Source organism: Carassius carassius, chromosome 20, assembly GCF_963082965.1.
Source record: "Carassius carassius chromosome 20, fCarCar2.1, whole genome shotgun sequence".
NCBI lineage: Eukaryota > Metazoa > Chordata > Actinopteri > Cypriniformes > Cyprinidae > Carassius > Carassius carassius.
The window spans coordinates 27,695,909-27,767,997 of NC_081774.1; the positions used below are offsets into that span (position 1 = coordinate 27,695,909).

Below are 72,089 nucleotides of genomic sequence, written 5' to 3' on the forward strand. Positions count from 1 at the left end.
AATGTATTTATGTCTGTCCAAATGTCCATTCATCTATACAAAGAAGGGGGGAGGGGGGCAGTCTTGTTTCATTGCTGACAACCATATAGCCCATCTTCTGAAGAATAGATTGAAATTAAAGAAATTGAGGAGAGACAAATGCATTTATAAAACTCATTTTAACAGACCAGCCAACACTATAGATCAGGGCTCCTCAAATCTTACCCTGGAGGTCCAATGCACTGCGGAATTTAGCTCCAACCCTGATCAAACTCACCTGCCTGTGATTTTCTAATGATCCCAAAGTCATTGATTGGCACTGATTAGCATGCTCAAGTGTGATCTCGAGGTCCAAATTTGAGGATCCCTGCTATAGATGTTTGGCTTTAAAGGGACAGTTCACAGAAAATTATTTACACAGCCTCATGTTGTTCCAAAACTTACTCTCCTCTGTGGACTATAAAAGAATACACTACCAATGAAAAATTTGGGGTGATGGAGATGAATGTATTTGATAAAAAATAAAGTAAAAAGTAATACTAATTCATTTAAAATGTAATTTATTTCTGTGATGCAAAGCAGAATTTTCAGCATCATTACTCCAGTCTTCAGTGTCACATGATCCTTCAGAAATCATTCTAAAATGCTGATGCTAGAAAGCTGAAAAGAGAACCTATAAAGTATTAAATTATACATTTTGAATAGATTTATAAACTATAAAAAACAAAAAAAAATATGCATTTACTCTCAGTTTGGATTAATTTAATGCATCCTTGCAGAATAAAAATATTTTACTTTATTAAAAAAATCTTGAAGACCCCCAAAATTTGAAATAATATATTATGAAAAATATATTCATTATGTTTTGTCCATGTGATGACAGTCAATGGGGTTCAAAACAACACTAATTGAAAACCATTGACTTCCAGTGTATGGACAAAAAAATAATTAACCTGTTTGGGACGAAGTAAGGGAGAGTAAATAATGGCAGAATATTAATTTTTCATTGAACAATGCTTTTTACACAATTTCACATTGTACAGCAATTTTTTTTTAATATGATTAGGACAACCTGGACACCCAATTTTTTAACTGAATCAATTAATACATTGGGATGTGTAACATCCTTTAGTTTTTTTCTGTGTGTGTGTGTGTATGTGTGTGTATATATATATATATATATATATATATATGCAATTTTATTAAAATATATTAAATATACTTTTATATATTCTGATATTTATATATTTATTCTGACAGCTGAATCTGCAATGCAAATGTTGAAGTGCTTAGCTGCTGCTGCTGGTTTAAGCTGTTAGCAGGAATACTCTCACACATGGTGCACACAGCTAGTGGCCCCAGCTATCCCGGTCATCACTCTCATCAGTGTTGGACTCATATCCAGATGCAATACCAGATTCTCTGAATCCTGGTGTGTCCAGTGTGCAGAGAAACTGGTTCCCAGGAGGAGAGCATCCACCCGACTGATCTTCATCCTGACCCTGTCCTGAGTCACGGTCGTGCTCCGGCTTCTTCTCCCGCTCTGAAGATTCTGAGAAGAAACAGAAGCCGTCAAGCCGAGTCAGGCTGTTTGAGAGAGAGAAGCCCTCTTGAGTGCTTGAGGGAGGATTTGGGTTGGGGTCACGTGATACAGCTGGGATGTTGGCACGCAGGGCAATTTCCAGAAGGCTGTCTTGAGATCCCACTGCAGGGAGGAAATGACATCATGGCAGAGTCAGTGATAATAGTAATAAATTAGAGGTGCCATTACTGAGCCGACTTTGCCAAGCTAAATATCTAATCACCAACATAAAGGCCTGTTCCCACCAAAAACGATATCTATGATAATAACTATATTGACATCAGCATCAATGGACAAAAGTGTGCTGCTTAAAATGCTCTAGCTTTTTAGGTCCAGATTTACTAAACAGGGCAAATTAGCATTAGTGCGCAATTCCATAAAGAGGAATCAATACCTACAAATACTAATGAGTTCAACCTGGGCTGGGACTAATTTTATGGTGCTTGTTAATACTATTCTCTTTGATTATATGTTAAAGAGAAGAATATAGAACATTCTTCAAAATTCATTCTTTTGTCATCAGTGGCAAAAGGAAAGTCAAGAAAATCTTGAAACAACATAAGGTTGAGTAAAAGACAGGATATTCATTCATGGAACATTTATTTAACAGGCTGGATCATTCTTCTGCCTTGCACACATTGTGAAAACAAAGAGGAAAATTTCTTCATTGCACGCATTGAGTCTTGAGACTTACAGGGGGAGTTTTTGTGTGGTTGAGTGCGGAGCTCCAGCTCTTGGATGTGTTTTACCAGCAGTGAGAGATGCTGCAGGAGTTCAGTGTTCTGCTGCAGGAGCTGCTGGACTCTAGCCTGAGCCTCTGTCCTGGCGATGGTCTCCACCGACAGCTGCTGCTGCAGCAGAACCACCTACACAACAACAACAAGTACTAGATTTGACACTTTCTAAAGAAAATATGAGTCATGCTTTTGTCATGTGAAAATGTGTATATATATATATATATATATATATATATATATATATATATATATATATATATATTATCATATACATATATCATAGTACAGGTGCATCTCAATAAATTGTGGAAAATTTCATTTATTTCAGTAATTCAACTCAAATTGTGAAACTCGTATATTAAATATATTAAATGCACAAAGACTAAAAGTAGTTCAAGTCTTCAGTTCTTTTAAATGTGATGATTTTGGCTCACATAAAAAAAATTCACCAATTCACTGCCTCAACCAATTACAATACTTCATAAAAAAACAAATTTTTAGTGAATTGTTGGCCTTCTGGAAAGTATGTTCATTTACTGTACATGTACTCAATACTTGGTAGGGGCTCCTTTTGCTTTAATTACTGCCTCAATTCGGCGTGACATGGAGGTGATCAGTTTGTTGCGCTGCTGAGGTGATATGGAAGCTCAGGTTTCTTTGACAGTGGCCTTCAGCTCATCTGTATTGTTTGGTCTCTTGTTTCTCATCTTCCTCTTGACAATACCTCATAGATTCTCTATGGGGTTCAGGTCTGGTGAATTTGCTGGCCAGTCAAGCACACCAACACCATGGTCATTTAACCAACTTTTGTTGCTTTTGGCAGTGTGGGTAGTTGCCAAATCCTGCTGGAAAATGAAATCAGCATCTTCAAAAAGCTGGTCAGCTGAAGGAAGCATGAAGTGCTCCAAAATTACTTGGTAAACGGGTGCAGTGACTGGTTTGCAATGGCGAACCTGGTGAACACAATGGACCAACACCAGCAGATGACATTGCACCCCAAATCATCACAGACTGTGGAAACTTAACACTGGACTTCAAGCAACTTGGGCCCTCCAGACTGTAGGACTAGTGTTGCTTTCTTAAATTAAAATTATGACTAAATATCGTTGTCAACGAACCTTTATCATATGACGAAAACGAGACGAGACTATAATTAAATGTATAATGCAATATTGTTGATGAATAAAAACGAGACTAAATGTGGTTTACAAAATGTGGTTTACAAATGCCTCTGATATTGTCTGTGGTTCAGAAGTGGCTTAACAAGAGGAATACGATAACTGTAGCCAAATTCCTTGAAAGGTCTGTGTGTGGTGGCTCTTGATGCCTGAACCCCAGCCTCCATTCCTTGTGAAGTTCACTAAAATTCTCACTATATTTTGGACTTTAATATCCATTGCAGAGTCAATGTTATACAGCTTGTTAAATAAATCGCTGGCTGACTCAGTGATCAGCCATAAAACAGTGATTCTGTCCAAAATCCCTATAAAATAAAAAATTAATTCATTCGAGCTAAATTGAACTGTTGCCCTTAAAGTGAACAGATAGATGAATTTTCATTATAAATGCATTTAAATATAATCTTTATCAAATTTTAAAGTGAATATGTATATGTATTCATACTATAATGCTGTGATGCCTTAAATCTCTACTATCACTACAAACACTCGGAGAGCACGCAATGTACGTCGAAGGAAGTCCTATCCAACAAATCTATGGCCTGTCCCTCTGACCTCTACTACTATGCTCTCTATTCCAGTTGGTCTCTGGAACTGCCAGTCTGCTGTTAACAAAGCAGACTTCATTTCTTCTATTGCTACCTTATTCCGGTCTCAACCTCATGGCACTAACTGAGACTTGGATCTAACCTGAAAACACTGCCACTCCTGCAACCCTTTCCACTAAATTCACTTGTTCCCACACCCCTCGTACGACTGGGAGGGGTGGAGTTACTGGTCTCCTTATATCAAAAGAATGGAAATTTGATCTTCAACCATCACCTACAGGTAAAGGTTCATTTGAATCACATTCAATTACTGTAACCCACCCTGTTAAAATCCACTTTGTGGTCATTTATCATCCCCCAGGTCAATTGGGAAACTTTTTGGAGGAGTTGGATGTGCTGCTATCAAACTTTCCTGAAGATGGTACTCCTCTGGTACTGCTTGGTGACTTCAACATCCACCTAGATAAACCCCAGGCTGCTGACTTTAACACTCTGCTAGCCTCATTTGATCTCAAGCAAGTGTCTACTACAGCGACTCACAAATCAGGCAACCAACTGAACCTCATCTACACACGCTGTTGCTCCGTGGACAACTCCTTAGATGCTCCACTGCACACCTCAGACCACTTCCTCATTACTGCTAACCTAGCACTTACTCCTGAAGGGGCACACACTCCAACACAGGTCACCTTTCGACGGAACCTCGACACCTTGTGGTGCTATCCCAAAGAAGTTCAAAATCACTCTCACTGAGCTTTTTCACTTGTTCTCCATGAACATTGGTCTAAACTCAGAGCTGCAGAGAGGAAATGGCATAAATCAAGAAACTCTTCCGGCCTCAGTGTCTATCAGTCTCTCCTCTCTTCCTTCTCTGAAAATGTCTTCACTGCTAAAACAACATACTACCACAACAAAATTAACAACTGTTGTGACGCTTTGCAGTTTTCTTCACAAATAAGACAAAAACCATCAGTGACCAATTCTCCACACCTCAGACTGAGGATAACTAAACAATGACTAATGCACAATCTCTCTCCTCCTTCTCTCCTCTCTCAGAGATGGACATTTCCAAACTTATCCTGTCCAATCATCCTACTACTTGTCCACTTGATCCGATCCCCACTCACCTACTTCAAGCGATTTCTTCTTCAGTATTACCTTCACTTACTCACATTACCAACTCATCTCTTCACTCTGGAACATTTCCCTCAGTATTTAAGCAGGCTTAGGTAAGCCCACTGCTTAAGAAACCATCTCTACATCCAGCACTTCTAGAAAACTACAGAGCTGTATCCCTTCTTCCATTCATTGCAAAGACACCTGAGTGAGCTGTGTTCAACCAGCTCTCTAGGTTCCTTGTACAAAACAACCTCCTGGACAGCAACCAATCTGGCTTCAAAAGTGGCCATTTAACTGAGACTGCCCTGCTCTCGGTTACTGAAGCCCTGCGACTGGCAAGAGCAGCTTCAAAGTCCTCAGTACTCATCTTGCTGGACCTGTCTGCTGCTTTTGACACCGTTAATCACCAGATTCTCCTGTCCACCATCAGAAAGAACCGCACTCCTGTGGTTTAAGTTCACAACAACTTGCTACTGGGGTTCCTCAAGGCTCAGTACTTTGACCACTTCTCTTCTCCATCTACATGACATCATTAGGATCTGTCATTCAGAAGCATGGCTTTTCCTATCACTGCTATGCTGATGACACTCAACTCTACTTCTCATTCAAACCAGATGACCCGATGGTAGTTGCTCGCATTTGAGCCTGTCTGAGTGACATTTCTAGCTGGATGAATGACCATCACCTTCAGCTCAACCTTACTAAGACCGAATTGCTGGTGGTTCGGGAGAAACCATCGTTTCATCACAACTTCTCTATACAGCTGGGTTCAACAACCATAACTCCTTCCAAGACAGCCAGAAACCTAGGAGTTGTAATGGATCATCAGTTAAGCTTCACAGACCATATTGCTACAACCAGTGTTGGGGAGTAACTAGTTACATGTAACGGCGTTACGTAATTTAATTACAAAATAAATGTAACAGTAATCAGTTACAGTTACTAAGAAAAAATAAGTAATTAAATTACAGTTACTTATGAAAATTGTAACGATTACAAAGAGGATTACATTTGAATATTTACACACATCCACATACAGCTTATTTCTTTCCCAAATTGCACTAAGACATATGGCCCATAATCTCCGAGACGCGGAAAACACATTCGTAGAATCCAGTCATAAAAATGGAATTCAGCCTATAACGCGGACGCAATATGCCACATTTTGGACGAATAAATCAAAAGTAGGTCAGTACACTTGAATCAAAACCCGATATGGACTGATGTCTGTGAATATTAAGCCGCAAAAAGACTCAAAATGAATCCTGCACGTTCTGCGTGTCTGTGGAAATCAGGCGCTGACTGGACATCGGGAGAACCGGGACTATTCCCGGTGGCCTGGCAGACGATTTGGCCTTCTACTTTAATATTGTTATTGTATAATTGCAGGCCGAATACACTAAAGTGATTATTTCCGAATCCGCCATTCGATAATAAAAATTCTAATAAATCATGAATCGGTTAGTCGTGACTGGCAATGGTTGGGCTCGCGCGCTCTCCGCGCCTCCGCCGAACGGTTTCGATCAGACTCCTAGTAATCAATGCGAGAGAGAGAGACCCGAGTGAACTGTGTAAGCACACAGCTGGAGCAGAGAAGTGACACTTCTGTTCAGGGTTTCAGGTGCAGGTCAGTTTCATCTGTAAATATGCTAATGTAGTTTTGTCTTTGTTTACTTAGTCAAGCAGCAGCAGCACATTGCTCGCAATCACTCAAAATACTGTATAAACGACGTCATTATTATCTTTTGTAATGTTACAGTAGTAAGTTAGCAGACAAATCATCATATTTTATCATAGGTTTAGTGGGAGCTAGTGGATACAAAAACACAACCCTTAGGAAAATTAATATAGCCTATGGTATGGCACTAACCGTGGTTTAATTATGGAATTTGTAGTAAAAATAAATACAAGTGGTAATTCATTTGCCAAAAAAACAAAATTGCACTTACAAAACATGGTAAAAGTCAAATAAAAATCTTCAGTATTAAAGTCATGAGGGAGATGGATGGATAATGGAAGTGAAGGTGCAGTTCAGGAGAGAACTCTTAATTACGTTGCAAGTCCCCCAACCTAAGGAGTTAAATCTTTTTGATGTCAGGTCCAAAAAAAAAAATAGGGTTGTCCATGTTTCAGAATGTGTTGTGGGTGTATGAGTGTGAGATTTCCCAGCCTATTTTTTTTCCCAGTCCGCCCCTCATGGAAATTAATCTCTAGAACAGTCACTTCATGAGCATTTTTTACTTGTTTTGAGAAACTATCATCATATCATATACAAAGAGACAGCAGTGTTTCAAAAAGACACCAGGAGTTTCAGGAGTTTAGTACACAAAATAGGACACATGCTTATTAGATAACCGTATTTGAGTTGATGTATATGCTTTTATTTTTTTATTAACTATTTTTCCCCAAACCATTGTTAGATGCAGTTAGATGCCTGTAGTTATGCAAAGATTTGGTTTCAAAAACAGTATCTATAAACTATTTCTTTTGATTTTGAATCTGCTTTGAACTTCAGATCAATCTCTAAGTAAAGTCTGATTGTGTGGTGGATGTGTTCAAATGTGATCATCTTAATTTAAGTGATGAAGGATGGTGAAAGTCTGACAGTATTGAGCACTACTGTAAGGTTAAACCTGCATGGTGTAAAATGGTTGAAGATGATTAACAGTTGCAAATTAACATTCATTAGAAATTTATAAAAGTAATCAAAATGTACTCAAAAGTAATTAGTTACATTACTTTATTAAAGTAATTAAAAAAGTTACACTACTATTACATTTTAAATAGGGTAACTTGTAATCTGTAACCTATTACATTTCCAAAGTAACCTTCCCAACACTGGCTACAACGACCCGGTCCTGTAGATTTGCCTCATACAACATTAGGAAAATTTGACCCTTCCTGTCAGAGCAAGCCACCCAACTTCTTGTCCAAGCTCTTGTTCTCTCCAGACTGGACTATTGTAATGCTCTCCTGGTGGGCCTTCCTGGATGTACTATCAAGCCCCTGCAACTGATCCAGAATGCAGCAGTGAGGGTTGTCTTTAATGAGCCAAAAAAAGCTCACGTTTCTCCTCTCCTCATCAGGTTACACTGGCTACCAGTAGCCACTCGCATTAAATTCAAGGTACTGATGCTTGCCTACAAGACGACCACTGGCATGGCATCAACATACCTAAACTCACTAGTTCAATCTTATGCGCCCTCCAGGAGTTTGCTTTCTGCAAGTGAATGACACCTTGTGGTGCTATCCCAAAGAAGTTCAAAATCACTCTCACTGACCTTTTCCTGGACTGTGCCCAGCTGGTGGAATGACCTCCCAATCTAAATTCGAACAGCTGAGTCTTTACTCACTTTCAAAAAACATCTAAAGACTCATCTTTTTCGCCAGCACTTAACCAACTAATACTAGCACTTACCTTTTCTTTTCTTGTCTATCATATTCTTAATAAAAAAAACCTGGCTATGTGTTCTGTACTAGACTAACTGAGACTTGTCATGGCACTTGTTACTGTTGTTTTTCTCTTGTTGGTCTGGTTGCTTCTATTGTTCTCATTTGTAAGTCGCTTTGGAAAAAAAGTGTCTGCTAAATGATTAAATGTAAAAGTAAATGTAAATCATTTGTAGCATTTAAAATAAATTACTTTGCATTTCAGTTTTATTTATTTAGACAAAGTATACTGTCTATTTAATGATTAGCCAAAATTAAATATTAGCCAAAATTAAAATAATGAAAATTATTATTGGTTTATCGTGATGGCCGAAAAAAAAAAAGATGATTAAATAAAGAGAGCTGCCTGGAATTACGTTTGCCGTGAATTTCCCTAAAAATAATTGCACACGTTAGAACTTTTGTCAGCCAAACATATTCAAGCATTCAACGGCCCCATAGTATTAATATATAGATTAAATGGTCTGTCTGAATACTGTATTCTGATTGGCTGGCAGGTATGCATTAAAACCATGTAATGTAAAATTATATTATTTTACGAGCTGGTAAAATCGCTGTATTTTTAGTAATTATATTATAATGCTACATGTCAATAAAGGGAGCATGACAGTGATCAGATGTGTGATGTGACCTGTGCGGAGGCGGCTTGACTCCTCTGCTCCTGCTGCTGTAACTGTCTTTGCAGGAGCTGCACCTGATGGCTCACAGACAGAGGACTGGAGAGAGGAGAAGCCAGCCTGGACGACACCATCACCAGCACCGGCTCTTCACACACCTGCATGGAGAAAATAGGAGACACATGCTGTTTACTACCTTTAACCAACAAATTAACTTTAATATGGTCTTTGCAAGGATCAGTACAGCCATGAATTGCTAGGTGCATTAATTGTAACTTTGGGATCTATTAGTTCTTTTGAAATGTATCACACTGTGGGAATATTTTAGTTTGTTATAAAACATCAGCAGATTCACAGAACCGATCAAAGAACACACAACTTCAGCCGTGTCAAAGCAAGTAATTCTGCAAACCATTACAAGTACACGAAAGCTTTAAACTTCTAAAAACTGATGATCGAATATGTGTCTGCATCAACAGCTTTCATGTCTTATTCATTGGAGTCAAGCCAAAATTCTAAAAGCATCTAAAATGTGTTTCCTTAATTGCATAATTAATAAATAATAACTGGAAGAAGTCTGCATGTTAATAAACAAGACTTGTTTTAAACTACCCCTATATTTTGTTAATATAGTTCCTTTTTAAGGATTTAAAATGATTCTGACTTAGTGTTATTACAGATTTCAAAGAATTGCATGACACTTTAATATTTGCTGGTAATTATTTATCTTTTAGTCCTACTTGTGGTCATGGCCCAATTTCTGCCCTATAAACCATGTAGGATGAGCAAGCTGTAGCATCTATAAATAACTGAAAACAGGCAAAACTTGAGCTATATTTAAAATGACAACACCTGAGATCTCTTCTGCCTTCCAGTTTCTTAGTTTTTACTCAACATAAAAACATATATGTAATAGATGAAGAAAAATTAAGACATGAATACACATTTCTTTTAGATTTTCTGCTAAACTTTACAGTCAGAAATACAACTAACCTTTTCATCTTTCTCTATCCCAGTGTTGCTTGATCTCTCAGCGGAACCACTTGCAACTGAAGTCTCGTCTTTGCTTCTCTCTTCCTCACCTTTTACAAGCCATGCTGCAATTCAGAATAAATCACATCATTTAGCATAAAAAAATCATCAACTACCAGTTTCACAGGTATAGACTGAGTCTGTTTCTAGTTCATGTTACAATACAAATGAATGATTTATGTTAACAACAATGTTTTTTGTCCAAGTCAAAAAAATACTTGACAAGGAACCTTCCAAAACCAAACTTAGGACTAAATAATTGTATAAAATATATTTCTTAATAGCTATAGATCTTACTTAATTTTTATATTGGCCTCATTGAAAATTTACTTACGAAATGTTTTTAGCTTCATTTCATGCCAATCTACTTTTATATTATTTTAAATTTAGCATTTGTTTATAGTGAAACAGTGTACAATGCCAAACAATTTTTTATATTGACCAACATTAAGTAATATTTTGACTCATATATATCTAAAAAATTTATTTAGAATATTTTTTTAGAATTAAATAACTTTTTTTCTTTGTGTGATTTTTTTTTTTTGTCTTTTGGACAATAAATATGTTTTAATTCATATTTCAGAATTATTTAAGGTTTGAAGCAACCCATACAGTTAATATGATAGAAGCTAATAAGTTTGGCTTTAACAAATTAACAAATTATTTTAGAATTGGTTAAAAGTATCATTTTGTTTTTCCATATTTTCTTTTACAAAATAAATATCTAAGTTGCTTTGAAACTGATGAATATAAGGACAATAAACATTTTTAATTTGTATTATATTTGTATTTTGCTGATTGGATTTATTTGAATTGGTCTCCAATGCAAGTGCCACACAGTGAAAGTTCAGATGAAATGTGGTTCATGTTTGATAAAATGAAATGTGAGTGAAAGTCAATGTCTCCTCACCGTCAGCATTGTCTAGACTCTGTTTATGGCACACCTCAAACGCCTGACCCACGGTCTGCACTATCCTCATGGCTTGGCTCTAAGACACAGACAGCAGATCTTTAAGTGACCAGGGTTTACTGAACATGTCGAACATGCTTTTCCACATGCAAGTAAACATCTGTAGATTTTCAATTGATATGTGACAAAAAGCTTTACTTGGAGAGACAGAAGAATTAATTCACCTTCAACAGAGGAAAAGAGATTTATAGGAATGAATGACAGATATAAGGCAAAGAGAAGGAGTGTGTGAGAGAGAGAACATTACACCCATAAGTCAATTCCACATTATAGGGGTGCTGTCAAAGTGATGGATTAGTTCATTTCAGATGGGCCCTGGTGCTGTGAACAAAACCCGAGCCAAAGACACTCAAATCACATGATATTTTTCCGGATTTCTATTATACAGACGTTTTACTGAACATTGTTATCGGAGAAGCAGCGGCGCTGATCAAGCGCTTCAGGACGCGCAGACGGGGAAAGCGAGCGGGAGCGCTCGTCAGACTCAGGAAGCGCGGATTTCGAACGCCGTTGCCTAGCATCCATCTCGCAAATCTACGCTCTCTACCCAACAAAACGGACGAACTCCTTCTGCTTTCTCGGACAAATAAGGATTTCTCTCACTCTGCTGCTCTGTGTTTCACGGAAACCTGGCTGAATGACGCCATACCGGACAGCGCGCTCCATCTGCTGGGCTTTCAGCTGTTTAGAGCGGATCGCGACGCAGAATCAACGGGGAAATCGCGCGGCGGCGGGACATGCTTTTACATCAATGAACGGTGGTGTACAGATGTAACTGTGTTAAAGAAGATGTGCTGTCCTGATCTAGAAATGCAGTTTGTCAACTGCAAGCCGTTCTATTCGCCGCGGGAGTTTCACTCGTTCATTCTGGTTAGTGTTTACATCCCTCCTCAAGCGCATGTGAGCTCAGCTTTACAGAAACTCGCTGATCAGATCACAGACACAGAACAACAACACCCGGACTCTGTTTTAATCATTCTTGGGGACTTTAATAAAGCCAATCTCTCCCGTGAACTGCCAAAATACAGACAGCATGTTACCTGTCCCACCAGAGACAGTAATATACTGGATCACTGTTACACCACAATAAAGGATGCATATCACTCTGTTCCACGAGCAGCTTTGGGACGTTCTGATCACTGCCTGGTTCATCTTATACCGACCTACAAGCAGAAACTTAAATCTGCTAAACCTGTAGTAAAGACTGTGAAGAGATGGACCAGCGAAACAGAGCAGGATTTACAATCTTGTTTTGACATCACAGACTGGAGCGTTTTTGAAGCTGCTACCACCGATCTGGACGAACTCACAGAGACTGTAACATCCTATATTAGTTTCTGTGAGGATATATGCATTCCTACCAGGACTTATTTAACATTCAACAATGATAAGCCATGGTTTACAGTAAAACTCAGACACCTTCGTCAGGCCAAAGAGGATGCCTACAGAAATGGGGACAGGGTCTTGTACAATCAGGCCAGGAACACACTGAACAAAGAGATTAGAGCGGCTAAAAAGACCTACGCTAAAAAGTTGGAAGACCAGTTTACTTCCAACGACTCTACTTCAGTTTGGAGAGGACTGAGAGCCATCACAAACTACAAGACACCATCCGCTTGCACTGAGGCTAATCAACGACTTGCTAACGACCTGAATGAGTTTTATTGTAGATTTGAAACCCCCAACACCCACTCTGACCATCTCCCTACACAACCATTAACACCTCCTGCAATCCCCCTCTCCATACCTCCTGATTTTCAAATCTGTGAAGATGATGTGCGCCAGGTCTTCAAGAAAAACAAAAGAAGAAAAGCACCAGGCCCAGATGGCGTTACACCAGCCTGTCTGAAAATCTGTGCTGACCAGCTGGCCCCCATCTTTTCACAGATCTTCAACAGATCTCTGGAGTTGTGTGAAGTGCCTTCCTGCTTCAAACGCTCCACCATAATCCCCATTCCAAAGAAACCCAAGATAACAGGACTTAACGACTACAGACCTGTGGCTCTAACGTCTGTCGTCATGAAGTCGTTTGAAAAACTGGTTCTGGCTTATCTGAAGGACATCACTGGACCCTTACTGGACCCCCTGCAGTTTGCGTACCGAGCAAACAGGTCCATGGATGATACAATCAACATGGCATTGCACTTCATCCTGCAACATCTGGACAAAACAGGGACTTATGTGAGGATCCTGATTGTGGACTTTAGTTCGGCTTTCAACACCATCATCCCAACAACCCTCCAGACCAAACTGACCCAGCTCTCTGTTCCTAGCTCTATCTGTCAGTGGATCACCAGCTTTCTGACAGATAGGCAACAGTTAGTGAGACTGGGGAAATTCATGTCAAACAGCTGCTCCACCAACACTGGTGCCCCTCAGGGATGTGTTCTCTCCCCTCTGCTCTTCTCCCTGTACACCAACGACTGCACCTCTAAAGACCCCTCTGTCAAGCTCCTGAAGTTTGCAGACGACACTACAGTCATCGGCCTCATCCAGGACGGTGACGAGTCTGCTTACAGACAGGAGGTTGAGCAGCTGGCTGTCTGGTGCAGTCTTAACAACCTGGAGCTGAACACGCTCAAAACAGTGGAGATGACTGTGGACTTTAGGAGAAACCCCCCCTGCACTTTCCCCACTCACCATCATGAACAGCACTGTGGCTGCAGTGGAGTCATTCAGATTCCTGGGAACCACCATCTCTCAGGACCTGAAGTGGGACAATCACATTGGCTCCATTGTGAAAAAAGCCCAACAAAGGTTGTACTTCCTTCGCCAGCTGAGGAAGTTTAACCTGCCACAGGAGCTGCTGGAACAGTTCTACTCAGCCGTCATTGAGTCAGTTCTGTGTACTTCAATTACTGTCTGGTTTGGTTCAGCTACAAAATCAGATATCAGAAGACAGAGAACTGTTCGGACTGCTGAAAGGATTATTGGTGCTCCCCTGCCCACCCTCCAAGAACTGTACACATCCAGAGTGAGGAAAAGGACTCAGAAAATCACTCTGGATCCCTCACATCCAAGTCACCCCATCTTTGAACTTTTGGAGAGCCGCAGAGCCGCAAATACAAGAACAGCAAGGCACAAGAATAGTTTCTTCCCCCAGGCAATCTACCTCATGAACAGTTAAATGTTTCCCACTTAAACTTATGCTTATGCAAAAATGTGCAATATCCTTATATTTATTTGTTACCCCTCCATCCTAGAATATTCCTGCATCTCACTCAATCCTATTCCATTATCATCTATAGCACAATTGTTTATACACTTATTTATTTGCCAATTTGTAATTCTCCTGTAAATTTTTTTTTTTTTGTCTGTGTGTTGTTGTCTCTGTTTACTGGAAGCTTATGTCACTAAAACAAATTCCTTGTATGCGCAAGCATACTTGGCAATAAAGCTCTTTCTGATTCTGATTTCTGATTCTGATTCTGATTCTGATCAAGCAGCTTATGCCAACAACACTTTCTTTTTCTTTAGAAAACAGAAAATCTGTGGCAGACTAAAATGATCCCACTTGACAACGTTTGCATCAGAATTACTTAGTATCGCACTGAATAGTAGTTTTTGTTCATTTAATTGAATTTTTAAAGTAATAGTTCACCCAAAAATGAAAATTCTGTCGTTAATGATTCACTCTCATGTCGTTCCAAACCTTTGAGACCTTTACTCATCTCCAGAACAGAAATTAAGATATTTTTGATGAAATCCGAGAGCTTTCTGAACCTGCATAGACAGCAATGCAACTGACATGTTCAAGGCCCAGAAAGGTAGTAAGGACAATTAAAGTAGTCCATGTGACATCAGTTCAACCTGAATTTTATGAAGCTATGAGAATACTTTTTGTGTGCAAAGAATACAAAAATAACTTTATTCAACAATTCTTCTCTTCCATGTCAGTTTTTGCCATGGCCTTACTACGTTTCTGTGCCTAGATCGTGGTAGTACCCTTGCTCTCTATGCAGGGTCAGAAAGCTCTCTGATTTCATAAAAAATATCTTCATTTGTTTTCCAAAGATGAGCGAAGGTCTTACGGGTTTGGAATGACATAAGGGGGAGTAATTAATGAGAATTTTCATTTTTTGGTGAACTATCCCTTTAAGTTGAATTGTTGTGTTGATTTAGACTTTATTTAAACTTAATTTTGTATGTGCGGAAAAAAGTAAAATTGTATTATATATATATATATATATATATATATATATATATATATATATATATATATATATATATATATATATATTAGTGGTGGGCCGTTATCGGTGTTAACGTGCAGCGTTAACGTGAAAAAATATCACCGTTAATCTATTCTCAAAGTTGGGTTGAGCAGGCTATGATGACTTTCACCTTGATATTTTATATAACCGACTGGCTGAGGCCAGCCTAAAAAGATGCTCAGGACAGTTGATGGGCCACTGCTGCGCATCGTCACGAAAGCTTATCTTTTTCACGTGCTTTTAAGCATTACTGCTTGTCGATTTAAACATTAAAGCATCCAAACACAAGACGCGGAAAAGCTGAACAGAGCAGCTGGTTACTCGCAAGCTGTGTTCGGTGCGGAGAGAGAGAGCCGCGTATCACGGACAGCGACACTGAACCGAGCTCTCTTCTGCGAAGTTCTCCTCAAAGTCCCTCGTGCACCTGAACGAACAAATACAAGTCGCAGTTTGAACAAACAAAAAGATGTGAAAGAGCACAATTCAGTACTCGCGGTGTTCTGGTGTTCAGGGCTCATGCAGAGAAAGGCGTCTCAAAACACTTGAACATCGAATTTGCTTATTTTTGCTCTTGTGCTGACAACTTACAAAATATGTCAAAATATCCACCTTGGAAATTATGCTTGAAAAAACTGTCAGTTATTTTTTAAGTGAAAGTAAACAGTTGAGGAAAAAATGGGATGTGTATTATATTGAATGCGTTCAACGTCTCTTAAAGTGACCGCGCCTAATTTAGCTACAGGCTGCTGTAATGTTAATCCAATAAAATGAAAATGAAAATCACTCACTGCTCTTGACTGAATTACTTTGTAGTTTTAACAGTCAAACCAAAAATTACTCAGACACCAGATATAATTTTTGATATATATAGCAAAACTGTAATAATGTGAGAAATGTTGAAGGTGTCTGAATAAATGTAGGTTTGATTGGATATTTCATTTTTACATTGAAGACTATCCAGTGCTATTTTACATTTAATTATTTGGTTTCTGTACCTTGACACCTACAAACTTGAAAAAAACTTAAACATTGTGTAAATAGCACAAATAAATATAAATAAACAAACATACAAATTAAACAATTTCATACAGGGCTCACTGGTACAACCTTCACCGGGTCCCCGCTGACCCCAGCTACGGCCCTGCTCACGCCTGTTTCACACATACTCCGTCTGCAGTGTATGCAGTCCGTGTGCGTTACGTATGTGGTGCAGCACGGACTCGATGTGCTTTCACACAGGACGCGTTTGCAGTCCGCTACTCGGTACGTAAAAGATCGCTGCACTGCTGCAGACGCAACGCTACTGGAACGCAACTGGAATCCGTTAACATGGGTGCGTAAAAAAATATGCAACGCATACGCACTGCAGACGGAGTATGTGTGAAACAGGCGTAAGGTTGTTTGCACCTTGTGCAATGTGGAATGTGTTTACAGCTTTTTCAAGCACTTTGTGATGCATTTTGGAAACAGGAGATGAGCCCCTTTTCTAATGAACCACCTGGCCTGATAAACCCCTTCTCAAAGACTTACTGTTTGTCAATTTTATTTGGGTAACACACATATTCTGAATGCCTTCGGCAGAATTCGATTGAGCCAATTTAATCTAGATTAATCTAGATTAATTTCAAGATCACAGTGAGATTAAATTAGATTAAAAAAATTAATCTATGCCCACCACTAATATATATATATATATATATATGCATTGTTACAGGTTTAGATAAACAACATTTACTATTTTTTTTTTATTTTTTTCCGACCTGTCAAAAACGTCAGGTTTTGCTATCCCTGTGGGGCCATTTCCACAGGGGTCCCCACAATGTACACATGTTTAGTAGTGACAGAAATGTTTTGGTAGCGACCACATCACATTACAGAATTTTTACTTGCATACTAAAACGCTACTAAAACTAGGGTTAGGGTTAACTAAAATACTAAAATTTTGCATAACACTGGGGATAAAGCAATAAGAAAAAATTAAATAAAGTTTGGCAAACAAAAAAAAGTACATTATTTGAAAATGATTTTCCTTAAAAGTAATCTATAATAATAATACATGCCATTGCCATTAGCCCCATTGACAGGCTCAGACTACAGATTATGGTGGACAGCAATACCAAGAAAGGTTACTCACTACAATATGGTGCAAACATATGAAACATTTAGGATGCTTTTGATATCAAGTTTTGCTGGTTAGCTTTGTCCTTGACTGGGTACAAGATGAGCTACAATCTAAAACATTACATTTCTGAAATTTTGTTCAAAATAAATAATGGTAAATTAAATAATCTAAATTAATATAAAATAATAAATATATAAAGACAGATTAGTTTACTTCAGAAAACTACAGTTCAGTTTAATAAACAACAAAAAAACATTAAAATGTCTCAAGAACTGGTAACTTGAACAGGGTTCATACAAATACTGCAAAATGAAATTCCAGGACTTTCAAGGACTTTTCAAACACTACTTTAAAGACTAAAATCAGAGATCTTACTTATCAAACATTATTTGATTCATTGAATCCATACATTTTTTTTAAAGATAAATATCCAGATTATAATAAGCACTTTTTTCTCACTTCTGCACTGTGTGGTTAGTGACAAGTGCAGAGAGAGAACAAAACAAAATGCTGGTCAAGAATTAGAAGCACAAAATGAGGATTTGTAAAGAAAAACATTGGAGGATTTCGAAATAAGCCAAGAGGAGACTGGTTTTCCATTGCTAAAGTAAGGAAACTTTGTTTCCTTTGCTCCTACATTTCCCAGAGGTGTGTGTGACGAATACGTCTTCCACCTTCACCTGCACATCTTCCGGTTCCCATCAGCCAGCAGAAGTTAGAAAAAAGTGTTTATTATGTTTGAAATCTGGATATTTATCTTACAAAAACGCATGGATTCGCTACGGGGGCCTTTATTCACCCACCGGAGCCTTGTGAGAGATGTTTTATTACAGACGCACTTTATTTCACATCTTCTGAACTGTTGACAACAAACACCCGCTTGCCCCATTAAAAGGCTTTGAAGAGCAAGGATTTTTTTTAATATAACTTCGATTGGATTATTCTGAAAGAAGAAAGTCGTATACACCTAGGATGCTTTGAGGGTGAGTAGAAGATGGAAAGATTTTCATTCTCAGGTGAACTAACCCTTTAAGTACATTATGTATTATAACAAATACCTGCAGAGGGTAGCAACGGCTTGGTGATGTTTCACTTTCCCGCATGTTTCAATGATGTTTAAATACATTTCATTTTAATATTTAGTCAAATGCAAACTCAGAAACTTTTATTTTGAAATTGTGATGTACAATAAATTGCATATTTAGAAATATGTTGATGTATTCTCCTGTTTTGGCAAAGGTTTATAAATGAAACTCAAAGCATATGCATAGCCCCATTCACAAATTCAGTCTTCACTGGTAAATTGCTGTTAAGAGATCATGTGTGAACAGTCCCTGTTTACAAAGCCCCGCTGCTTTTTAATAGCTTTTTCTATGCGAATATGCTTTGACCATTGCGCCCCACAGCTTTTTCAGTATGCTGCTCTCGACACCCAGGCTTTCTTTCCATTCATTCCATCAGCCCTGCGACTCTGGACAGGTTAATATGATTATTTTTTCGGATTTATGGCAGGTTGTGAACCAAATTTATAGGTGCATACTCTGGATACTATAATGCGTGTCTCTTTGTTTGAGAGTGAAAGCTGTGTACCTCTCATACCATTGGTAAGTGAACTCATGAACTCAAACATAATATCAAAACATTTTTGTTAAATGTAGGACATTTCTTCCACAGCCAAATGCCGCATGGTGCCAGAAGACTTTAAGCCCTAAAAACTGTACTAAAAATGTGTTTATTTCCCCCAAATAAAGGATTATGTGTTTCCTTTGGTTACTACCGAAACAATAATGACATGTTTTGGTTGTGACTATTTTGGAAGTGACAATTTTATACTTTTGAGTCTACTTCAAAGATGCAAATCAGCACATATGGATACCTAATAGATTTCTGAACAGTGGTACACATATAAAAACTAAATGTTATGGAATAACCCCCGAAAAAGTGTGCTTAATTGCAGAAAAAAAGGTGTTTGGTAGTAGGCTTGTTGCGATAGATGGTGATGATGGTGATATCGCAACACCGGTTACATTACTTGCCCACCGCAGCACTGACCCCCAACATCGTTTAGATTTTTTTATAGTAATAAAAATAATTTAATTCAGTAAAAGAACAGACATTACAATTAAAAACTGAATGCGGCTGTTCAATGTAGCTTGCCGAAGGACAGTCGCATCACAGATCAGATTTCATTTATCCAGTGAGGAGAGTGAGTCGAGCTGACTGACAAGAAGAGTGAGGTGAGATAGACAAGACTATGGCAGATGATTAAGTTTCGAAATGAAATGCAAAAGCACCTGTTTGGCAATATTTTGGATTTTGAAAAGCCTGTTGACTTTTGACATTTATCTAAGGTGATTCTGGAAGATTTTTATATTTCTTATTTAATTGGTTCCACATTGTTTGCTGATTTTACTTAAACCTTGTGCCATTTATTTATTTTATTTAACATCAAGGTGTATGCCATGCCTCCAAGAAAATTTCCTCACCGTCACATCCATTTTTGACAGACTTTCAGACTTTTGAAAACAATTTAACTCAAAAATGGGACCTAACTACTCACACCTTGAAGCAATAAGAGAGGAGACAGGAATATTTCCTGATCATAAATTTAGAGATGTACTTAAAATCTCAGTCAATGGACTAAAACATACACTGTTTTGTTAGTAAAATAAAAATTGTGGAAATGTTTTAAACAAAGTTAAATATTTTATAAAGAAAATATAAAATAAATAATTTTGAACTTCACTTAAAAAAAATGATAAAAGATATAAAAAACAACAACAACAACACAATGAAATAAAATGCTTAAAAATAAAAAAAAATATCTTCATAGGGTTCAGGACAGCCACCTCTCAATTAAAAGTACCCAATAAATTATGATTTTATATATATATTAAGCTTACTGATATTTACATATTATTGTGGATTTGATGGATAATAGAAGGATCTTAGTAAACATCTAAGATTTGAATTTTTAAATGGGTTTTAAATGTGTTTTTTCGTTGTGGGACAGCAGTTTGCACCAATTATGTAGAATGGCCCACATGTGTCAGGAGCATGAACTGTTTGCGTGTGTTTTTTTCTGCCCATGTGCTTCGTGTCCTAGTTTTCCCTCTTGTTATATAAGTCATTTGGTTCAGGTCTGTCCAGTTCATTACCCTCATTTAGTTCTGTATTTAAAGTATAATCTGTTTTTTGTTTCTTTTGTCCAGTGTGGTCTATGTAATGTGGTTGTCTTCCTAGTTTTCTGAGTTCTCTGTGTTAGAATTATAATAAATATTTGGTTTACCGATCCTGCTCCTGAATTGGACTATTCACCGCAGCCACACGTGACATAAAACTGGACCAAGCAAAGTATGAACAGGATGAACAGCCTTTGGAGTGATATGTAGAGGAGTTTCTGAGTGTTGTACATCTGGTGAGCCAGAGCGATCATGGTTAATGCCTGCTTCTGAATGATGATAATTTGTATTGATTCCTATCTCCTGACGATTGTTATAGACCCGTAGCTGACGTTATTAATTATGTCCTCGATTTAAATGTCTCTGAGTTCCTTGTTGATGTGGAGGATTGTCGTCCTGTTCCCATCCGGAAGCAAATGGGTGCTTCAGCTCACCATCTACCAGCACCCTCCAAATACTGTTTCAAAGAGCTGCTCCCTCCATTCCAACCATGCTTCCCCGAGCCTGGGATGTACCTGGGAGACAAAGTGGCAGATCAAGCGTATACGTCTTTCCACTCAGCGCTCAAAAAGCCTCCCTTTGTTCGTCTCCAAAACCCAAGTCTTTACCAGTCCTCAGTCCAGTGTTAACGCAGGCCACAAAGCCATCCTCCAGAGCACCTGTGATGCTGGCTGCTCCGCCGTCAATCCCGCTGGCTGCTCCAAAGTCAAGACCTAGGTTGATAGCAGCTATCTCCTTCACCTTAGCCCAGAAGAGGAAAATGAGGAGGAGAAGACTGATGACTCTACCCCCTGAACAAAGTCAAGAGATAGTTCTAGCCCCTAACCAGTGTTGAGAGATGGCTCGAGCCCCTTACAAGAGTCGAGTGATGGCTCTTGTCCCTGACCAGAGTTGAGTGGTGGCTCTAGCCTCTGACCAGAGTCGAGTTACGGCTCTAGCCCCTGACCAGAGTTGAGTGATGGTTCTGGCCCCTGAGTCAACAGAGGGGATTCCTGTTCCCACGTCAAGCCCAGAGAGGGCTCCTCTCCCCACATCCAACCCAGAGAGGGCTGTTGTTCCCAAGTCTGGCCCAGGGAGGGCCTTAGATTCCGAGTCAAGCCCAAAAAGGGCTTTTGTTACCACGACCAGCCCAGGGAGTGCTTCAGATCTGGAGTCAAGCCCATAGAGGGCTCCTGTTACCACGCCAAGACCAGAGAGAGCTCCTCTCCCCACATCCAGCCCAGAGAGGTGTGTTCTTCCCACATCAAGCCCAGAGAGGGCTCCTGTCCCCACTCCCAGCCCAGAGGGCTGTTGTTCCCACATCTGGCCCAGTGTGGGCCTCAGATCCTGAATCAAGCCCAGAGAGGGCTCCTGTTCCCACGTCATTCCAAGAGAGGGATCTTGTTCCCACGTCAAGCCCAGAGAGAGCTCCTTTCCCCACGTCCAGCCTAGAAAGGGATTTTGTTCCCATGTCCACCCCAGGGAGGGCCTCAGATCCGCGGTCAAGCCCAGAAAGGGCTCCTCTTCCCACGTCAAGCCGAGAGAGGGCACCTGTTTCCACGTCCAGCACAGAGAGGGATGCGGTTTCCATGTCTGGCCCAGGGAGGGCCACAGATCCCAAGCCTAGCCCGAGGAAGGCTTCTGTGTCCACGTCCAGCCCAGAGAGAGCTGCTGTTCCAGCGTCTGGCCAAGGGGAGGGCCACAGATCCCGAGCCTAGCCCAAGAAGGGCTTCTGTTTCCGAGTTCAGGCCAGAGAGGGCCTCTGTTCCTTAACACAGCCTGATTCCAGCCTAGAGGCTGTTTTTTTTCTTGGGGGGGGGGGGGGGCGGGGTGTTGGCCATGGGTTCCTGAACTGATACCACCCTGGAGGCTTCCCATCCCGTACAAGCCTGTCCATAGATGCCTCCAGAACGTCCATGCTCCCATTCCCTTTGTGGATTGTAATTGGCACGGGGATGTGCCTTCCAGGAGGGGGAGGTAATGTCAGAAGTATGTGCTCTTTTTGTGTGTGTATGTTTCTTCCCATGTGCTCCGTGACCTAGTTTTCCCTCTTGTTTGATTAGTCATTTGGTTCAAGTGTGTCCAGTTCATTACCCTGATTTAATTCTGTATGTAAAATGTTGCCCATTCTATGGTTCCTTTGTCCAGTGTGTTCTATGTAATGTGGTTGTCTTCCTAATTCTCTGAGCTCTCTGTGTTAGAGTTATAATAAATATGTGGTTTACCAATCCTGCTCCTGTGTCTTGCTCTTCACCGCAGCTACATGTGACAGTATATGTTCATAAACATCTTGTAAAAATTAATAATGATACTTGTAATTAAAACTGTTTTTGCTAGAAAATTATGCCATGCCTGACATTACTGACATGCCTGACATTACTGACTTCGACTGACGACACTTCCTGTTTGTTGTTGGCGTTTGCACTGCATTTGAGCTCCGTCACTATATTCTTTTTATCGACTATTTCAAATCTTCCATTTATGTCTAAAATTTTTGAAACAGTTGTGTCTGCTCAATTGAGCTCCTTCCTGGGAAAAAATGATCTGTATGAAGAACTTCAGTAAAGTTTCAGGCCCCACCATAGCACAGAAACTGCACTTGTTAAAATTACAAATGACCTGCTTCCTGCGTCAGATCAAGGCTGCATCTCATTGCTAGTTTTACTTAATCTTAGTGCTGCGTTCGACACCATAGATCATGACATACTCATAGATCGATTACAAACCTATACAGGTATTCAAGGGCAGGCTCTAAGATGGTTTAGATCCTACCTGTCCGATCGCTACCATTTTGTTTATTTAAATGGGGAGTCATCTCATTTATCACCAGTAAAATATGGAGTGCCACAAGGATCCGTCCTAGGTCCCTGTCTATTTTCAATATACATGTTGCCCCTTGGTAATATTATTAGAAAATACAGAATTAGTTTCAACTGTTATGCTGATGATACTTAGCTATATATCTCAACGAGACCAGATGAAACTTCTAAATTATCTAAGCTAACAGAGTGTGTTAAAAATGTAAAAGATTGGATGACCAATAATTTTCTCTTATTAAATTCGGATAAGACAGAGATATTAATTATTGGACCAAAAAACAGTACACAGAATCTTGTAGATTACAATTTGCAACTAGACGGATGTACTGTTACTTCCTCGTCAGTCAAAAATCAGCTTGTTATATTAGAGAGCAACTTGTCTTTTGAAAATCATATTTCCCATGTTTCAAAAACTGCATTCTTCCATCTTAGAAACATTGCCAAGATACAAAACATGTTTCCTGTTTCTGATGCAGAAAAGCTAGTTCATGCATTTATGACCTCTACTGTAGACTGGACTATTGTAATGCACTTCTAGGTGGTTGTCCTGCATCTTCAATAAACAAGCTACAGGTAGTCCACAATGCAGCGGCTAGAGTCCTTTCCAGGTCAAGAAAATATGATCATATTACCTCAATTTTACAGTCTATGCACTGGCTACCTATTAAGTTCTGTATCAGTTACAAATTATCATTACTTACCTATAAGGCCCTAAATGGTTTAGCTCCTGCGTACCTAACTAGCCTTATACCACGCTACAACCCATCACGCACCCTAAGGTCACAAAACGCTGGACTTTTGGTAGTTCCTAGGATAGCAAAGTCCACTAAAGGAGGTAGAGCTTTTTCACATTTGGCTCCCAAACTCTGGAATAGCCTTCCTGATAATGTTCGGAGTTCAGACACACTCTCTCTGTTTAAATCTAGATTAAAAACGCATCTCTTTCGCCAAGCATTCAAATAATGTATCTCTTAAATTGTGACTGCAGTTGTATCTGATCAAATGCGCATTCTTATTCTTTAGCTTGGGTTAAACTAATTAATTTTACTTTGTTGGAACAGCAGCTATGCTAATGATGTCTCTATTTGTTTCTTTGTTTTGCCTTTTACACAAGCTCCAGTCTGGATCCAGAACACCTGAGAAGAGATGATGCTGACCCCTTAGAAGACCCCAGATGATGCTAACCCTGAATCAACAAACAGAACTAACAAATATTGCTACAAGTGAGACTGCATCATATAATAATTGCTGTTAATAATGTTCATCGTCTGGCTGACTACGTCTGCCATCACTGGTACTGAGCCCTGTTATTGTAAATCATTTCATGAATAATATGACAATTAAATATCTGATCCCCATCAGAATTAATCATGGGCTAAGAAATCCAACTTTACCATTTCCATTCCTGGGTAATCAATCAATATTATAAACATATTTGTGCAGATATAATCAAATGTCCGGTGGATTTCCTGTATTATGGTGATGTTTACCTTTCTCTTCGATTTGAAGACATTGCAGCGGAACACATTGCTTTTCTTGTCTCTTGCTATGTAACTGAATATCTTCAGGTCCTGTGAGTCATGAGAGACGTAAAATATTCTGAAAAAAAAAAGACTGATGAGCTGCAACAACTGACCTTAAAACTGTCTCATTGCCATGGCAACAACAAGGCCAATGTGCTCTTCACTGACTTAGTTCCTTTGACATGTCAAAAAACATTAAAGAAATGCATTAAATGTGCTCGCTAGATTTTGATCTAGTGTGTTACATTACATTGGCATCAAACAGAAACTCTAGAAATAGATCCATTTCAGAACAAACATGTTGGTAATAACTGACATTGTTTTAAAGGGGTCATATGATGTGATTTCAAGTTTTCCTTTCTCTTTGGAGTGTTACAAGCTGTTCATGAAGGGATGAGACCCCTACAGTCGCAAAGACTAAATTCTCAAACCCAAAGAGATATTCCTTATTAGAGTTAAGACTAGATCACGCCCTCCTAAAATACCTTGTTTAAACACGCCCCCACATGCCTACGTCACGATGTGGGAAGCTTTGCATAACATGACTAGAAATCAGTGGTTAAGTTGTATTTACAACACTCTTTCAGACCAGTGCAACCCAAATATTCGGATGCATGCAGCGCGTTTTATGGAGGAATGTTTCCTTATCCTGGGAGAGTACGTTAGACTGCAATGCCGGCTGTTTTGACTCACAGCCTGTGAGTACATTTCCATATGTAAAGGATTTGGCACTGATGATTCAAACGCAGGTTTTGAGCAGTATAGAGTAGCCCTTGTTTTGTCATTTCTCAGATCAAAAATGCAGACATGGTATTATGTTTATACAGTGCAATGCAATGCAACATGTAAAAAGACAGTATACATCATTATAATCCGTAATTATGTCCCCACAAACGCCTCGTTTGTAATGGGTTTTATTGGTTTTGTCTAATCATGCCAGGACATACAGCATCACAGTATGGTAAGGGGAGTAACATTTCTGTCACACTCTTGAGATATTCGGCCACAATGCACTGGAAAGCTGGCAAATCAGAGCAAACCTCGCTTTTCAGAATGATGAGCTTTGTAAAAATCGACACGTTTCAGAAAGGCAGGGCATAGAGGAGCAACAATAATGTACAGTATGTGTAAAATAATGTGTTTTTTAATCTTAAACCGCATAAACACATTTCATTACACCAAATACAAAAAATAATGTTCTTTTTAGCAACATCATATGACCCCTTTAATACAATGAGACTAGAGTGTACTGACACTAGTTAACACTAACAATGTTACTGTTAAACAGTGTGCTTATGTGCACTGGAGACTGTTACTATGGGGATTTCGAAAGACATTCAGTTTTTTGTTGCAGCTCACGGAGCAAAATGATTTTGATGTGACATGTGTGTGTGCTTGCAAAATGACAAAGGTCATCAAACCCCACAGGCCATGTCACTGCAGTCATGAGCAAAATAAGTAATCAACGCTATGTAAACAAGCTGTGGTTAAATTACCTGAAAATAGGATCCTGGGCCAGTGTCACTTGGCTTTCATCCCAGCTATAGTCATATTTCTGACATAAATATATAGTCAAGAAATACGTTCATAATTAATTGCATATACAGAATAAATTGTACAAAATATACAGCATCAGAAATAACTGTTATTATAAAATTAAGAGGAGAAAAAAATAGAAACACCTCACCTTTTTCTTATTCCGCAGAAACACCTTGACACCATCCACTGACACAATAAGGTTGACTTTCTTCTTCTTGATGTTCTTAATTTTAAACTCATACTGAAAATGATACAAAATATGACGAGTTGAATTAATTAAAATATAAATCATGACATGAACCTTACACTTAAAAAATTGTAACCTAAAACTGGTAACATCTAAATTAAGTAGTTATATATATATATATATATATATATATATATATATATATACAAGCTGTTTTGTTTTTAACAGTCCACCAGAGTTTTTTGATTTTTTTTAATTTTGTAATTTTTTATTTTTTAATTTTAATTTAGATTTTTAATGAACATAAAACATGCTATATAGCAGGGCCATGCAGAGACTGTTGGAGGGGAGGTGCTCAAACTATAAAAAGGGCACATGGAAAAAGGCTTTAAATAGGGCTGTGCTCCTTGTTGATACATGTATCGAAATGGATGATTCTGTATTGATAAAGAAGCAAATGCTGTGATGCAGTTTTGAAAAATGAAACACAGAACAGAAAAGACCATTTTAAGTTTAAAAGTTAAAAAAAAATTTCTTTGCAGTTCTTAATTACTCTGGAATTAAAAACTTAATTATATTATTATTATTATTATGATTATTGAGTTTACAGGGTATGGTGGTTTTGCTGTTGTAAACACTACTGTTGTTGTTGTAGAAAAAATATTTCTGTATTATTTAAAATAGAATTCTATTCTAATCCTGTTCTAAATGTATACATTTTTTGAATGATAATGAAGCAGGATTTATAAGCATCATTCGGAGGATAAGAAAATCAGTAAAAGCCTTTTTTTTCATGTGTTGTAATAATAATTTTTAAGGCACTCTATGATTTTTAAATAAATATTGTAATAAAAATATTTCAAAGTATGGATAGTTTTTAGTCAGATAACATTTAAAAGACCAATTGGTGGCATTTAAACTTTTCCCAATCAAACAGCAAGAATGAAAGAGGACAGGCCACTTTGTTTATATTGCTGTGTCTAGAACTATGTAAACTGCATTTTTAATATTTACTAAATAATACATTTTAATACAATGCAAATTTGTCCCCTGCACTTTATTCAGGCAGGTGTGTTCACGTAAAGGTTTCTAGATTTAAATCTAGATTTATATTCAGAGACAAGATAGTCTATGCATGATGTGGCAATTTATCCGTATCCAAAATGAGTCGATGTGAACACTACAGAGTGCTGATCCCCCATCAAGGGGAAAAGGGGCAGGTGCTCAAGTGATTATCAATGTCTAGGAAACTTGCACTGAGATTTATCAAGATATCGCCAATAAAGATGCTATTGCTTCTGGAAGACTTGCTACAGTCGCTCTGTTAGATGCAGACTGCATGAATAATCAAAGACTAGGAAATAAACAGGAAATCCACAGGGGTCAGATTAAAGGACGACGCACTAGGCATACTGAAGAGTGGCTGGGTTAAAAGAGCTCTCTTTCATCCCAAACTTTGATTAATGCTAACATGGACCACTTAGGCAAGCTATTTTCTAAGAAGCTTGTTCCTCTGGCTGCTCTCAGTTCTCCTCAAAATACATAAAACAGAGGGTGATATCTAAAAAAAAAAAACTTGAGCGCTATGATATACTACTGACTTTATCAATTGATTTATCAACAGGAAAAGTCCCCTAAAGAGAAATCTTGTGCAAATAAGTCTAAACATCACTAAAACATATTCTCTTTGATGGAGCAAAGTCGATTAAGCTAAACCGCTCTGCTGCTGCCAGCACACTGGTGCAATCTCATAAATACTGGACCCTTGAGAAGAGAAGACATGAAAGAACAGTCTTTCCACTGGTACTACATTATTAGAATAAACAACCTCCAACATGTCATGAACCACCTGCTTGACCTAATTATAAATGGGATTCTTTTATATTTTTCACAATGTGTGAGAAAATAAAGTTGTCCTACCAGGGATAGTTACATAGAACAAAATGCATAATCATTATGAGCTTTGAAAATAACCGGGAATTGTTACATGGCTACAAAGACATGTCATAGTGCAAAACGAAGAAAAAATATTTTATTTCTAGATCCCAAATCAAAATAAATGAGCATGTGAACATACAACCCGAATTCCGGAAAAGTTGGGACGTTTTTTAAATTTTAATAAAATGAAAACTAAAGGAATTTCAAATCACATGAGCCAATATTTTATTCACAATAGAACATAGATAACGTAGCAAATGTTTAAACTGAGAAATTTTACACTTTTATCCACTTAATTAGCTCATTTAAAATTTAATGCCTGCTACAGGTCTCAAAAAAGTTGGCACGGGGGCAACAAATGGCTAAAAAAGCAAGCAGTTTTGAAAAGATTCAGCTGGGAGAACATCTAGTGATTAATTAAGTTAATTGATATCAGGTCTGTAACATGATTAGCTATAAAAGCTTTGTCTTAGAGAAGCAGAGTCTCTCAGAAGCAGAGGTGGGGACAAGTCACACATGGCGAAGTCTAAGCAAGTCTCAAGTCTTAACCATCAAGTCTCGAGTCAAGTCTCAAGTCACAGTTCAGATAAATCAAGCAAGTCAAGTCAAGTCAAGGGTTCACCCTAAGCAAGTCAAGTCGAGTCCTGATAAGTTTCAAGTCAAGTCAAGTCACAATACTAAAATAAATAGAGGTAAAACATTTTTTGATACATATTTATTTTTTGCAAAGAAAAGATGAAATTGTAAACACATATAATGTATCTTATTCATTATGCATTTGCAATATATATGAATCACATGTATATCTGTGCTACATTAATATCTGAAAATAAAATAAAATTGTGATTACACAAAACATTTAGAGTCTAAGATGTATAATCCAATCTGTCTAATTCAGTTTAATTGAAACGGTCTAAAATGTGTTGCATTTACAGAAAATAAGGTTTGCCAAGACATTGGCACTAAGCTGTGAACGATGGGGCCGCATAATAATCCCCCCATGACTGAACACACGTTCGACAGGTGCGCTTGAAGCAGGCACAGCTAATACCCTCATTGCGATTTGGAACAGTGAAGTCATTTTCTCCCTGTTCATTCCCCAAAACAAAAGGCAGTTCTGGCCATCACAATTGTCCAGGTAATGGTTGAGCTGGGCCGCAGGGCTGAAATGAGTGGATTTCTTTTGCTTTTTGTGGTATAAGAACAGCCCAGTTTCATCACCTTTGATTTGCTCTTCTTCATCTCCATGACCTGTCTGTTCCATATTGGTATGCTCTGCCTCCTGGAGAATCAGATCTAAAACACAAAAATGTAAAAAAAACAAATAAACCTACACAACATTCTAGAGAATTTACTAAATGTTCTGACAAAATGTTAATTGCTGTAGTTTATTTAAAAATATTTACTTTTAAATATTTTTTTAAGCAGTCAGAAACTGAATAAATGATTCAATGTCTCATTTTAATACTTATACATGATAACTGCTTTCTCTGGGCCAGCAGCAGTGCCAATGCAGAGTTTAATGTTTGCTGTGATCGTACTTTGAACATTGTCATTTAGGAATAAGATTACTTGGGTGTTTAAATCAAGATTGCAAACTTTTAATGGTTTATTATGCAGCACTTCCAATTTCTGAAAATAAATAAATAAATAAAATACTACTAATAAATGTAATATTTACAAGTATGGGGTCTCATTATAGAATTAGCCTATAACTTACTTTTTACTTCCAAGGTCAACTGCTCCTTCAGCTTGTCATCAACCAATACATCATGCTCTATCCACATAACCCCAAAGGCTGGATCAAGAACAGCTGCTTTGACATAAACAGGATCAGAGAATGGCAGGATTCCTTCATTGGTCTCTGGCTGAGACATGTTTACATTGACAAAGATTCCTTTGAATCTTCTCTGCAGTGATCTTTGAAGACTGTGGATTAGGTTGACCAAGTATTGTGTTCCTTCTTTCTGATTTTCCAAGTGATTGTTGAGGGAGAGAACACAGGGAATCACAGCACTTATGGTTACAACCTTCTCTCCCTGAGTGAGATCAGTGGCATCAGCAAAGGGCTTTAGAATATTGACCAGTTCTTTAATCTGAGCCCACTCTCTTAGAGTAAAAATAGTCTCTCTGTGCCCTCTAACATCCAAGACCTTGCACAAAGTTTGGTAGTCACAGCTAAGCAAGGACTTCAACTGTCGGAAAGTCGAATTCCATCGAGTAACAACAGAAGCAGGCACTCCACGTTGGCCAAATTCTTTCTCAAATTCCTCCTTAAAAGAAGTACTTGTGTGGAGCAGAGAACTGATCCGCGATGCTTTGGCCAGAGCCGAACTGACAGCCCTGGTCTCTTTAAGACCATCACCAACAACCAATTGTAGTGTGTGTGCAAAGCACTGTAGTCTATGCTGACTTTTGGAGGTCAAGGTCTCATTCAGCCTCTCCTCTTCATCCACTGGAAGGGCATTCCAAAGTTCTGCATCATCAAGGCAGTCATCATCATCCTCATCTGCTTCAGCTGAACTGGGAAAACATGTGGTGAATGCCTTCTTCATATTTGGTGCATTGTCACAAATTATATGATCAATCTTTTGTTTGATTTTATACTGATCACATATTTGTTCAAATTCTTCACAAATTCTCTCTCCCGTATGTGACCCCTTGAAGCGGTTGCAAGCTAGTAGATGAGATTTCAAAGTTATAGCATCTGCTGCAGTGTTCATCCAGTGAGCGGTGACACCAAGGTAGCCTCTCATTCTTCTGTCTGACCATATGTCCACAGTGACAGACAGATTTTCAACTGTGGCCATTTCACTTATTAGTTTTGATTGTCTCTCAGACACCACAGTGTCAAGTCTTGAGGTGATGGTTCTGCGGCTCACTGCAGTATATTTTGGGTCCATAATGGAGAGAAAGTGAATGAAGTGCTTGTTGTCAGTGATAGACAGGGGCATGTTGCAATTAATGATCAGATCAGATATTATTGCTTCTGTAATGGCTTTTTGTCGAGGATGGTTGACTGGATATGTAGTAGTCTGGGGCACAATGAACTGTGACATGGATGGCTGCTGTAGATCGCTACAGTGTATCTTGGATTTGAGATATTCATCATATCTGCATGGATAAAAAAAAAAACAATCAGGGAAAACTGTAAACATTAACATTAACTGTTAACATTAAAACAAATTTATTTTCGTATGCAAAACATTCTTTACATTTTTTAAAATACTGTAATTTAAGGAAAATCAAAATATAAATTAATTTAAGTGATGATCATTTACTGATGTATTCACGTAAAGTTTGGTTCCAGCATTCACACATTATCATATGTTTACACAGAAGTGTTAATACTTGTAAGTTACTGATAGAACGAAAAACTTAAGCATGTATAAGGACTAATAATCTTATAAACTAATTATTGTGACTGAAAAACTGCCTAATATGTAATTGCGCTGAAATTATTCTTGTCTGTATGACCAAAAAAAAAAAAAAAAAAAAAAGAAACTTGTAGGTGCTAGTGATCACATCGGCGCCTCCATGTTAGTCTGACATGCAATATGGTATCAGCGCAATGCTTTTTAGTTTTCACACGCAGTCCACTAACACTTGAAAATGAGCACATGTAATACAGACATTATAGCCTACATTTAATATATGGAGCGTCCCGCTCATTTAAAGATGACTATCAAAATCAAAATTCACGCTACGTCACTGTTATATATAGCCAAAGACCCCAAATAACTATTCCAAATAACATCTATTTACGAAACGTATCATAATGATAATGGTCACATTTCTAATAAGAAAAAAACATAATATGCATCAAGGCCAAATTATACCAAACATAAAAGATTAATTAATTACATTATCGTTATAGATCTTAGTGACACTGACAAGAAGGAGATGACTTTCTTACCTTTCCTTGTGGTTCTTGAAATGTCGAATGAAATTTGACGTCGTGGTTGTCGTGTCGGATATTTTTGCGTTGCATATTTTGCATCTGGCAAATCTTTTTTTATTGGCACGGTCCAGTTCAAATTCCTTATAGCCAAACAAGACTATTTGTGGAGCTCGACTAACATTACCGTCTTCCATGTTTGGCGCGGTTTGAATTGTGCAGCGTTAAAGGCACAGACGCTGATTAGTGGTGCTGACATCACAATAAGTATATCTATTTTTTTTAGTAATTTTATTGCTGTTTGTTTATTATAAGTTCAAGTCATTGTCGAGTCTTCCACTTCAAGTCAAGTCAAGTCTCAAGTAACTTGTTCTCAAGTCAAAGTCAAGTCAAGTCATTTTCATACTTTAATCAAGCAAGTCGCAAGTCCTGAAAATTGTGACTCGAGTCAGACTCGAGTCAAGTCATGTGACTCGAGTCCCCCACCTCTGCTCAGAAGTAAAGATGGGCAGAGGCTCTCCAATCTGTGAAAGACTGCGTAAAAAAATTGTGGAAAACTTTAAAAACAATGCTCCTCAACGTCAAATTGCAAAGGCTTTGCAAATCTCATCATCTACAGTGCATAACATCATCAAAAGATTCAGAGAAACTGGAGAAATCTCTGTGTGTAAGGGACAAGGCCGGAGACCTTTATTGGATGCCCGTTGTCTTCGGGCTCTCAGACGACACTGCATCACTCATCGGCATGATTGTGTCAATGACATTACTAAATGGGCCCAGGAATACTTTCAGAAACCACTGTCGGTAAACACAATCCGCCGTGCCATCAGCAGATGCCAACTAAAGCTCTATCATGCAAAAAGGAAGCCATATGTGAACATGGTCCAGAAGCGCCGTCGTGTCCTGTGGGCCAAGGCTCATTTAAAATGGACTATTTCAAAGTGGAATAATGTTTTATGGTCAGACGAGTCCAAATTTGACATTCTTGTTGGAAATCACAGACGCCATGTCCTCCGGGCTAAAGAGGAGGGAGACCTTCCAGCATGTTATCAGCGTTCAGTTCAAAAGCCAGCATCTCTGATGGTATGGGGGTGCATAAGTGCATACGGTATGGGCAGCTTGCATGTTTTGGAAGGCTCTGTGAATGCTGAAAGGTATATAAAGGTTTTAGAGCAACATATGCTTCCCTCCAAACAACGTCTATTTCAGGGAAGGCCTTGTTTATTTCAGCAGGACAATGCAAAACCACATATTGCAGCTATAACAACAGCATGGCTTCGTCGTAGAAGAGTCCGGGTGCTAACCTGGCCTGCCTGCAGTCCAGATCTTTCACCTATAGAGAACATTTGGCGCATCATTAAACGAAAAATACGTCAAAGACGACCACGAACTCTTCAGCAGCTGGAAATCTATATAAGGCAAGAATGGGACCAAATTCCAACAGCAAAACTCCAGCAACTCATAGCCTCAATGCCCAGACGTCTTCAAACTGTTTTGAAAATAAAAGGAGATGCTACACCATGGTAAACATGCCCCGTCCTAACTATTTTGAGACCTGTAGCAGAAATCAAAATTGAAATGAGCTCATTTTGTGCATAAAATTGTAAACTTTCTCAGTTTAAACATTTGCTATGTTATCTATGTTCTATTGTGAATAAAATATTGGCTCATGTGATTTGAAAGTCTTTTAGTTTTCATTTTATTAAAATTTAAAAAACGTCCCAACTTTTCCGGAATTCGGGTTGTACTTTTAATCTTTAACACAAGATTTTGCAGCTTGAGTCTGAACAATGAATAAGACATTCTGACATGTTTCAGTTATTTCAGTTGACAATTATTGTTTTTGTTGTTTCCTTAATATTATCATAAGCATTTTAGAACATTTATTATTATTATTATTATTATTACTTGTGTGACCCAAAACATGGACAAGCACTTTGGAAAACTGATCCATCTTCTCCTTCTTTTTACACTATATAAGTATTAATATATAGTAATAATGCAAGATGCTATATATTAATGCTGTATTATTAAAATGTACATTAATGACCAACAGTATCATTGTAGAACTTGTGAATCAGTCATTTGTGTGCAAGATATGCTATTCATACGTCATTCTTTCATGAAGGTTCAACTGTCTGCATCCTTATGAAGATTTCGGAACCCTTACCCGTATTCGTCTCATAGCAGCCAGTATTTCAATTCTGCTTTTGGGTCGCACGATATCCAGGCTCCCAATGAACTGTGGCAGAAGAGGTTAAACAAGGGACATAAAATGAACTGTAGCTTATATTCTGAGAAAAATTCAATGATTTGCATTCACGCCAGTGCAACAGGTGAAGTAGCCTACAGTTAGGCACCTTATATTACAGTAGTATCCATGTAAATATTACACATTAATAAAGTAATTACAATGAAAGTTGGGAGTTACAATCCCTTCAACATGATAGTTACATGAATTAACTTGCATATTTAGTACTCATAATGCAAAGATTTGGTAACAGGTTCACTAATGAAATGTGAGCCATTAAAAATAATATATAATAATATATAATAATAATAATAAATAAAAAAATGGTGTTGTCTATTATTTACCTTCACCTCGAACGTGAGCCCTTGCTGGAAATGTCCATCATTATCAGCAGGAATCCTCTGATCCACTGAGTCGTCTACCAGATTATATTTACTCTTCTCCAGCATCGTTTTATGGTATGAAAATAGCGTTCGATACCTTTATTTACTCAAAACATGCTGAAGCCTCCTGGCTGCACTGATTTCTGAGGGGTTTCTCACAGAAAGATGACGGTGGTCCTGTAAATGTCCAAAGGCAATGATGCTCATTCGCAGAGGGATTCAGCATCATCTAGAGTAAATACGACCTCAGTTGTTTAATAACCGAGCAGACGGTTCAGAAGATGTACGCTGACTGTTAACACAATGTCTGGATTTCCAGCATGATGATTAATATCCCACCTGTCCCCGTTGGCGCAGACTCCCCCTTAACATAATTTATGGATCTTACTATGGAGAAGGCTTCTCTATTAATATTCATCAGACAATCATTCGCCATTGGAAGGTTATCAGGCAACACTAGCGCGACCTGATTCATGTTCATGAGGTAATATTTCCCATAGGAAGGTTTCCGAGGAAACTATGCAGGAATTAAATTATTCATTTAAGAACCTTCAGCCTAGTAGCTAGTATTCGTAATTTGCGTCCATTTCAAAAGGGTTTGTGTGAAGCCACACTGGCTGTGAAATACAGTATAACGGACAGGAAATACTTATGAAGTGCTGACACCTTGTGGTTAAAAAGATGGCGGCTGATGAGTGCATGGTAGAAAAATCATTGCACTCATACTAATACATAAAAAAAAACAAGCACTCTGACTTAGGCTAAACCAGAAGTTACAATTTAAAAGTTCTGTAATATTACGTGTGTACAGTAGCTATAAAGTGACAGGCTTATCCTTAGGCTGATGACACATGGGGGAACTTTTTGAGCAATGTTGCTGGGCAAGTTTGGGCAATGTTATCTTTAACGGGCAAACAGGTGAGACACAGGGCCCACAACCAATCTAAAGTATCCAGGTCGAAATTTATTACCCATTCTAAATGGGAAAGTGCCCAAGCAGCACTGCTCAAAAAAAGCTGTCCAGCAAAATTGCTAAAAAAAAGTTGCCCTGTGTATCATAAGATTAAGACTGTTTTTAAGGGGCTTTGACCAGTCTCAGGGCCCTATCATACACCCGGCGCAATGCGACGCAAGGTGCAGCGCAATTGTGTTTGCTAGTTTCAGTCTGGTGCTGTTCGCATTTTCCCGTCCAGCGCCACGTCGTTTAATTAGCAAATGCATTTGCGCTCATTTGTGCGCCCATTGGCTTGCTGGTCTAAAAAAGAGGTGTGTTCAGGCGCATTGCGGGCGCATTGCTATTTTAAGGAGCTGAAAATAGACAGCTCAAACCTGGTCTAAAGTCTGGCGCAATGTTTTTTCTTTGTTAAGAGGGTACATGCTGCTTATTAAACACAGGGACGCACACCAGCACACAAACATGCCAAATATTAAAAATTAAAGGATTGCAATGCATAAGATTTTTTTGTAGACTAATTAAATATATAAATATATATACGAGCGCAACTGGCTCTTAAAGGGAAGATGAGACTCTGATTGGTTTATTGCACTTTACGCCGGGGAACACCAACTGTTAAATAGCAAAAGTGGATTTGGACACGCCCTGAGTGCACCTGTGCTGTTCACATTACACTTTGCATTTAGTTCGTTAAAATAGGGCCCTCAGTGTTTACAATATTTAGGCCTACACACACACACACACACACACACACACACACACACACTAACCGAATATAATTAGACTATAATATTTCTCAACAAAACTAACTGTTGTGTTGTGTTGTGTGTGTGTGTGTGTGTGTGTGTGTGTGTGTGTGTGTTTGTGTGTGTGTGTGTGTTTATACCGCATATTCCCATTCCCTACATTACAGGGACCAAATGTCCTCACAATGATAGTAATAGTAATCATTTTTGACCTTGTGGGGGCATCATTTTGGCCCACATGTGGAAATCAAATTGCAAATCATACTAAATTAAGTTTTTTGAAAATCTGAAAATGCAGAAAGTTTCCTGCGAGGGGTGGGGTTAGGGAAAGGGGATAGAAAATACAGTTGTAGAGTATAAAACAATTGTCTATTGGAAGTCCTCATAAAGCATGCAAACCTGTGAAATTTGAAACTAAATTAAGAAGTAATTTCTTATAGCATCTAATTTCAATGCAACAATCAATGCCTTTACAGGGGCAGCTGTGGCCTAATGGTTAGCCAGTTGGACTTGTAACAAGAGGGTTGCAGGTTTGAGTCTCGGTGCTGGCAGGAGTTTTAGGTGGGAGAGAGTTAATGAACAGTGCTCTCTTCCACCCTCAGTACCCATGGCTGAAGTGCCCTTGAGCAAAGCACTGAACCCCCAGGTGCTCCCCGGGCGCTGGATATATAGCTGCCAACTGCCAACTCTGGGGGTGTGTTCACTTCTCACTGCTGTGTGTGTGCACTTGGATGGGTTAAATGCAGAGCACCAATTCTGAGTATGGCTTACCATACTTTGCAAATGTCACGACTTTCACTACCTAATGTCAGTGATCAAATTCTTTGTTTTTGGTGCAACTGAAACAGGATGTTGTTCTTACACCCACTTCCTCTCTATAAGCACTTTCAGTATTGTTACTGTTAGTAATCAAACACTTTAAAAAAATGCTTGTAAATTTGACAGAAAAAAAATAAAATACTGTTAACACAGAGAAATGACTTTCCCAGAAGCTGCTGTGAGACAGATAATATGATTACATTTGATTTAAATAGTTTTTTTTTTGTCAACAGTTATTTACATTTGGATGTTTTGCATTACATTTTATGTTATTTTATGTTTTAAACATTATTTCAGTGCTTGAGTCTTAAGTGATGTTGTTTAATCTTTGTGTTTATGACCATGTGTACCATTCACTTAACTAATGAATGGCGGTTCATCTGTATGAATTCATATGAAATTTCATTCATATGCCTTTGTATAATCAACAGCAGTAATCAGATTGTATAAGAATAAGTAATCTTAATACTTTTAATCAATTTAGAAACTACATTCACACATTTATCGACAGCTTGCTTACACAAGGTTAGGTTTACAGGTGAGTTTATGGGAGTGAACCTTCATATTTTTATAAAAATTGTACAAATTCATACTGTTTTATGGACAGGCCACATTAAGTTTGGTTCAATATGTAGCTTTTTTATTGCAGTTTTACCACCTTGGTGGTTAACAGTACATTTCTATGATAAAAAACGTCCCAAGGCTATGAATGTAACCCTAGTTCCTCTAAGGAACGAGACGCTGCGTCAAGCGCTTTGGGGAACGTCCCTGACGAGACCGACTCTGAATATCGTATGTAATCAGTCCATCGGAAAGGCGTGACGTCACGGCGGGGTGACGTAGCGACCAGGAAGCTATAAAAGCACGTGCCGTGCAGCTGGCCTCAGCTTCGAGTAGGGAAGCAAGCGCCGGCAGGGGTGTTCTTTTCAGGAACTTGAGCTTGAGGTGATTGCCAGTAGCAGGGCAGTTTTAAGTGTCAGATGTCTATCTGAGATATCTTGTATTGGCTCGAATGGAGCTTTACAAAGAGCCTCTAAAACCACAACCAAATCCCAGGGGGGAACACGGGATCATACTGGAGGTCTCAGCCTCAGCGCACCGTGGAGGAAACGTGTAACTAGGGGGTGTCTACCCACTGACTGATCATTGAAAGGGACATGGAAAGCAGCTATGGCCGCCACGTACACCTTTAAGGTGGAGTGGGATAACCCCGCAGAGAGCCTGGCTTGTAAAAACTCCAGAACTGTACCAACTGGGCAGTTTGCTGGGTCAAGCTGGCGGTCTCTGCACCATGAAGTGAAGAGCTTCCACTTCAGGGCGTACAGTTTCCTCGTAGAGGGAGCTCTGGATTGGAGTAGGGTCTCAACAACCTCGGTTGAGAGACCAGCTGCTAGCAGCTGCGCCCCCTCAGGGGGCACACCCACAGCTTCCACAACTCCGGGCGAGGGTGAATTATCGTGCCCTGCGCCTGTGAGAGTAGGTCTGCCCTGATTGGTACCTCCCACGGAGAGCCGTCGAGGAGCGAGACTAGATCTGAGAACCATACTCGGCCCGGCCAGAACGGGGCTACTAGTAGTAGACGGGCCCCGTCCCGGCGTACTCTCGCCAGAACTCCCGGGAGCAGAGCGATAGGGGGAAAAGCGTACAGACGAAGCCTCGGCCAGGTCTGTACCATAGCGTCCAGTCCCAGAGGAGCTGGATGAACTAGAGAGAACCAGAGGGGACATTGCGATGTCTCCTGAGTCGCAAAGAGGTCCACCTGGGCTGTGCCAAATACTCTCCATATCTGCTTCACCACCTCTGGGTGAAGCATCCATTCCCCGGGCCTCGGCCCCTGCCTCGACAGTATGTCTGCTCCCACATTCAATCTCCCAGGAATATACACTGCTCTGATCGAGAGGAGTTTGCCCTGGGACCACAGAAGGATCTGGTGTGCCAGCTTGTACAAGGGGCGCGAACGCAGACCCCCCTGGTGATTGATATAAGAGACCACTGATGTGTTGTCGGTGCGCACCAACACATGGTGACCTCTCAGGTCTGGGAGGAAATATTTCAATGCTCGATAGACTGCTAGCATCTCTAGGCAATTGATGTGCCATGTCAGATGGCGACCACTCCACAGACTGCGGGCAGGGTGGCCACTCATGACCGCACCCCAACCGGTGAGGGACGCGTCTGTCGCTAGCGTTACACGGCGACAAGGAGCTCCCAGCACCGGGCCCTGATTCAAGAACCAAGGTTTCTTCCACATGTCTAAGGCACGAAGGCACCGCCGTGTGACCTTGATAACTCGAAGTGGATTTCCCCTCGGGGAAAAGCCCTTGGACTTGAGCCACCACTGTAGGGGTCTCATGTGCAGCAGGCCAAAAGGTATCACGTTGGACGCAGCTGCCATCAGCCCTAACAATCTCTGGAATTGTTTGACAGTGAGTGACTGGCCTTCTTTGACTCTCTCGACTGATGTGAGGATCGACTCGGTCCGAGCAGGAGACAAACGTGCCTGCATCGTGGTCGAATTCCACACTACGCCTAGATAGGTGGTTCTCTGAACTGGAGAAAGTACACTCTTCTTGGCGTTTAGTCTCAAACCCAGCTCCCCCATGTGTGCGAGAACGACATCTCGATGTCGAACCGCCATCTGCTCTGATTGAGCTAGGATCAACCAATCATCGATATAATTTAGAATGCGGATGCCCTGCATACGGAGGGATACCAGAGCCGCATCTACACATTTCGTGAACGTGCGGGGTGAGAGTGCGAGGCCAAAGGGAAGTACTCGATATGGATAAGCTTTGCCCCCGAAAGCGAACCTCAGAAACTTCCTGTGTTGTGGAAGGATGGATATGTGGAAGTATGCGTCTTTGAGATCTATTGTGACAAACCAGTCCTCGGATCTGATTTGAGCTACAACCTGGTTGACAGTGAGCATTTTGAACTTCAGTGGCATAACTGAGCGGTTCAGGTGACGTAAGTCTAAGATCGGACGCAACCCCCCATCCTTCTTTGGAACTATGAAATACCGGCTGTAAAACCCGGATTCCCTGTCTAGAGGAGGGACCACCTCGATGGCCTCCTTCCTTAAAAGGGTATTCACTTCTTGTTCCATAACCAGAGCCTGCTGGGGGCCGACCACAGTCGGTGTAACCCCGTTGAACTTCGGTGGTGGACGACCGAACTGAATGCAATAGCCTCTTTCTATTGTACGCAGGACCCACTGAGATACATTTGGCAGTAGCTTCCACGCTGCTAAATAATCTACTAAGGGCTTCCCGGTGTGAGGAGCCGGTATGTGGCGTGGTCATCTCCCGCCCAGATGCACCACGAGAGCGACGAGGGAGGAAACTCTGGAACGCCGCTGCCTGTTTGTGTGCCTCCTGGAACCTGTCGACGACAGTGTCGCCAAACAGGCCCGAGGCTTGAAGCGGGGCGTCCAGGAGGCAGACCCTGTCTCGTTCTTTTATTTCTGACAGGGTCAGCTTCATCTTCAGACTTGATCCCCTCTCCCTCATCAATATCTCTCAGCAGGTCAGCTTGATAAGCTTGCAGGACTGCCATAGTATGAAGGCAAGCCCCAGCCTGCTTCCGAACACAGGGTTTGGGCGCCAGATCTGGCAGATGAGGAAGGAGATAAGGACTGGCCCGTCTCCATTCCCTCTGATAGATCCACCTGCGAACCCCACGAGTGAAGCAGCCGCTCTGCCTCGGCAGAAGCGGGGCCAGCACCGCGAGGAACGCTGGTGAAGGCTCCCTCCTCGAAGAGAGCCATCCGGGATCGAAGCGTCCGCATTGGCAATCGCTCGCAATGCGGACAGTCGGCCCCCTCGAGAGCCGACTCAGCGTGCTTCGATCCCAGGCAAGCCATGCACAGACTGTGTGTATCCCCGCTCGTATTGTAGCGAGGGCAGGGAGGAACACACAATCTATAACGTGGCTCGGAATCGCCCGTCATATGTTTGGTCTTTTGCTTTTGCTTTGGCATATTGAGCTGTTTTAGCGATCTTTTAATGGCTAAGGGACAGACAACAATAAATAGGACCAACGGGACAGACTTTTGACATGCACACACAGAGCACTTGCTGACAGACGCGAAGGTGAGGCCAGCTGCACGGCACATGCTTTTATAGCTTCCTGGTCGCTACGTCACCCCGCCCGTGACGTCACGCCTTTCCGATGGACTGATTGCATACGATATTCAGAGTCGGTCTCGTCAGGGACGTTCCCCAAAGCGCTTGACGCAGCTCGAGTTCCTGAAAAGGAACTGATTTTTGTAGTTGGTATTAACATTGTATAATTTCACATTTAAACCTGCACTGTCTTTTTGCTCTCTTTGCTTTCAATTAGCATTTTAATGGGCTGTTGACTAATGAGATGTGCTCGTAGTCTGCCTCACTGATGCTGCTTTTGATATTTCAGGCATCATTATCAAACGTTCTCCATTTATAGAGACAAGTATGACCTTAATGTTCTTTTTATGTTCTTTTGGCTCATGGGTCTACCTCTCAAGGTGTTGAGAGACTTGCGTCATAATCCTGAACTTGACTGTGATGTGACTATAAATAAGTGTGCACAATAACACAGCAAACGTGTGCACTGCTTGACACACTATGTTTTCACAGCACAGAAACAGGTGAGGAGATTCTGTCTCAGAACGCACTGTACCTATTGAGTTTTTGATCTTATTACTTTAGGGGACTGTGAGGCTTGTTGTTCCACAGTTCATCTTTTGCCAATTTGAGCTCAAATCAGTGTAACAGCCCCCTTCGGAGATGAAAAAAGAACGAAGAGGGAGAAATGGAGTGAGAACACAGACTGTGAAGGATGAATGTGAATGTTCCCTTAGAAAAATATTAGCTTGATAACAGCAGGATGCTAAATGGACCTAAATGAAGCCAATCAGTTGTAATTGTTGCATTTTCAGTAAAGCTAAAGTACCCATCATGCATTAGAGGCTTAAACTGGGAGATGTTTTACTTGTCATTGAGAAACAAGTACATTGAAAAAAAAAAAAAAATAGAAACAGTAAGCAATCAGAAATTGCTTGTAAATTTCGCACTTAATTAAAAAAAATTAATAAAATGTCTTAAAATTAAAATTAAAATTAAATAAACATGGAATTTTCAAAGATTAAAATGAAAAGTATTTTCTTGTACACTGTAAAAAATACATAATTTCCTGCCAGTATATTATCCAGCAATTTTGTAGACATTTTCCATTAACTAAATTAAAACACAATTCGGTGAAGTGCAAAATTCTAAATACAGGTAAAACAACAACAACAAAATCTAGATGGAAATTTTCTTCAAACAAATACGGTACATTGTGCTGTAATATGTTTGTTTTTTGTTTGTTTATAGTAAAACATACTCCAGTAATCTTTGTTTGACTCCCAAAAAATCTTTTAATTAAATAATTTAAAAATATATATACATTAAATATTTCTAGTAAGGTTTAGTTGTTTTACATCAAAACATTTTGTATTATCATTTCTTATATATGTATATATGTGTTGTATTGTATATATATATATACAGTACAGATTAAGGCATCAAAACTATGAATTAACACATGTGGAATTATATATGGAATTATATACATAACAAAAAAGTGTGAAACAACTGAAAATATGTCATATTCTAGGTTCTTCAAAGTAGCCACCTTTTGCTTTGATTACTGCTTTGCACACTCTTGGCTTTCTCTTGATGAGCTTCAAGAGGTAGTCACCTGAAATGGTCTTCAACAGTTTTGAAGGAGTTCCTCGAGAGATGCTTAGCACTTGTTGGCCCTTTTGCCTTCAGTCTGCGGTCCAGCTCACCCCTAAACCATCTCGATTGGGTTCAGGTCCGGGGACTGTGGAGGCCAGGTCATCTGGCGCAGCACCCCATAACTCTCCTTCTTGGTCAAATAGTCCTAGATGCCTTCAGTGTGACTCTACAATTTTCATAGTCATGAAAATAAAGAAAACTCTTTGAATGAGAAGGTGTGTCCAAACTTTTGGTCTGTACTATATATACATATATATATATATATATATATATATATATATATATATATATATATATGTGACATTACAATAAAAATAAATCTCTATAATTCCATGTTTATTGTTTAAACAATTGGTGAGGGTAAAGTGAGTGATTTAAAATAAACAGTAGTTAAAGCCCTTACTCCACTTTCCTGGATGACAAATTTTTAAGGACTTCCTCATCACCAGCTCGTGTTCGGGAAGAGTGGCTACAAATGATCCACAGTCGGGCAGAATAATAGAGATGGAAAACACTGATCATTTCTCTAAAATCTGTCCCCTACATATATACTGCTCCTCTATTGTGTCTGCATGCTCAAGTGTGACTTACACAGTCCTGAGTTATGAAGAACTTCTGCTGGAAGGTGGGTGTGTGTCACCTCAAACAGCAGCAGTTACTAAACATGGCAATGTTTACTTAAAATAACTATGACATGGCAGTCTGCTGACATTGTTGTTCATTTTATCAGCAATTACCATAATCATACTGCCAAAATAGAAAGTGCGCCACATCCTCAGACATCTTTAGAAGAAGAAGGAAATGTTCTCTTCCAGTAATAGAGAGTCCTGGATTTAGCTCACTGTCGAGCAATCCACAGTCCTGCCTTTTCCTTTGCAGAGGTTTTACTTAAGTCAGATTACTTGTAATAAATAAATTAAATAAAATTAAGAAGAAAAACTAAAACATAAGTTTGGAGAAAAAGTTGCAGATACATAAAACAGTTTGTTAGGCAACTGAGGGACTCTTGGTTTTTACTACAGTAATAGCAGTTTCAAAATGATAAAAGTTCAGATTACTATTTCTACACAAATATATAGTTTTGTTGGATAGAACCAATATATACATTTATCTAATAGTGATAACAAGGAAGTCTCAAATAGTGAAAATGTATTATCTTTCCCGTTGATCTCAATGGCAGTTGATTGGCTGGCACAGGACCTTCTGGATCTGTCATTTATTCTCATGAGAAGCACTTTCCTAGGCTATGACATGACACTTAGACAACACTAAGACAACAGACACTTAAAATGTAAGTCCATATAATAATCATTTGGACTCACATGTTATGTGTACATAATATATATATATATATATATATATATATATATATATATATATATATATATATATATATATATATATTCTATAATACTTTATGTTTCATATCATTCTTGGAGTTATTTTGTTAGAATTCACAACTACTTTTAAACGGAGTTCAACAAAGAAACATCCTTTTTAGAAATGTAGTTACAACATCTACCAATAGGGGTAGACATAATATTTTAAGACCCTGGATATAATGTAATATTGGGTGAACGCTCTCTCTCTCTCTCTCTCTCTCTCTCTCTCTCTCTCTCTCTCTCTCTCTCTCTCTCTCTCTCTCACATAGTTCCGGTGTTTTTTTTTTTTTTTTTTTTTTTTTTTTACGCATTGGTCAGTTTTGAGATCTTAGGCTATTTGGCTTGTCATGAAGAGAAGAAAAAAAAATCCAAAAATGCTTGTTCTTTTCTGGCTGTTGACATTATTTTCAGGTTTATGAGAGCTAAAAGGAGATATCAAAAATCCTCTGATATCTCAAGTTATCCTCTGTAGAAACTGCAATGTCAAAAATATGAAACAAGAATTTTGAAATAGGCTAATTCCGTTTTACCCTATTTTACCCTATTTACCTGGGATGTCTCTATATGTTTGGAGATTAAAAATACTTTTTATGTTAAAACCAGTGTGTTTCAATTTCTGAGCTCTTAAAGGCATTTATTTTTTCAAGAAGTAGAGAATAAAAAGCTCTCTTAAAAAACTAAAAGATTTTATGAAAAGACTAATATTATGGCCATTTTTCACAAGCCTGTTCTATGACTGTTCAGTCTGTTTAGTTCTATGAGCATTATTGAGCCAGTTGTCCCTGTTCAAATGTTAATGGTGAGAATGATTGCAGATGGCAGTTTTAAAGGGCAGCATGAGGGGGTTCAGAGCAGGTGAGTCAGAGTGGGCCGCTGTCTCTCAGTGCCATCGCTGCAGAAGATAAACAGGTTCCTGCAGAGGCGTGGAGTGGGTGAGATGAGTGGTCCACGCTGTCGCCATGGAGACCAGCTTTCTTGGAAAAAACACCTCTGCTTGTCCCTGTATTCTGGAATAATGGAATGATCCCATTGGTAGCAGTTAATTATGTGTGTGTATGTGAATAGAGTAGATTTTTAGTCTCTTTATGAGGCTCACTCAGAAAGGTGCCAGGCTATGTGTGCTGGAGGTGACTAAGAGCCTCCATTAACCCTTGTGAGTGGGATGTGTGGGAAGATGAAGAGCAGAGGGGGGACGTCTCTTACGTATGATGACATTAAAGCATCCTAACATTTCCTTTAGATGCACACAACATATTTCTTTTAAATTAATATTAACATACTATCAATAATAATAATAATGATAAAATGTAAAGTAAAATAAGTAACATTAAAATTTAAATAAAACTCAAAAAGCTAAATAAAATCAATAATAATAATAATAATAATAATAAAATGTAGTTAAAATATTTTATTTTGCTGAATAAAAAATATAAATATAAATATAAATATAAATATAAATATAAATATAAACAAATAAAATAAAATAAAATAAAATAAAATAAAATAAAATAAAATGCTGTCAATGATTATGAACCCAAAAATGCAGACAAAGACAGATCTTTGCATGTACAAAATTTATTCTTTTTTTTCACTCAAAAGTTCAATAAATAACCCACAATTGTTCATCAAATATAAATACAAATATAAATTCTATTTTCAATAAATATTCATAGGCAATACAAAATACATATTTAACACATAATTGTGCAAAAGTCATTTCACTTTCACAGTTATTGTTCAGTGCTACAGTACAATCTTGATCTCTGTGTGCTCCAGTGCTGTGTTCATAGAGTCAATGTTCTCGAATGCCCGAGGACTTCCAGTCGGCTTTTGAGACCGTGCGTCCAGTCCTCCTGAACCTCAGGAAACAGGTTCAGATCATTAAGTGACCATCACGTCACACAAATGCCATGTTAACCGGGGACACATTCATCCCCTGCTGTCTTTAGGGTAGTTTAACCCACATGCTGTGTGATGAGTTCTTGGTAGACAGCTGACTTGAGGAATCGAGGGTAGCAGTCTTTCTCCATGAGGGTGTTAATTTTACTCTGGGCAAGGTTGAAGCAGGACGGTGTGGGCTGCTCCATATTCTTCAAGGTGATGTTTCTAGTTTCATTATCAAGATTAACCTGAAAATATGCAAAGGAATGATTTGCTGTTAGACATTTTCCATTAAATATATATAAAGTGCAAGTCTTTTGTACTGTTAATATTCTTAGGAAATGTACCTCTCTTGGTGCGTCAGAGGCGATGAACTCCTCATAGATTTTCCTGGCCTTGGCGCACAGCTTCGATGAGCTCTTTGTGTTCCTGTATTCCTCACAGGCCAAATAGAAAGCAATATTTTCTTCACTGTACTCAGATGCCAGGAACGTTGTGAAAGCGCACAGCCCCTCTGCGAAGAAACATGAAGAAGACATTAGACAACCCTTTCATTCTACAGCAATGTGAGAACAATGTACTTTTAAATTTCCGCACATTTCTTAATGATATGCATTTACCTTTGTGTGCCAGGAGTTCATGGAAAGACCATTTCTGTCTGTCCTCCGGTGTACGTTTTTTATTTTTTTGTGAGTGGCCCATGATACTGAGCTCTTGCTTTAGTAGAAAACTTCCAAACCGAGCCTTGAGCTCCTTTGCCCTGTGACGAACAAAAAAAGCATTCATTTCAGTGGGAAAAGTACTTAATTTTTCTTTCTACATTATTATTTAACAGTGATTTTTTTTAGGTGATTTAGGTTTAAGCTACTTAAATAAGGTCTAGTTTAAAAGAAAATAGTAGCATTTAGCTGTTCTACCAGTATTTATTTTTAAGAAAATATGAAACATACCTTTCCAGACAAGTGACTGGCAGATGCTCTAGTGATCGGCACATGTTAATAGAGATGTCCAGAGATGCTCCACAAGTGGATGGATGTCTGATAGACTTTAGATTCTGTCTAAATGTAAGCAGTGCTAGGTTATTTATACAGTTTCACCCTCCATGACATCACATGAGTCGGCCAATGAAACGCAGGCTGTGGAGGGAGGGGGAGTTTCTGCCCTTCAAGCAGCGTTTAGTCTCCAGTGAATCATTTCCAGAAGGCACTGTCTCAAAGATTCACTTTTTCCTCCCTTGTGCTTAATTGTCTCTTGGCATAAAACAATGGAAATGGATGTAATGCCAAAAGTTGAACTTTACAAGGATAATTCAGGCAAAAAGGAACATTAACATTAACATTTAAACCAAAGAATAAATTGATGTTTCGGTGCTTTTTTCATACACTGAATGCCAGTGTGTTCCACTGTTGTTTTTATATCCCATTGACTTGACAAAAACAGTTCTTTACAATACCTTCTTTTGTCATCCTCATAAGGGGCAGTCAGAATTTTTATTTTTGGGTGAAATATGCTTTTAAATGTTTGAATAAACACTGTAAACATGTGAATACAAAGACACTATATTGACTAACAAATATCTGCCTACGTGTCATTATAAATAACTATAGGCTGATGGAAATATATTTCAACCACATGTGTGCGCAAGCAAGGGCCGTTTGCAGCATATAGGAAGTCTGTGCAGACAGGAGGAAGCCCACCCACGTGCCTTAAAACCCCTGCTGATGTCACTGACTCACACTGTATGAACCCGTCTGGTATGAAAGCAGAGGGTCTTAAAAGCATTGTTGTACAAACAGGAAATAGAGACGGAGAATATGTGGGAGAAGACAGGGTAACTGGAAATATAAAGAGAAATCTGTTCAGGTGAAATTCTAATTGTGATTTCCTTTGTTCTAAATGATTTTGGATCAAAGCAAAAGATGTAACCTCATCTGATTCTTTATTCTCTTTTGAGTTGCATGTAAATAAAATATATATCTTGCCAGGAGGAGATGTTTCTGTTTGATAAGCAATGAGTCTTATCCCAAAAGAAATGCTGTTGGCTTGAGGATGTTCTTCTTTTATGGCCAAAAAAAGAAAATGTCAGAAAATGTGCTTTATGCACAAAAGATCAAACATTCTGATCAAAAATAGTATTTAATAACATTAAATACTATTTAGGGGAAGTCGTGGCCGAATGGTTAGAGAGTCGGACTCCCAATCGAAAGGTTGTGAGTTCAAGTCCCGGGCCGGCAGGAATTGTGGGTGGGGGTAGTGAATGTACAGTTCTCTCTCCACCCTCAATACCACGACTTAGGTGCCCTTGAGCAAGGCATCGAACCCCCAACTGCTCCCCGGGCGCCACAGCATAAATGGCTGCCCACTGCTCCAGGTGTGTGTGTGTGTTCACTGCTCTGTGTGTGTGCATTTCGGATGGGTTAAATGCAGAGCACAAATTCTGAGTATGGGTCACCATACTTGGCTGAATGTCACTTCACTTCACTCACTCAAATCAATTTAACTGATTTAGCTTACAACATGAAAGTTATTTTCAAGTTTTAGATCAAGAATTAGAAATATAATTGTAGAGTGAAGATTTTTCGGGGAGATGAAACATGAGTATTGACATGTCTTTTCTTCTGTTGGAAATATTTAATATACATGTAGAAAATAGGGTGAATTTTCCTTTTGTGCCAGCTCAAATCTTCATTTCCTATTTATATATTGCTCTTACAACAATAATGGATGAGATCTCATTAGTGATTCTCTTAAGTGAACCTGTAACCATCACCATTAGCAATAACATGTTTTGTTTACTGGCTTTGGTACTGACTTCTCAGTGCCAGAGATTTCATTTAGCAACTGTGAACTTTATTACATTCATTTAGAGGACAAGTATGTAGTGCTCTGTTTACATGCTCAGTCAGAGGTCAGTGTTTTTGGGGACAGAGTGTTACAACGTGTGTCTCAGGCCAGCTGTAGCATATCTTATTGAGACTCATCTCCATTTGTCCACTGTCACTTTAGACTGGATGTAAACATGTTTTCTTTGCCAGTGCCCAGGCAGAAAATAACATAAACCCTGCAAAGTCATGGCTGGAAAAATAAAACAAGCCATTTGTTTATAATTGTCATTATGATAGATATAGTCCTAAATTTTCACCGTAAATGAGTTTCCCATGGAAGCCCTTTTCCACTTCAGAGAAATTGCAAATTTGTTTTGAGTAATTGTGAATTTGTTTGTCACAAATGCAACTAACACTTGTGACTTTTTTGTAATTGCAATTTCTCACAATTGCAACTTTTTTTCCCCTCATAAATGCACATTTGTTTCTCATAACTAGAACTTTCTTTCTTTCAATTGTGACTTCATTTCTTAGAATTTAAACTTTATCACAATTGAAACTTTAAATCACAACTGCAACATTTCACATAATTTAGACTTCATATTCCATATGTATTTCATATGTATGACTATTTCTTATATTGCTATTTTTTTAATAATTGCAACTTTGTGTCTTAAAATGTCTTATAAAGACAATATTTACTTTAAACCTCATAATGCCACTTTATTTCTCATAATTTAGAGTTTACTTTTAATAACTGTGAAATTATTTCTTATAAGTGCAACATTTTTATAACAGAAACTTTGTATCTCACAACTATGACTTTATTTCTCAGAATAGCAATTGTGTGTCTCACAATTGTGCCTTTATTTTTTTACAATTGAAAATAGATTTCATATAATTGTGGCTTTATTTCTTATAATTGCAATGGTGTTTTTTACAATTTCATATTTATGTGACTATTTCTCACTGTGACTTTGTATATCACATATCTTTGTTATATTTAAATTATTTCTCAGAATTTAAAGTGTGTATCTCACAGCTGGAACTTTATTGTCATAATTAGGATTTCATTTCTCACATAGCATTATTTCTTGCTATTCGACAATTCAACAAATCTCACAATTGCTACTTGCAATATTGACTTCATATCTCATAATCATTACTATTTCTTGCATTGTGACTTTACATCTCAGAACTGCAACTTTATTTCTCATAACTACAACTGTGTATCTCACAATTTATTTCTCATAATATGCATTTGTTTCTTTTTTTGATTTAGCTAAATATTGTATTTAGTTCAACAGATTCTTATTCAGATTATTTTTGTGAACTGCTGCCACCGGAAAGCCGCCTATCTCTGGAGTTTAGCTTCCTGCTCCGTTGTCCATTGAACAATGGGAATAATTAACAAGGATTTGTAAACCACAGTGCAGTTTCTATTTAAGGAATTCCATGGAAGTTGGCTTGTTCAGCTTACAGGAACACTTCAACTGCACAATATATAATCAAGATATGATGTCAAGGTCACATCTTATTGGTTTTCTGTTTTGCCAATTTATAGGTTACAGGTTGTATAATCTTGTTTATGATGTTACTTTTTGAATAGCTCATCGGTTTTGAATGAAATATCTGTTATATGCACTGAAAAGGATGCAAGATATTTGATGCCAAACCAATGTTGCCAAGATGTGAATAAAAAAGCATGCCTATAATTGGGTCACATGAAGATCAATATGGAATAAAGAATCTTGTCTCATCATGATTTTTATGCAGCATATTATGTCTTCATAAACCTGGGCCTGATAACTATAACGGACCAATTCCAAACCCTTTTCTAATCTAATCATACTATGACAATAATGAAAATGTGTTGTATAATAGACACTTAGGTCAGCTCTGCTGTGTTCTGTATGATTGTAGGAAAAACGATTTCATTAAACTTAGTCAAATAATATAGGTCAGAGATATTTATAAAGTACCTATTTCCTTCATTTTACATATAAATTTATTATTGCATTCATTTATCTGTTACATGCAAATCATTAAAACAGAAACATGGCAGTTATGATGCTTTAGAAATGATTGTTTGCATTAAGGATTTAAAAAAAGTGTTTAAATTTTAATTTCAACAGTCTGAATACAGGAACACAGTTTCAAGATTTGTGCAAGTTTAAAATCCAGTTTATTTTCAAAAGTGTGAGGCCATTCATTAGTTATTCTTATGCTGTCATATCTGATATAAAGTTAATGTGTGATGTTTTACAGAAATGCTGACAAAAACATTGTCATTGTTTTTAAGCACTTGTTGACTAAATAGATGATTAAACCTCCACCAACACATTTGTCATGATGGCATATTCAACAGAATTTCCCTTGGGAAAATGTAATCAACTGCAAAAATAGTTCCAAACAGAGCCAAAGCAGAATCAACTGAGCAGCATAGCATGCATTTTACAAGTTCAGTCTATAGGCATGTGTTGTCATATATAAAACTCTTGCTAATTGAAATAAACCTTCCTTTGACTGTCACATTACGCAGTGTTTTGTTCCTGAATGAAGCAGGAGCATTTGAACAGTTTGACTGGGTGAATGAATTATTTGGTTACTTGTTTCATTCCTAATGTTTTTGAATGAATCAATTGTATGAATGATTCAATGAGTCACTCATAAAGGTAGTCACTTGCCACCGACCTACTTTTGTATCTGTGTAATTTGTAGAAAAAGTCTCCAAAAAATTCCCACCACTGATGCACAAAATCACAGTCTGTCTGGAACATTCAAACATAGACAAACAGTGAAAAGACCCACTTTCAAAAGCTGTTCGACCAAACATATTCAATAACTCTTTTCCAATTGGAATTATACATAAAGTAATTAGATTTGCTAGGTTTGACAAAAAAAAAATGCATTTCCAAACTGCTTGAAAGAAAAAAAAATCAATTACATTAATTATAAATGACAGATGATGATGAACAGGATTTACGTAGATGTTGACATGTGACTGGACCTCAGCAGGGACTGTCCCAAGCCATTCTTCACCAGAATATGGGATTTGCCCAACATTTTGGATAACTGGAATTTAATTGAATTTATGGGAATATAGCTGTCTTGAAGTTTCAAGCCATTACAAACTGGCAAGTGTCCCGGAAACTGAGGACCTAAAAAAATTTCAACTTTCCCTCAAGTCAACCAGCAGAGGTTTTGAAATATGAGGGTTCAAAGGGTCTTGTTGCTAAAAATATGAATCTCCATTTGTGTAACTGGAGGAAGAGTAACAGATAACATGGATAATCTGACTAACTTAACCAAAATAAAGTTAATGTAATGAAAGTCATTTAACTCACTATCAGGAGTAGATTCTTTGGGTAAAAAGTGCAGTTTGCCTTTTTTCAGTGTATTTTGCACTCTAACTTTTTTTCTGTCGCCAGGAGCTGATATAAAATGTATATGCATGTTTTTGTTCTTGTTTTTTTCTGTATTATCACACAGCATATTCTCAGTATGCCGTATTCAAAATCATTTGATGGGTTTTCAGTGAAGAACAGCAGGGGTCTTTGCATAAAACGGTGGTCTGCATTGAGTAGATCAATTTTCCTCCGTTTTCTGCAGAATCAAGCACTCCCGGAGGTACCTGGAAAGATAACAGGCCGACAAATGAAAATGGCCTCACCACAGGATGTTTTCATATAAAATGCCTAATTGGGAACATTATAAAAATTGTGCCGGTTGAGCTCTGATATTTGTCTGAACTGCTTTAACACACAGCTAAAGCTTTAGGATGCTACTCTCATTAGAAGAAAGAATAAAAGAGTGAAGCATATTTACACATGTATTTCAGTCTATATGACACCAAACTAACATGTGACTGTCTGGCCAGTAAGGGCAAAAAGAGGCAATGGGTTTATCCGTGATACACCGATGAGTGATTGTCTTTAGAGATCACATCACCAGACAGCTTTAATGAAACTTTTCTTTCCTCATTCATTTTTCCAATCTTCTCATTATATTGCAACAAGTGTTAATAAAATTAATATAGCCCACTTTAAAAATATATTCAGATATTCAAATATATTCAGGTTGAACTGAATGTAAGGTTTTCAGGACAACTGCATGCTAATTGTGTCAGGAACACAACTGGACACAGATGCAGATTACAGTGCGAGACCAATTTATTCAAAAAGTCAAAAAGAAAAACTCCCTCCAACGAACAAAACAGGCCGGGAAATGAGGAAAAAAGTTCCAACAGAAAAAAAAGAGACTTCAATGTCCTTGCATAAACGCCCGGCAGGGGGCGCCCAACAGCGCGGCCGCGTAGAGAGCGGAGAGGGGAGGAAGCCACGAGAGAGCCAGTGACGGAGCAAACAAAACTCTTCAGAAGAATGCCGGTGCCCGGTCTAGGAAATGAGGGAGGGGAAAAAATAGAAAAAACAAAACAAAACCAGTAGCAGCAAACAATGGCACGACAGAACAAGGCTTGACAGGATCAGACAGAATGGCTACACAGAGACTATTGACGAACAACGATCTGGCACCGATAGGCGCGACAGACGGGAATAAATAGAGCAAGAGATGAACAGACATTGAATTCAGGTGAGCGGAGTCAAACAATTAGAAGCGGAAACAGTAGTGATGAGGGGGAGGGAGGAACGCCACAGATAGGTGCAAGATGAACGATCAAAACCAAAACAAGACACCATGTGCACACGAAATGCAGACATATACAGAAACACACACACACACACACACACACACTGAAGAACGGGGTGATCAGACAGCGGACATGACAGTACCCCCCCTTCGACGGACGCCACCAGGCGCCGCAGGAAGGGGCTCACCTCGTCGCCGGTAGAAGTCCTCGACCAGTGTCCGATCCAAGATGTCCCGGGCCGGAACCCAGCTCCTCTCCTCTGGCCCATAGCCCTCCCATTCCACAAGATATTGAAAGCCCCGACCCCTACGTCGGGCATCTAGCAACTTCCGCACCTTATAGACCGGGGAGCCATCCACTAGACGGGGGGAGGGGGGGGTTGGGGCAGATGGAACAAGAGGGGAATGGAACACAGGTTTAACCCTGGAAATATGGAAAACAGGGTGCACCCGACCAAGCGTGGTAGGGAGCTTGAGCTGCTATATATCACACTATAGAGACTGTGTCTGTTCCCCGAACTAGAAAATACAAAAAACGTCCAAACCAAGTTAAGATTAACAATTTAATTGAGGTTCAACAAATAAAAAACAGAAGCAATATGGATAAACAAATGATAAAGCTTGGCTTATTGAATATCAGATCCCTTTCTACGAAAACACTTTTTGTAAATAATATGATCACTGATCATAATATAGATGTACTCTGTTTGACAGAAACCTGGCTAAAACCTGATGATTACATTATTTTAAATGAGTCCACCCCCCAAGATTACTGTTATAAACATGAGCCACGTCTAAAAGGCAAAGGTGGAGGTGTTGCTTCAATTTATAACAACGTTTTCAGGATTTCTCAGAGGGCAGGCTTCAAGTATAACTCATTTGAAGTAATGGTACTTCATATAACATTATCCAAAGAAACAAATGTTAATGATAAATCCTCTGTTATGTTTGTACTGGCTACTGTATACAGGCCACCAGGGCACCATACAGACTTTATTAAAGAGTTTGGTGATTTTACATCCGAGTTAGTTCTGGCTGCAGATAAAGTTTTAATAGTTGGTGATTTTAATATCCATGTTGATAATGAAAACGATGCATTGGGATCAGCATTTATAGACATTCTGAACTCTATTGGTGTTAGACAACACGTTTCAGGACCTACTCATTGTCGAAATCATACTCTAGATTTAATACTGTCACATGGAATTGATGTTGATGGTGTTGAAATTATTCAGCCAAGTGATGATATCTCAGATCATTATTTAGTTCTTTGCAAAATTCATATAGCCAAAATTGTAAATTCTACTTCTTGTTACAAGTATGGAAGAACCATCACTTCTAACACAAAAGACTGCTTTTTAAGTTATCTTCCTGATGTATCCAAATTCCTTAGCATATCCAAAACCTCAGAACAACTTGATGATGTAACAGAAACTATGGACTTTCTCTTTTCTAGCACTTTAAATAAAGTTGCTCCTTTACGCTTAAGGAAGGTTAAGGAAAACAGTTTGACACCATGGTATAATGAGCATACTCGCACCCTAAAGAGAGCAGCCCGAAAAATGGAGCGCAGCTGGAGGAAAACAAAACTAGAGGTATTTCGTATTGCTTGGCGGGAAAGTAACATATCCTACAGAAAAGCATTAAAAACTGCTAGATCCGATTACTTTTCTTCTCTTTTAGAAGAAAACAAACATAACCCCAGGTATTTATTCAATACAGTGGCTAAATTAACGAAAAATAAAGCCTCAACAAGTGTTGACATTTCCCAACACCACAGCAGTAATGACTTTATGAACTACTTTACTTCTAAAATCGATACTATTAGAGATAAAATTGCAACTATTCAGCCGTCAGCTACAGTATCACATCAGACAGTGCACTATAGATCCCCTGAGGAACAGTTCCACTCATTCTCTACTATAGGAGAGGAAGAATTGTATAAACTTGTTAAATCATCTAAACCAACAACATGTATGTTAGACCCTATACCATCTAAGCTCCTGAAAGAGGTGCTTCCAGAAGTCATAGATCCTCTTCTGACTATTATTAATTCCTCATTGTCATTAGGACATGTCCCCAAAACCTTCAAACTGGCTGTTATTAAGCCTCTCATCAAAAAACCACAACTTGACCCCAAAGAACTAGTTAATTATAGACCAATCTCGAATCTCCCTTTTCTGTCCAAGATACTAGAAAAGGTGGTATCCACACAATTATATTCCTTCTTAGAGAAAAATGGTATATGTGAGGATTTCCAGTCAGGATTTAGACCGTATCATAGTACTGAGACTGCTCTTCTTAGAGTTACAAATGATCTGCTCTTATCATCTGATCGTGGGTGTATCTCTCTATTAGTTTTATTGGATCTTAGTGCTGCGTTTGACATAATTGACCACAACATTCTTTTGCATAGACTTGAATACTTTGTTGGCATCAGTGGAAGTGCATTAGCATGGTTTAAATCGTACTTATATGACCGCCATCAGTTCGTAGCAGTGAATGAAGATGTATCCTATCGATCACAAATGCAGTATGGAGTACCTCAAGGCTCAGTACTAGGGCCGCTACTCTTCACGCTTTATATGTTACCCTTGGGAGATATCATCAGGAAACATGGTGTTAGCTTTCACTGTTATGCTGATGATACTCAGCTCTATATTTCTTCGCAGCCCGGTGAAACACACCAATTTGAAAAACTAATGGATTGCATAGTCGATATAAAAAACTGGATGACGAGTAATTTCTTACTGCTAAATTCTGAAAAAACAGAGGTGTTAATTATAGGACCTAAAAACTCTGCTTGTAATAACCTGGAACACTGTCTAAGACTTGATGGTTGCTCTGTCAATTCTTCATCATCAGTTAGGAACCTAGGTGTGCTACTTGATCGCAATCTTTCCTTAGAAAGCCACGTTTCTAGCATTTGTAAAACTGCATTTTTCCATCTCAAAAACATATCTAAATTACGGCCTATGCTCTCAATGTCAAATGCAGAAATGTTAATCCATGCATTTATGACCTCAAGGTTAGATTGTTGTAATGCTTTATTGGGTGGTTGTTCTGCACGCTTAGTAAACAAACTACAGCTAGTCCAAAATGCAGCAGCAAGAGTTCTTACTAGAACCAGGAAGTATGACCATATTAGCCCGGTCCTGTCAACACTGCACTGGCTCCCTATCAAGCATCGCATAGATTTTAAAATATTGCTTATTACTTATAAAGCCCTGAATGGTTTAGCACCTCAGTATTTGAATGAGCTCCTTTTACATTATAATCCTCTACGTCCGCTACGTTCTCAAAACTCGATAATTTGATAATACCTAGAATATCAAAATCAACTGCAGGCGGCAGATCCTTTTCCTATTTGGCGCCCAAACTCTGGAATAACCTACCTAACATTGTTCGGGAGGCAGACACACTCTTGCAGTTTAAATCTAGATTAAAGACCCATCTCTTTAACCTGGCATACACATAACATACTAATATGCTTTTATTATCCAAATCCGTTAAAGGATTTTTAGGCTGCATTACTTAGGTAAACCGGAACCGGAAACACTTCCCATAACAACCTATGTACTTGCTACATCATTAGAAGAATGGCATCTACGCTAATATTTGTCTGTTTCTCTCTTGTTCCGAGGTCACCGTGGCCACCAGATCCAGTCTGTGTTCAGATCAGAGGGTCACTGCAGTCACCCGGATCCAGTACGTATCCAGACCAGATGGTGGATCAGCACCTAGAAAGGACCTCTACATCCCTGAAAGACAGCGGAGACCAGGACAACTAGAGCCCCAGATACAGATCCCCTGTAAAGACCTTGTCTCAGAGGAGCACCAGGACAAGACCACAGGAAACAGATGATTCTTCTGCACAATCTGACTTTGCTGCAGCCTGGAATTGAACTACTGGTTTCGTCTGGTCAGAGGAGAACTGGCCCCCCAACTGAGCCTGGTTTCTCCCAAGGTTTTTTTCTCCATTCTGTCACCGATGGAGTTTCGGTTCCTTGCCGCTGTCGCCTCTGGCTTGCTTAGTTGGGGACACTTCATCTACAGCGATATCGTTGACTTGATTGCAAATAAATGCACAGACACTATTTAACTGAACAGAGATGACATAACTGAATCCAATGATGAACTGCCTTTAACTCTCATTTTTGCATTATTGACACTGTTTTCCTAATGAATGTTGTTCAGTTGCTTTGACGCAATGTATTTTGTTTAAAGCGCTATATAAATAAAGGTGACATTGACATTGACCGCCGCCGGACTCAGGACCTTGGTGATCCGGTATGGGCCAATGAACCTGGGTGCCAACTTGCGTGAGGCTACCCTGAGAGGCAGGTCCTTGGTGGAGAGCCATACCCTTTGACCACACACATAGCGGGGAGCAGGAGTCCGGTGACGGTCGGCCGCTGCTTTAGTCCGCCTATTAGCCTGGGCCAAGGCCGCCTTAGCTCTCTTCCAGGTGCGTCGACACCGTCAGAAGGCCAAAGCAGACGGGACCGCAGCTTCGGGTTCCTGTGTGGGAAACAAGGGAGGTTGATAACCGACAGAACACTGGAATGGGGACATACCTGTGGCAGAAGCCGGAAGGGAGTTATGGGCGTATTCTACCCAGGACAGCTGTTGACACCAGGAGCTGGGATTGTGGGATGCCAGGCAGCAAAGAGTACATTCCAAATCCTGGTTTGCCCGCTCGGACTGCCCGTTGGTCTGGGGATGGAATCCGGAAGACAGACTCATAGAGGCCCCGATCTGCCGACAGAACTCCCTCCAAAACCAAGAGACAAACTGGGAACCCCTATCAGAGACCACGTTGACCGGAAGACCATGAATCTGGAACACATGATCAACCATCACCTGAGCAGTCTCTTTGGCTGAGGGGAGCTTGGGAAGGGGAATGAAATGGGCCGCCTTAGAGAAACAGTCCACCACCGTAAGAATGACAGTGTTACCCTTAGATTCAGGTGAGCACAGTGACAAAATCAAGGGCCAAATGTGACCAGTGGCGAGAAGGGATGGGCAACGGGTGGAGCAGACCAACGGGAGGCGCATTGGAAGTCTTGTTCTGAGCGCACACCGAGCAGGCAGCCACGAACTGCCTGACATCCTTGGCCATGGATGGCCACCAGAATCGCTGACGGATGGCAGCCAGCGACCTCCGGACTCCTGGATGACAAACCAGCCTGGACGAGTGACCCCACTGGATGACTTCAGAGCGCAACTTGGTGGGAACAAACAGATTACCCGCTGGGCCCCCCTTTGGCACAGGCCCCTTAAGTAGGGCCTCCTCTACTCAAGAGAGGGATGCCACCACCACCCCCTTGGGCAAGATGGTGTCTGCTGACTCCTCCCTCCCAGGAGCCTCGAAGAGACGAGAAAGAGCATCAGGCTTAACATTTTTGGACCCGGGCCTGTAAGATAGCGTGAAATTGAACCGGCAAAAAGAAGAGGGCCCAGCAAACCTGTCGGGAGCTCAGCCTTCTGGCCGAACAGATATACTATAGGTTTTTGTGATCCGTCCAGACCAGGAAGGGCCGAGCTGCACCCTCCAACCAGTGACGCCATTCCCCCAAAGCCAGCCTGACTGCCAACAACTCCCGATTACCTATGTCATAATTCCGTTCTGGGGGACTCAGGCGGTGGGAGAATAAGGCACAGGGATGCACCTTTCCATCCTCGTGCGACCGCTGAGATAGGACTGCGCCCAGACCGACATCGGAGGCATCCACCTCAACAATGAATTGACGTTCAGGGTCTGGAATAGACAAGACAGGAGCAGAGATAAAACGGGACTTTAATTTATCAAAGGCCTCCTGTGCCCCAGTATTCCACTTGAACGGTACCTTGGGAGAGGTGAGTGCCATTAAAGGTGCAGCAATCTGACCAAAGTTCCGGATGAACCGCCGATAGAAGTTGGCAAACCCCAGGAACCCCTGCAGAGCTTTACGAGAGTCAGGAGCTGGCCACTCGGCAACGGCCCTTACCTTACAGGGGTCCGCTTTGATCTCCCCCGCAGAAACAACGAACCCCAGGAACGGAACCGAATGGGCATGGAAAACGCACTTCTCCGCCTTAACATAGAGCTGGTTCTCCAGCAGCCGTTGTAACACCTGGCGAACATGCTGAGTGTGTACCTGCAGAGATGGGGGAAATATCAAGATGTCATCAAGATACACGAAGACAAAGCGATTCACCATGTCTCTCAACATGTCGTTAACCAGGGCCTGGAAGACAGCTGGGGCATTGGTCAGACCAAATGGTAGGACCCGGTACTCAAAGTGTCCTGTGGGTGTGTTGAAAGCTGTCTTCCACTCATCCCCCTCACGTATGCGAATTAGGTGATAGGCATTTCGAAGGTCTAGCTTGGTGAAGACCTTGGCTCCCTGCAATAGCTCAAAGGCAGACGACATAAGAGGCAAGGGGTACCTGTTTTTAATAGTGATGTCATTCAGGCCTCAATAATCTATACAAGGACACAAGGAGCCATCCTTCTTCTTGACAAAGAAGAACCCAGCACCTGCAGGAGATGAAGAGGGTCGGATGATACCGGCTTTGAGGGATTCATTAATATATTTGTCCATGGCCTCTCTTTCAGGGCCTGAAAGGGAAAACAAGTGACCCTTGGGCGGAGAAGTGCCTGGGAGGAGCTCAATGGCACAATCATAAGGGTGATGTGGAGGTAAGGAGGTGGCCCGGGACTTACTAAACACCTGGCACAGGTCGTGGTAATCCACCGGGACCCCCTTCAAATCAGCAGCCTCCACCTGCAAGACAGGACACACAGACACAGGAAAAGAGGCAGCACCCAAACAAGACGCAAGACAAAACTTACTCCAAGACAAGACAGAGTTGCTGGACCAATCCACGTGAGGGCCATGTTGCACCAACCACGGGTGCCCCAGAACTATGGGAGCACTCGGGGATTCAAGAAGGTACAGCGTGGTCACCTCACGGTGATTGCCCGAGAATATAAGATTGACAGGAGGAGTAGCATAGGAGACAGTGGTGATCAAAGTGCCATTCAATGAACGGGCAGGAATAGGTTCAGAAAGAGAAGGAATTCCCCAACGGGTGGCTAGAGAGAGGTCCATAAAGTTGCCCTCAGCTCCCGAGTCAACCAGTGCAGTACAGGAGTTAAGGACATCACCAAACTGAATGGAGACAGGAAGGAGAGTGCGAGAGGAGGGGGGATGCAATAAAGGGGTAGCGCTCACCAGGATCCCCCTCTTTACTGGTGAGCCTTGACTTTTAGTGGACAGCCTGCTGCGAAGTGACCTGATTTGCCACAATACAGACATAACTCTAGGGCGAGGCGTTGCTGCTTTTGTTGAGGAGTGAGCTGAAGGCGGCCCACCTGCATAGGCTCAGGCTCAGTGGTTTCTGTGGGGGAAACAGATGACGACACCCACAGTCCTCCAGGGTGCACAAACTGCCAGGCTGCCAGGCTGACGACGGTGGCGAAGGTGACCCTCGATCCGCAACGCAATGTTAACAAGATAGTCAAAGTCACGTGGCAGGTCCTGAGTGGCCAGCTCATCCTGGATGTCATCCTCTAGCCCAGCACGGAACATAGCTCGACAGGCCTCCTCGTTCCAATCGCAGGTAGCTGCCAGAGTCTTGAAATTAATTGCATAGTCCGTTACGGAGCGACCCGCCTGACGGAGCCGTGTTAGCTGGTCAGCCGCTTCCTGACCTCTGGCAGAGCGGTCGAATAGCCTTTCCATCTCCTGGCGGAAATCTTTAAAAGAAGCACAACAGGGAGCTTTAGTCTCCCAGACGGAGGTTCCCCAGTCTCTAGCCTTGCCGGTTAGAAGAGTCAATATAAAAGCCACTTTGGACATCTCAAGTGCGTATGTGCGTGGCTGCAAGGCAAACACCACAGAACACTAGGACAAGAAGGCCCGGCAGGAATTGGGGTCCCCATCATAGGGTGGTGGGTTATTGCATCGGGGCTCAGGCTCATGGCGAGGAAGATGGTGAACGGCACCACCCTGAGCAGCCTCTCGTTGCAGTTCTTGGATGCGGTTGGTCAGCTCAGCCACTTGGTTGGCTAGAAACTCCACCTCCCTTGTGATGTTCGTCAGTCTGGCTTCGTGCTGGCCCAAAAGAACACCCTGCTGGGTGACTGCGGTTCTGACAGAATCTGCACCTGCTGTGTCCATCTTGGCCAGATCGTTCTGTCAGGAACACAACTGGACACAGATGCAGGTTACAGTGCGAGACCAATTTATTCAAAAAGTCAAAAAGAAAAACTCCCTCCAACGAACAAAACAGGCCGGGAAATGAGGAAAAAGGTCCAACAGAAAAATGAGAGACTTCAATGGCTACACAGGGACTATTGACGAACAACAATCTGGCACCGATAGGCACGACAGATGGGAATAAATAGAGCAAGGTGAGCGGAGTCAAACAATTAGAAGCAGAAACAATAGTGTTGAGGGGGAGGGAGGAACGCCACAGATAGGTGCAAGACGAACGATCAAAACCAAAACAAGACACCATTTGCACACGAAATGCAGACATATACAGAAACACACACACACACAGACACCGAAGAACGGGGTGATCAGACAGCGGACATGACAAATTGCACATAAATTTAAATGTATTATAAGTTTAGATTTATTTAAAATTAAATTAGCCGGAATTATTTTTTTGCCCACTTAATTGATACTTAAGTATATATGTAATTTCATAATTACTTGTATTTTTATCAGTGGTGGAAAAAGTACTGAACATTTGTACTTACTGTTACATTGCTGAAATACTACTTAATTACAAGTAAAGGTACTGGTGTCAAAACAGTACTTAAGTAAAAGTACAAATTACTCTTTTCAAAAACTACTCAGAGTACTAGTAACTTGTTACTTTTTTAGCCGAACTATTTAATGAATTACCAAAAAATATTCATAACAAAGATCTATGTGGATAATAGCTACTTATTTTATTGACAAAGTATGTGAATTAGTGGTCATGATACAGGAATTTCTAACTTCAATATCTTGAAAAATATCAATATTAAAGTACCCGTGAACCGGAAGTTGCAACTGACTTCAGTGTTGTGATGTATTTCCAAGTGAAACGAAATATTGACTAAAGGGTGGAGTTTTATTGTGTTGCACCTCCACTCCACCTCTTGCAGATTCACTGTTGGATAGGAGTGATTAAGAATATCTTCTTGTTAAGTCTGACATCACGCTTCACTGCTTCTGGGTCCTAACACTCTGCCAGATGCCCCAAGAAAACAACAAACTGTGCTAATATACATCCACAATGTCATGTAATCAGGGGCGATTCTAGGATTTTTTCAACTGGGGGGGGGGGGGGGGGGGGGGCACAAGAGGGGCCATGATTAATACAGAGGGGCCAATATTGTGTTGTTTGAGCTGTATATCCAAATCATTTCAAGAGTTCAGTAACCTTTAAAATCAGTAATAAACAGTGATACCCTATTATATTTTAATAGCAGTTATTCATTGCTCTAAATCAAAACAATCAAATACAATTTGTATTAACTTTTCACTTTACAAAAGTGAAAGAAAAACTGTAATAAATAAAAGAATCCAATGTATGAACAGTGTACAACTCACAAATAATAATAATAATAGAATTTATTTATAATAGCCTTATATAATATATATACATATATATAATAGCCTTATTTATATAAATGCAGAATAACATAAATAATTCATAGAAATAAATACACAATTAATGAATTAATATAACTAATATAAATTTAATATAATAAATTGTTTTTGTTTATCATCCACATCCCATTCAATTTGCATAGCAGCAGTTGCAGTAAATTTGCATTGATGAATAAACAAAATCTACTTATGTCAAGGCTAATTAATCTTGAGCATATTGATTTAAAAATATCATATATCCATACTTTGTTAGATAGCTACTTGTTCAAAAAGGTAGCTTTAGTTTAACATGTAAAATATGTGGATCCTATAGAAACAGTTTAGAATAGCTTAATTAATCCAGTGTTATTTTAGTATTAGTTATTTATTTTGCTATTTAATCATGCATTAAATATTTATGTATGATATTTGCGGACATATGATGAACATATGATAAAGCCAGGTGCTAAATTATTTTTTTCATTTTGATTACACACAAGATGAAAAAAGATGTTCAGAGGGATTTCAGCATATTTATATATTTTCGGCATTTTTTTTATTTTTATTAAAATGTCTCATTAATCAGGCCAGTAATGATTTATTAACAAATCCCTCTGGAGATATCTTCAGAATACAGAATATAAGTGTATAACTGGAGAGCTTGGTGCACATAGCTGCTACATAGGCTAAGATGTTTGTACATCTTAAACGGCATTTAAAGATTTGTAATGTAAAAGCTAATTTTTTTTTTTAGTGGAAACAAATATTTACAGACACAATATCTTGTCAAATCCTTAGCAATCAACAATACAAACCAACTAAAACACATCAAAACCTATAACTCAGCATTTATGGCCTTCAACTAAACAGAAAAACAGTCAAAAACACTGTGGAAATGTCAGAGAAATTGGCATCAGCCAATGAGAGTGTTAAATGCCCCATTGTACTTTCACAATTGGTTGCTGATGAAAAGGAATTTACCATATTTGGATCCGAGAACATTGTACGGGAGAGAGAGCTAGAGAGAGAGCTTTCCAGGGTGCAGACAGCAATCGCGGAGCACCATGGTGATTTAGAACACCAGCTGAATTTATGAGAAATCTACAGACGCAAATAGACTAAAGGTGTAGTAAAATAAAGACCTTTATGTGTATTTTGGACTTTTTTTTCACCACAACTCTGAAAGAAGACATGTTATTGAAGACCAACAGCCCCAAATCTCAAAATTGACCAGTAAAAAAAAACGATGTTTTTGCATGTGTCTCAGTCATAGAGTGCAAAAAAAAGTCTCAAGTGTGGAGCGTTAGATAAACATCATACGATTTGTTTCGTCACCTCACTTAAGTGAAGTGCATGATTCAATAATGACTTTATTAGAATTGCAATTATACTTTTTTTAAACCATTGCTTTAAATTGCGTTGTTGCCTATATCGGTGCGTTCGGACGAAAAATAAGTAAATCATAACGCAGTAAACCCCTTTTACATTCAGCATCAGAGGAGCATAGTAAATATAATGATTAGCATCTTGGTCTGCTCTAGGAGATAACATCGTCATCGAACCTGGTCTGTCTAACACCGAAAGACGTTAACGTTAGTACCAAACACTTCTTGCACTGCAACAACTCGCTAATCGAAAAACATAAGCTATATAAAATAGATCAACTTACCGTGTGCTTTTTTTCGTTGGAAAACAGCAGCTCGCTATTCCTGGTCCTCGTTGAGAAGCATCGCGACGCAATCATGGGTTATTTACTAAACTGAAAGATTATGATTTGAATTTGTGAGTGACAGACAAGTAGAAGGGTGGGGGCACAAATCAGTTTTCAGGAGGGGCCAGTGCCCCCATGGCCCCTCCCCTGGCTACGCCACTGCATGTAATTCTGAAAAAATATAACCCTAACCTCTATCTCCATACTGAAATTCCAAATGGCCAGATATTCAGCTAAAATATTAGTGTCTGAGACACTGTGAGCATGGCGCATATTTTTTTTTTTAAGTGCGTAGCTTGATATTAATTAAACAGTGTTCATAAATGCTGAGATAGTATTCTCAAGTGAAATGAGTAAATGTATAGACGGGGAAACAGCAGTCCTTATGTCATGACTTAACAAGAGGATTCTCTCGAAGCTATCATACTGACATCTTCAGAGCGAGAACGCCATTTCAGAGCGGAAGCGACGGCAGACAATTTTTTTTCTAGTGTGTTGACTTGCATAGTTCAATTGTTCACCACAAGACTAGTGATGTGCACTAAAAAAGTAAGTAGGGAATAATCATTTTCAATACAATTTCAATTGGCAAAACTACCACATACTGTATACTGCCATATAGATATTTAAAAAAAAAAAATTTTTGTCCATCCATTTTTTCAAGACAATCATTATTCCAAGCTTTGAAATTGGTTTAATCCGAGTCTTTTTAAAATACTCATTCACTTTATATGATGAACAAATTTTAATATGCTTTTATTTACATGCATATAAATATTGATCAACCACTGATTTTACAATAACAATAAAACCCATTACAAACTAGGCATTTGTTGCATGCAGTAGGGACATAATTACTGATTATAATGACTTATACTGTCTTTTTACCCATTGCGTTGCATATCGCGCTGCGTAAACATAAAAAACATGTCTGCATTTGTGATCGGAGAAATGACAAACAACAAGCGCTACTCTACACTGCTAAAAACTCAAGTTTGAATGTGGCAAATACTTAAATATGAAAACGTACTTACAGACTGTGAGTCAGAAGCGCCAGACTATCCTTGCAAAGTAGAAATTGCCCCACTTTATAGAAACAGCCTTTGTGCCACAGATGCATTGTAGGCTACTTTCCCAGGTTCAGGAAACTGTCCTCCATAAAATGTGATGCACACACTCAAATATTTGGGTTGATCTGTTCTGAAAAAATGTTGTAAATACAACTTAACCACTGATTTCTAGTTGTGTCCTCTTTTGGAAGGCCAAACAAAGTATTTTTGCTTTCACAATGAAACACACAGCGTCTCCACGACATGGCATTGGCAGCCTCAATACTACAGTGATAATCAAGAGTTACGCCTTCTTTCTTTGCGTAAACATTTGGGCGGTGTCATGTAAATCTTCCCACTCAGTGATGTAAACATGTGTGTGTGGGGGGGTGGTGTTTAAATGATGCATTTTAGGAGGCCGTAGACGAGTCTTAACTTTTATAAAGAATATCTCTTTGGGTTTGAGACTTTAGACTTTAGTCTTTGCAACTTTAGGGATCTTATCTATTCATCAACAGCTTGTAACACTCCAAAAAGAAAGGAAAACTTGAAATTGCAAATGACCCCTTCAAACATTTGCTCATTCTGTGTATTTGTCTTTCAAATAGGGTAACTTTGTTGCAAAATCTTACAGCACAAGGAAGTATGATTTCAACTTTGATTTCAAACTGAATTGAATTTCCGAAAAAATAGTCAGCAATAAAATCATCAAACAAATTGCCTCAATTCAGTTTGAGCTATTCAAAACATGACAACACTGATTTTTTATAAGCAGTGATTTAAGAGAGATTTAAGAGAGTGATTTTAGATTAAAGCTCCTTCTTTGTTAAAATACTTTCTGGTGCATTTCACATACAGCCAGTACAATTTCTAGTAGCATTTTGATCGGTCAGGTGTGGATAGGGTTACAACCACAGACTGTATCAAAACATGGACGTAGTGTCCATGACGTCACCCTTTGGTTTCCGAAGAGCGTTTTTGAAGTCAAAAGTGGGCAGAGGTGGCCGTCGCCATCTTGGCAGCACGTCACTGAGCGTCACTCCCGGATAATCTATAATCTATGGGCAAAAAGGCAGGAGCTGGTTGCTGAAACCAAACCAACCTAGCTTTACGGCAGTGACAGCAGTGGCAGTCCATTCGTCACTCAAGTGGTTGAGCCCTTAATTATGCAGAGCTTTAAGGCTTAATAAAATTTAAACGGATGAGTTAAAAAAAAAATTCACCCCCTTCACAGTTGTCACGAAGGGCAAAATTAGCTATATAGACCAAAATATATTTTTTTGTACTAGGCTGTAAATGTTTTTTTTTCTGATGTAAAGTTGGGCATTTTAACATGGGGAGTCTATGGGATTTACTCCCTTTTGGAACCAGCCTCCAGCGGCCAGTCGATGAATTGCAGTTTTAGTCACTTCTGTGTTGGTTTCAAGAGGTTGCCGCTTAGTTGCCACATGTCCCTTAAAATACGGAATCTTTCCGTATCAAATTAACATGGGATGTGATTTGTCAGGTATATTACAAAACCCAACACAAAGTTGAATCAACAAATAAGTATTTTGCACCGTTTATAATAGTAATAGCAATCTTAATGAAATCTATATATTTTTTTTAATTATTAAAGAAGCTCATTTGCGCGTGATTGCATTTTGGCGTCTTTGATTCCATAGCAATGGAGTCCTTAGCCAGGATGTGTGCCCTTAGCCCTTTTTGTCTAATGGAAGTTAGTGAGGACCAGAAGCTGTTTAGTTACCCACATTCTTCAAAGTATCTTCTTCTGTGTTCAACAGAAAAAAATAACTTTATGCAGGTCTAGAAAAACCGACAGAATTTTCATTTTTTGGGGGTGAACCATACCTTTAGAGTGACAGAAACATCCATGTTCCCCATCGAGGGAGAGATGATGCGTCGATAACGCTTTGGGAACGCTTTCTGCGTGAGTGCGTCTGAAGCATCCATGTCAACTAGTCCAATGGCGAGAGTGAGCGTCAGGAGTGACGTCACGACCAGGAATTGATAAAAACCCCAACCGGAGCAACCGGTGTTAGCTTTCTGTGCCTCAGCAAGCGATCTGTGTCAAACCTGTCTGTCATATTTACTGTTGTCTTGTTCAAAGTTTATATATCATGGCGAAACAACTATTCAAACAGTGTGTTTCTCCCTGCCCGCGTTATTTAACGGGTGGGGATACACACAAGCTTTGTGTAGTTTGTTTGGGAGTGGAGCATGCGTTATCAGCCTTCGAGGAGACTGATTGCCCGCATTGTGAGAAGCTTTCGCTTCGCATGCTCCGCTCCCGCTTGTCACTCTTTGATGAGAAGAGCGGCGAGCCTCGCGCTCCTCAGGGTGCAGGACCTGCTTCTGCCGAGGCAGAACGGAGAATGCATTCCTGGGGTTCGCAAATGGATCTCTCAGCGGGGTTGGAGACGGGTCCGAGGGCTCTTTCTCCTCCCTTACCTGGGAGATCCATAGCTCAAACTCCGGTGTCGGAAGCCCGCCCCGCGGCTTCTTCCGCCCGGGGGGAGAGCTCATTGCTTCGTTGCTCTAGCTCCGAGGAGTTAGATGTAACGGGCAGTGAAGGTGACACAATCAGGGGGGAAGAGGATTCGCCATCTCTTTCCCCAGCATATGAGGAGTTGGTTGATGTATTAACACGAGCTGTAGATAAGTTACATATATCTTGGCCATCTGATAAACAGAGCGCTCGTCCTAAAAGCAAATTAGACGAGCGTTTTCTGTCTTCTAAAACATCTCCTACATCACGGGGTCTCCCTTTTTTCCCTGATCTTCACAGTGAGCTGTCAAGATCGTGGAATAAGCCATATTCATCACGTCTTTTCAGCCCTCAAGTGCGCATTTATTCTGATATAAGAGGGCTGAAAGAAAATGGTTATGAAGCGATGCCCCGGGCGGAACAGACGCTCGCGAGCTATCTTTCCCCTGGTTCAGCGTCATCTATTAAGAACCCAACTTTGCCCACGAAGCCTTTAAAGATCACATCTAATTTAGTGGGTAAAGCTTACACAGCAGCAGGTCAGGCTGGAGCTTGCCTTCACTCGATGGCTTTGCTTCAGGCTTATCAGGCTGAGCTGCTGGGGGAGTTAGATAACAGTGAGGGAGTCAGCCGTGACGAAATTCGCGAACTTCGTCGGGCTACGGATTTATCTCTCAGGGCGACTAAAGAAACAGCACGTGCTATTGGTAGATCTATGGCTGCTTTGGTTTCTACAGAAAGACACCTTTGGCTTAATCTTTCAGATATTAAAGATAAAGATAGATCTTTTCTTTTAGACGCTCCCATTTCTCATGAAGGTCTGTTTGGTGATGCTGTGAATGAAGTGGTTGAAAGATTTCAAGAAAATAAAAAGCAATCTGAAGCTTTTAAAAGTTTTCTCCCTCGCCGATCTAATCCTGATGCTGCTGGGCGTGCAAGGCAGCCCCAGCCTTCATGCTCCTCATATCGTGTTTTTCAAAAAGAGAGTGTTGCGTCTCGCACTCCTCCTCAAAAATCACGGGGACCGAGCCAGCACTCACAGCCAAAGCAATCTAAGCATCATCACTCTTGGCACATCAACTGCCTGGAGATGATGGAGGTCTTCAAAGCTTTGAGGCACTTCCTGCCAGACCTGAGGGACCATCATGTGCTGGTCCGCACAGACAATACATCGGTGGTCTCTTACATCAACCGTCAGGGGGGTCTGCGCTCGCGCCCACTCTGCAAATTAGCGCACCAGATCCTCCTGTGGTCCCTGGGGAAATTACGCTCTCTGAGGGCAATGTATATACCAGGGACTCAGAATATTGGAGCAGACACCCTGTCGAGGCAGGTGCTGAGGTCAGGGGAATGGAGGCTTCACCCCGAGGTGGTGGAGCTCATATGGGAATCTTATGGCCAAGCAGAAGTGGATCTGTTTGCGTCTCAGTACACGACGCACTGTCCACTATGGTTCTCCCTTACTCATCCAGCCCCCCTGGGGTTGGACGCTATGGTACAGACGTGGCCGAGGCTACATCTGTACGCCTTTCCCCCTGTTGCTCTGCTCCCAGGAGTTCTGGAGAGAGTCCGCCAGGACGGAGTAAGTCTACTTCTCGTAGCTCCACACTGGCCGAGCCGAATCTGGTTTGCGGACCTGATTCATCTCCTCGACGGTCCTCCCTTGGAGATCCCGATCAGGAAAGACCTTCTATCTCAGGCCGGGGGCACTATATTTCACCCCCGGCCAGAGATTTGGAAGCTTTGGGTGTGGCCTCTGAGGGGGCGCAACTCATAGAGAGTGGTCTCTCAACTGAGGTTGTGGAGACCATTCTTAGCTCCAGAGCTCCAGCTACGAGGAAACTTTATAGACTCAAATGGAATGTTTTTTCTTCTTGGTGTTACCAACATCAGTGTGACCCCGTCCACTGCTCTGTTGGCTCAGTTCTTGATTTTTTACAGGACAGCTTCACTTCTGGTCTGTGTCCATCCACCTTAAAAGTTTACGTGACGGCCATTTCGGCTTTCCACGCCCCAGTGGGTGGTGCATCTCTGGGTCGTGACCCTCTTATCTCTCGTTTCCTTCGTGGCACCTTGAGGCTGAGACCTGCAACTCGTACTAGAGTGCCGGCCTGGGACCTGGCTATAGTTTTAGAAGGCCTTTCTAGGGCTCCTTTTGAACCCCTAGATTCTGTCTCTGAGAAGTTTCTTTCGTTTAAGACTACCTTTCTCCTTGCTATTTCGTCCCTAAAAAGAGTCGGAGACCTTCAGGCTCTCTCGGTTTCTCCCACCTGCCTTGAATTTGCACCTGGGATGGTCAAAGCATTTTCTCTACCCTAAGCAGGGATACGTCCCTAAGGTACCGACCATTGTTCCGAGACCTATTGTTCTGCAGGCTTTCTGTCCTCCCCCGTTTGCACGTCTGTAGCCTCGGTTCCCCGAGAAGGGAATGAGACGATGCGTCTCCCTGCCGTACTTCCTTCGTTCCTGTGATCGACTTGCTTCGGCACTGTCGAAGCTAACACTGGTTGCTCCGGTTGGGGTTTTTATCAATTCCTGGTCGTGACGTCACTCCTGACGCTCACTCTCGCCATTGGACTAGTTGACATGGATGCTTAAGACGCACTCACACAGAATGCGTTCCCAAAGCGTTATCGACGCATCGTCTCATTCCCTTCTCGGGGAACCGAGGTTACAGACGTAACCGAGACGTTTGTTAATGTATAGGCCTGTTGTTTTATTGAAATTTAATTGAAAGTTTTAAAAATGCTAAATTATTTAGATAAAAATGGGACAAATAATGACATAATAATGCAGTCCTAATTTAAGCAAATGAATACAAAAAACACGCCTACTCCCCGTGTTTTAGTTTCGTTTTCAATAGTTTTTTTTTTCTTTTTGTGGTTTCCAAGTTTTTCCCCGTGGCTATGGAATTTGTGTGATGGTGGGGTGAAGGAAAG

At 39.9% G+C, this 72,089-nt stretch overlaps 2 protein-coding genes across 2 annotated transcripts; both read right to left on the reverse strand.

Moving 5' to 3' along the window:
• Positions 1-1,294: 1,294 nt before the first annotated feature.
• nos1apb (nitric oxide synthase 1 (neuronal) adaptor protein b) lies at positions 1,295-35,738 on the reverse strand. The gene is made up of 10 exons (XM_059500967.1): positions 35,209-35,738; positions 34,784-34,855; positions 26,739-26,831; positions 26,548-26,606; positions 25,019-25,127; positions 11,153-11,231; positions 10,204-10,307; positions 9,225-9,368; positions 2,256-2,427; positions 1,295-1,684 (listed from the first exon to the last, which is right to left on the reverse strand). Exons 1-10 carry the CDS (start codon positions 35,311-35,313, stop codon positions 1,329-1,331), a joined length of 1,293 nt encoding a protein of 430 aa, XP_059356950.1. The 5' UTR covers positions 35,314-35,738; the 3' UTR covers positions 1,295-1,328.
• Positions 35,739-46,470: 10,732 nt separating this feature from the next.
• rgs5b (regulator of G protein signaling 5b) lies at positions 46,471-47,846 on the reverse strand. Its single transcript, XM_059500968.1, has 4 exons — positions 47,743-47,846; positions 47,413-47,552; positions 47,140-47,306; positions 46,471-47,040 (listed from the first exon to the last, which is right to left on the reverse strand). Exons 1-4 carry the CDS (start codon positions 47,784-47,786, stop codon positions 46,867-46,869), a joined length of 525 nt encoding a protein of 174 aa, XP_059356951.1. The 5' UTR covers positions 47,787-47,846; the 3' UTR covers positions 46,471-46,866.
• Between the last annotated feature and the right edge of the window lie 24,243 nt (positions 47,847-72,089).

Coding starts and splice junctions, on each gene's coding strand:
- nos1apb (XM_059500967.1), bottom strand. CDS start 35,313: ATGCTGGAGAAGAGTAAATATAATCTGGTAGACGACTCAGTGGATCAG. Junction 26,607..26,738: donor TTCTGCGGAATAAGAAAAAG/GTGAGGTGTTTC, acceptor TATTTATGTCAG/AAATATGACTATAGCTGGGA. Junction 2,428..9,224: donor GTCAAGCCGCCTCCGCACAG/GTCACATCACAC, acceptor GTTGTTGTGTAG/GTGGTTCTGCTGCAGCAGCA.
- rgs5b (XM_059500968.1), bottom strand. CDS start 47,786: ATGTGCCGATCACTAGAGCATCTGCCAGTCACTTGTCTGGAAAG. Junction 47,307..47,412: donor TGAACTCCTGGCACACAAAG/GTAAATGCATAT, acceptor GTTTCTTCGCAG/AGGGGCTGTGCGCTTTCACA. Junction 47,041..47,139: donor CCTCTGACGCACCAAGAGAG/GTACATTTCCTA, acceptor GCATATTTTCAG/GTTAATCTTGATAATGAAAC.